The 70,095-nt window shown below is 52.6% G+C and overlaps 2 protein-coding genes and 1 long non-coding RNA gene across 7 annotated transcripts in view; all 3 read right to left on the bottom strand.

The window, feature by feature from the left end:
- Positions 1–6,857, bottom strand: part of LOC307197789 — a 17,928-nt gene extending 11,071 nt beyond the window's left edge. For all 3 annotated transcript variants that reach the window (XR_013831504.1, XR_013831505.1, XR_013831506.1), the window contains exons 1-4: positions 6,524–6,857; positions 5,959–6,157; positions 5,559–5,705; positions 4,888–5,036 (exon numbers count right to left, since the gene is read on the bottom strand). This is a non-coding gene — a long non-coding RNA (uncharacterized lncRNA). The remainder of the gene's footprint in view (positions 1–4,887; positions 5,037–5,558; positions 5,706–5,958; positions 6,158–6,523) is intronic.
- Positions 6,858–31,334: 24,477 nt separating this feature from the next.
- On the bottom strand, positions 31,335–47,132 carry ZNF316 (zinc finger protein 316). 2 transcript variants are annotated; one of them, XM_079945431.1, is made up of 6 exons: positions 47,023–47,132; positions 42,774–43,174; positions 42,067–42,170; positions 41,092–41,218; positions 40,436–40,549; positions 31,335–33,784 (listed from the first exon to the last, which is right to left on the bottom strand). In XM_079945431.1, exons 2-6 carry the CDS (start codon positions 43,144–43,146, stop codon positions 31,470–31,472), a joined length of 3,033 nt encoding a protein of 1,010 aa, XP_079801557.1. In that variant the 5' UTR covers positions 43,147–43,174; positions 47,023–47,132; the 3' UTR covers positions 31,335–31,469. The 2 variants fall into 2 exon arrangements, with proteins under 2 accessions (XP_079801557.1, XP_079801558.1); XM_079945432.1 differs by lacking the exon at positions 47,023–47,132 and having other exon boundaries at positions 43,006–43,080.
- A 14,028-nt stretch (positions 47,133–61,160) lies between these two features.
- ZNF853 (zinc finger protein 853) lies at positions 61,161–68,618 on the bottom strand. 2 transcript variants are annotated; one of them, XM_079945204.1, is made up of 3 exons: positions 67,978–68,618; positions 67,070–67,192; positions 61,161–64,523 (listed from the first exon to the last, which is right to left on the bottom strand). In XM_079945204.1, the coding sequence occupies exons 2-3, from the start codon at positions 67,152–67,154 to the stop codon at positions 62,488–62,490; spliced, it is 2,121 nt and encodes a 706-aa protein (XP_079801330.1). In that variant the 5' UTR covers positions 67,155–67,192; positions 67,978–68,618; the 3' UTR covers positions 61,161–62,487. The 2 variants fall into 2 exon arrangements, with proteins under 2 accessions (XP_079801330.1, XP_079801329.1); XM_079945203.1 differs by having other exon boundaries at positions 67,070–67,187.
- Positions 68,619–70,095: the final 1,477 nt, after the last annotated feature.

Below are 70,095 nucleotides of genomic sequence, written 5' to 3'. Positions count from 1 at the left end.
GGGTTCGTGCCCCGGTCCGGGAGGATCCCACATGCCGTGGAGCGGCTGGGCCTCTGAGCCATGGCCACTAAGCCTGCGTGTCCGGAGCCTTGCTCTGCAGTGGGAGAGGCCACAACAGTGAGAGGCCCGTGTACCACAACAAATAAATAAATAAATAAAATCAGTCATCTAAGATTCCACCTTAGGAAACTATATGAAGAACAAATTAAATCAAAAGTAAGCAGAAGAAAAGAAATAATAGAAACTGGAGTAGAATCAAAATGAAATTTCAAAAGAAACTGAAAATAAGAAATCAATGGAGAAAAATCAATGAAACCAAAAGCCGATTCTTTGAAAAGATCAATAAAATTAATAAACCTCTAGCTAGACTAAGAAAAAGAGAAAACACAAATTACTAATATCAGAAATGAAAGTGGGGATATAACTACAGATCCCATTGACATTAAAATAATAAAGAAATATAATGAGTAACTCTCTGCCCACAAATTTGACAATGATGAAGTGGACCAATCTGTTCAAAGTCACAATCTACCCAACTCACACAAGAACAAATACACAATCTAAATAAGGCTGTATTTTTAAATTGAGTCAATAATTAATAACCTTCCAAAACAAAAAGAACCAAGCCTAGATGGGTTCACTCATAAATTCTACCAAACACTTATGAAAGAAATTATACTAAATATCTACAATCTCTTTCAGAAAATAGAAACAGGGAACAGTTCCTACCTCTTTGTCTCAAGACAAAGACATTACAAGATAATAAAACCACAGACAAATATCTCTCATGAATATAGATGCAAAAATCCTTCACAAAATATAAAAAGAAATACACACCACAATGGGAGAGGCCACAACAGTGAGAGGCTCACATACCGCAAAAAAAAAAAAAAAAAAAAAGAATCCGTTTGCCAACGTAGGGGACATGGGTTCAAACCCTGGTCCAAGAAGATCCCACATGCCGCGGAGCAACTAAGCCTGCGCACCACAACTACTAAGCCTGCGCTCTAGAGCCCACGCTCCACAACTACTGGAGCCCATGCACCATAACTACTGAAGCCCACGCGCCCCAGAGCCCACACACCGCAACTACTGAGCCCATGCGCCTCAACTACAGAAGCCTGTGCGCTCTAGGGCCAGTGTGCCGCAACTACTGAGCCTGCATGCTGCAACTACTGAAGCCTGTGCCCCTAGAGCCCATGCTCCGCAACAAGAGAAGCCACCGCAGTGAGAAGCCCATGCACCACAACGAAGAGTAGCCCCTGCTAGCCGCACCTAGGGAAAGCCCACACACAGCAATGAAGACCCAACACAGCCAAAATAAATAAATAAACTCTCAGTAAACCAGGAACAAAGAGGAACTTCCTCAACTTGATAAAGAAATCTACAAAAGCCTACAGATAACATCATACATAATGGTGAGAAACTAGCAGCTTTCCCACTAATATAAGGAACAAGGCAAGGATGTCCCCTTTCACCACTCCTTTTCAACACTGTACTGGAAGTCCTAGCTAACGCAACAAGACAAGAAAAGGAAACAAAAGGTATACTGATTAGGAAGGAAGAAATAAAACTGTCTTTGTTGTCAGATGACAAAATCGTCTATGTAGAAAATCTGAAAGAATCAACAAAAAAGTCCTGAAACTACTAAGCGATTATAGCAATTTTGCAGGGCACAAGGTTAATATATAAAAAATATATATAAAATATATCATTTTTCTATATAACATCAATGAACAAGTGGAATTTGAAATTAAAAACAGTATCATTTACATTCACTCACCCCCCAAATGAAATACTTATGTATAAATCTAACAAAATACATACAAGATGTATATGAGGAAAACTGTAAAACTCTGATGAAAGAAATAGAGGAACTAAATAAATGGAGAGATATTACATGTTTGTGGACAGGAAGACTCAATGTTACCATGATGTCAGTTCTTCCAAACCTGATCTACAGATTCAATGAAATCTCAAAATCCCAGTCAATTATTTTGTGGATATCAACAAACTGGTTCTAAACTTTTAAAAAGGCAAATGACCCAGAATAGCCAAACAATATTGAAAGAGAGGAACAAGGTTGGAGGACGGACACTACCTGACTTAAAGCCTTACTGTAAAGCTACAGTAATCAAGACAGTGAAAGAATAGACAAATAGATCAATGAAACAAACTGGAGATCCAAGAAATAGACCCACATACATGTAGTCAACTGATCTTTGACAAAGGAACAAAGACAATACAATGGAGCAAAGACAGTCTTTTCAAAAAATGGTGCTGGAATAACTGGACATCCACATGCAAAAAAAATAATCTAAACACAGACTTTACACCCATCACAAAAGTTAACTAAAAATTGATCACAAACTTAACTAAAATACAAAATTACAAAAGTCTTAGAAGATAACACAGGAGAAAATCTGATGACTTTCAGTTTAGCAATCACTTTTTAGACACAGCACCAAGGGCATGATCCATGAAAGAAAGAACTGATAAGCTGTACTCCATTAAAATGAAAAATTTCCACTCTGTCAAAGACACTGTCAAGAGAGTGGAAAGACAAGCCACAAACTGGGAGAAAATATCTGCAACAGACACATCTGATAAAGGACTATTATCCAAAATATACAAAGAACTCTTAAAACTCAACAATAAGAAAACAAACAACCCAAGACTTTAAGGGACTGCTTACCAAAGAAGATATACAGATGACAAACAATAAGCATATGAAAAGATGCTCCACATCACATGTCTTTAGGGAACTGCAAATTACACCAATGAGATTCCACTATACACCTGTTAGAATGCCCAAGATCCAGAACACCGACAACACCAAATGCTGGTGAGGATGTGGAGCAACAGGAATTCTCATTCACTGCTGATGGGAATGCAACATGGCACAGCTACTTTGGGAGATAGTTTGATGTTTGCTTACAAAGATAAACATGCTGTCACCGTACAACCCAGGAATCATGCTCCCTGGTATTCACCCAATGAAGTTAAAAACTTATGTCCACACAAAAACCTGCACACAGATGCTTATGGTAGCCTTACTCTCAACTTCCCAAATTTGGAAGCGACCAAGATGTTCTTCAGTAGGTGAATGGATAAACTGTGGTACATCTAGACAATGGAATACTATTCAGCACTAAAACAAAATGAGCTATCAAGCCATGAAAAGAAGCGAAGAAATCTTAAATGAATATTACTAGGTCAAAAAAAGCCAATCTGAAAAAGCTACATACTGTATGATTCCAACTATACGACATTCTGGAAAAGGCAAAACAATGGAGACAATGAAGTGGTTGGTGGGGGGAGGGGAGGCAGGGAGGGAAGGGAGGGATGAACAGGTGGCGCACAGAGTAGTTTTAAATGCAGTGAAACTACCCTGTATGATACTATAATGGTGAATACATGTGACACATTCATCAAAACCCACAGAATGTACAACACCAAGAGTGAACCCTAATGTAAACTATAGATTTTGGGTGACAATGATGTGTCAGCGTACGTTCATCCACTTTAACAAGCGTACCGTCTGGTGGGGATTGTTGATAATGGGGAAGGCTGTAGGTGTCTGGGGGCAGGTGGTATATGGGAAATCCCTGTACCTTCAGCCCAGCTTTGTTGTAAACCTAATACTGCTCAAACAAACACGAATTCTTACAAAAGCAACAATAACAAACATACTCCACCTTGCATGATCCAAGATACCATTCACAGAAGGGAAAGGAGACCCCAATTCTCCTGGATGGCCCTGCTCTGTATTCAGGTAGGGTGATTATCCAGTCAGAGCAGAGTTTGCTTCCCAAGCCTACCATTTGCTTATTCAGCCACAAACACGTGATGAGCACCTACCAGGAACAAGGCACAGGGTGAGGAACGGAAAATATGAAGATGAACACGGCATGAACATGGACTTTGAAGGGCTAATGGCCTGTCAGCACAGACACAAACAGGTAATTTCCACGCAATGGACAAAGTGCAGTGACAGGGGCAGCAGGGGCATTGTGGAGCACAGAGGGGAAGGGCAATTAATCCAGAGGGGGACAAAGAAAGAGGAGAAGGGCTTCCTGGAAGAGATCTCCCCCAAGTTAGCTCCTGAGAGATGAACTGGAGACTCAGGAAAGGAAGTGGAACAGGGCTCCCAGGTCAGCCTGCAGGACAGAGACGTGAGTGAGATGCACAGGTGGGTGGTAACCGGCTGTGTTCAGGAAGTTATGTCAGGTTTGGGGTCACTGGAGACCACTGTTACATGTTTACTCTTTAAATGTCACCTTCTCTAAACTGTGAACTCCATCAAAAAGGGACCAGGTCTCTACATCGTTTTGAGCAGAGTCTGTGGCACACAGTTCAGTACCTCACACACTAATCAATCACTGTTGAATAAAATGTAGAATATGAGAATTTTTTTAATATTTAATAAAACAAAGAGAAATAAGAAGTGGTTCTGTTCTCAACAGCCTTAATTTCATGATAAGAACTCAGCCTTTCCCCTCTGGAGGGCCAGAAGCTATTCAAGTGGTTTCCATACTGAAGTGGCATCATCTGAATAGCATTTCAGATTCCTCAGGAGGACAAACTTAACCTCGGGGAGAAAGAAGCAAAAACTGTTCCAACAGTGCAGGGGAGAGAAGATGAAGCTCTGATAAGGGGAGAAAGAATTAAGCAGAAAACACAGGTTTAAGAAATGATGACATCTTAAAGGTAGTAGAGCCTAGATGCTACCCAGGATGAGGTGAGGGGTGGGAAGAATAGGATGAATCCCATTTTGGTGGCTTTTTATCTATTTCCACTTTTCCATCTTAACATATGAACACCCTAAAAAAAGCCATGAAATCCACTGGAAAATGAAATAGGGAATAGAGAAAAGAAATACTTCACCTGGGATTTGTTCATTTTCTGTTGTTCTTGGAAGACTGTCAAAACCTGGGAAGGCATTCCTGGAAGAGGAGGAAAGAGGAACAGGATGATGAGAGCTCCTCAACGCTCTTCCTAAAAACTTCCACACGCCAGCTGGGTAACCTTTAATCCTGGAGAAGGAGAGGAAGGTTAACACCTGCCCCTTTGTGACTCCTTAAACCCACAATGTTCCCTACTCCTTTAACTATTTATGTTCCCCTCTCACTAACACAGAAGTATTTAAAGCAGAATTATTAAGCATATGATAGCATCTCAAAATATGAAATATGATGCCTTCATTAAAACATATAGCAGGGGGAAAAACCCTAAAGGCTATTTTGCGTAACTGTTTTTCTACCAAGATGTTAACCCCCTGAGTCCGAGAATCCTCATAAAGTTTTGAAAAAAGGGACAGGTGCCTTAAACTTGTTTTTTTAAAAAGAAAAACTGTTTCTTCTAACTTGCTTTTTCTCAAAAGGATTTTTTTTAATATTTATCTTTTTTTTTTTTAATGGCTGCACCTGGTCTTAATTGCAGCACAGGGGATCTTTAGTTGAAGCATGTGGACTTCTTAGTTGCAGCATGCATGCGGGATCTAGTTCCCTGACCAGGGATCGAACCCGGGCCCCTGCATTGGAAGCATGGACTCTTACCCACTGGACCACCAGGGACATCCTCAAAAGGATTTTTTTAAGAGGAAATGTGTTTCCGTGAGATCGTGTGGACAGCACATGCCAGGACTTCTATGTGCCTCTTACTGATTCTTCACAAGTCATTTCCCCTTTCAGGCTTTTTCCCTTCTGTCAAATGAAAAAAAAAAAAAAAGATAATCCTGGCAAACCGTCTGGGAACTACTACTCTTGACTCTAAGAACAGGAAGGACAGAAACCAGCTTCTGGAAAGAACTGGTGGAGAATGAAGGGAGGGGAGGTTGCCATTGGGGGTGGGGTTAAAGATAAAAGCTTCCCAGCTGCGGAATCCCCCAGCATCCCACCACTCCCGCCACATGTCACACTCAGTCCCAGCTCCCTTCTGTCTTCCAAAGTGACTCACAGCTGATGGTGGTGAAATCACTCAAGCCTCCGCCCTCCGGGCGATACGCTCCTTTTCTGGGTTTCTTCCGCTTCTCTTCTGAAGCTCCGATGCGTCTTGGGTCAGAGGCTAGAGGGAGCGGGGGTTCTTGCCTGTGAGATTCCCGTTCCTGGAGTCCCCCTCCTTCCGGCTCAGTAGAGATGCTCTGTTCCAGTAGAGTCTAGGGGACAAATTCACTTCAGCGGGAACCTGCATCCGGGTGCCATATCTGCCTCTCTGAGAACACGCAGCTCCAGACACCTCAGGCCGCACTTCTACGACCGCAGAGAAGGCTGAGGACAAAGGCGGGCTGGCCGCGGCTTAAGTGCCCTCGGCCCCTGGACGGCACAGCTGCGGGGCGTCTCCGTCGCGGCCGGAGGCTGCTCCGGACAGCGCTGGGCCAGACGGATACCAGTCTAAGGGAACTAAGGAAACCCGGGATGCACACCGCCGCCGCAAGCCTCGGGCACACACGCTTCGGTTACGTATTCGGGCCCGAGGAACGCGCGCCACGCCGCGCCGAGAAGCATCAGGGGGCTAGTCTTACCTCCCCGGGCTGCGAGGCCCGATGGGGTCTGTCGCTCAGTCCTCTGGGCCGCGTTCGGGCCGCCTCGGCGATTACGAGGATGGAGACCCCGCAGCCAGCGCGGCCTCTCCCACAAACGCGGCCCTTCCCGCGCGTTCGCTCGGGACCCCCAGTCTCCCTCCATTCAGTGTGGACGCGGCCCAGGCGGCGCTGCCTCTGCCTCTGCCTCCGCCCCGCGCCCCTCTTCGCAGCCTCTGGAGGCCCGCGCTGAACAGGACGCCGACCTCCAGGGCCTACCGCCCGCCCCACGCGCGGCCGCGCCCAGACAGGCCCGAGACCACCAGGGAGCCCCGCCGAGAACCGACGCGCGCCTGCGCACAGAGCCCGACGCCGCTATAGGTCCTCGGCGAGCTCCGCCCACTGTGGGGCGGGGCCTGCGCGGGGCCCTTCCCTCTCCACCCCCAACCCCCCCCACATCGCCCCAACTCCCACAACCCCGTCGCTCCCCACGTCATCCCCACCTCTCCTAGTCCGACCTCACCTGCCCCTCCCCCTACACGCCCCCGCCCCTACATCACCCGCACAGCACCCTAGCCCCTACCGCTCTGCATCACCATCACCGCCACCTGGAGATGACGGGCCTCCTCGCAGCCGCCAGCTAGAGAGAGATTTAAGAACACAGATGAAAAAGTTAACCAAATTAGCCCAGCCAAGCAATTTTTTTTTTCTTTTTTTTTTTTTTGGCATTGCTGCCGGGCTTGTGGGATGTTAGGTCCCCTACCAGGGATGGAACCCGCCCCGCCGCAGCGAAAGCTTGGAGTCCTTACCACTGGACCGCCAGGGAATTCCCCAAGCAATTTTTTTTTAATGTGAAAGAAAAAGAAGTAACGGGGGTGCAAAATTTAAGATTCAATACACGAAAACTGAAGGTAAGTCAAAATTCACACAAGTGAAGTGGGGTGGGGGGAAGTATCTCACATTCTCCCAGAGATGACTGTGCTGCACCGTTAGGCACGCATCTTTCTGACATTTTTACCATAAGGAAAAAATTCAAAAGGATCATGAGCTAGAGAACAGGCCTAGGAGAAAGGGTATTTAGCACTTTACCAAATGGTAAAGGGGCCTTTGGGATTGGTGGGGAGTATTCAATATACTATGTTAGCTCAACCAGTGACTGCACTCAAATACAATTAGTGTTAAACTCCTAGTTCACACATTAGGATAAATGAGTTTTACCTGGATTCAACATTTTTAAATTCAAAAGAAAATTCTTAAAGCATAGTGAATTTTAGAAATATATAATCAATAGGGAAAACATACGACAACAGAGAAACCATTAAACTAAAAACTGTTTTTATTTTAGAAAGTTACACATTTCAGTTTCAGATTAAAAATTGCAACTAAGTTTAAAGAAAAACTAAGAAAAGGTCTTTATAACATATATAAGAAACAAAGACTTTATAATTTTAATGTATTAGCAGCTTTTATAAATCATTGAGAAGATCAACATTATTGTCACTTCTTTAAGATGTGAAAAGGGAATTAAAAGACAGGATGTATCAATAAGTGAACAATAAATATATTTAAAAGTCTCGTGATAAATAAAAGACATCAAAATTTAAGATATTTTTTGAAAATAAAATTTGAGAAGAATAAAATAATAGGAATATCCAGGACTTCCCTGGTGGCGCAGTGGTTAAGAATCCGCCTGTCAATGCAGGGGACATGGGTTTTATCCCTGATCCGGGAATATCCCACATGCTGCAGAACAACTAAGCCCGTGAGCCACAATTACTGAGCCCGTGAGCCACAACTATGGAAGCCCACGTGCCTAGAGCCCGTGCTCTGCAACAAGAGAATCCAATGCAATGAGAAGCCCACACACTGCAACGAAGAGTAGCCCCCGCTTGATGCAACTAGAGAAAGCCCGCACGCAGCAACGAAGACCTAACGCAACCAAAAATAAGTAAGTAAATAAATAAATAAAAGAACAGAACTTAAGGCCTGTTGGGTTGAGCTACTCAGAATCTGAGGTCAGTGATTTGTCACAGCAAAGCCTAAGACACTGTACCAAGCTCTTCCCACGTGTACCTCACAGCAACCCTATCATGTAGAAGTGCTGCCCTATATATGTGGGGAAACTGAGGCTTTTAGAGGTTCAGTCACCTGCAGAGGTCATAAAACTGTGACCTTTTCCCTCAAATCCAACTCTTAAGCATAACGCCAGATTCGTACCACTAACAAAAGTACCGGTTCCGCCATGCCGCCAGACAAACCTATGGGAGCTCCATCCAAGGGGCCACATCTCTCTTTGACCATGAGGAAGGACAGACATCCAGAATAAAGAGGCCAACTGAGTCAGAAGAAGAAACATGAGCCCGTATTCTCATGATGTCTTCTTCCCTCCTCTTACACCTAAAAAGTGAGAACAGAAGTGAGTAAGGACACAGCTGCATCTCTATCACTTTCCGTCCTTCACCTTTAAGGAGGAGAGGGAAGAAAGCACTCATTCCCTGAGGAAATCCACCTGGACCCTCCCAGAGCTCCCTCTCTGCCCTCCCCCTTGGGGACTAGAGCATCCGATAATGCTCTTTCTCCATATTTACTGAATAAGCTGGATTTCAGCCCAAAGGCTCTGTATCTGTGAGGGACACTGACCCTATTTTTAGGAGAGTCTCGAGGAGCATAGAAAGGGCAGAAATTCAGAGCCACAAGAAAAGCAACCTCGTCCCAGGGCACTCGGTTAAGTTAGGGGGAAAACATTCAACTTTGTTTTGAAAGGAAAAGCATGCACGTGAAGTCCTAGGTAAATTCAGACGCCCAGGCTGGATTCGAACCCCAGAGACCAGGATCTTCCATCACCCCAGGTTGGAGTCCCACTGATGTCCAAGGTCAAGGATCAGAGGCAGAGGTGAGCTCCTCCAGACTTGACTTGGACCCACAGGGGCACTGGGAGGGGTCAAGGCCTCGGCCCGGTTAGGGAGACCCTGCTTGCGGGTCCCCCACCTCTGTGCTCCGTGAGCAGGCCAAGGAGAGGACATCAGCCTGGGCCCGGGAGCAAAAGAGGTCGGGAAAACTGCCGGGACCTGAGGGTAGGCATGCTGGGAGTCACCCCCGGGGTCCTGCCGCTCCCTCCAGAGAGCTGAGCCACCCGCTGGCCTCTGAGCTCCACCGCGGGCTGACTGATGAGGGCCTGGGGGAAGGAAGCAAGATGGCGGCCGGGGAGAAGGCGGGAAGAACTTCAGAGACTCAGCCAATCCAGAGGGAGAATCGTGTGGACAGCCTGCCTCAGCCAATCCTAGGAGAGCAGAATGGCTCTTGGAAACTCTGCCTCAGCCAATCCTGAGGGAGCAGAAGTGAGTGTGGCGAGCCTTCCCTAGCCAATCCCGAGGGAGCAGTGTCGGGCGTGGAGAACCTGACTCCGCCAGTCTTGAGGGAGCAGTCCAGCGACGGGCCTGCCTCAGCCAACCCCGAGGGTGCATAGGGCATACTGGGCAAGCTCTTCAACCAATGAGAGAACGTTGTTCATCCCTCCAAGGTCTCTTTGTAAAAACCACTTTAGGCTGCATACGTTTTTTCTGGGGTTGCAGGAACTGGTTTTTCACTCAGACACGAGCTTGTCTTAGGAAATATAAGTTCTCGGTAATTAATGTTTAACAGTAATGTCGTCTGAGCCAAGAAAGACTACCTACTTGGTTCTTTCTCTCCCACAAACCTGTATTCCTGGGAAAATCTTCCAGGATTCTCCAAAGGATTTAAACCATCGCAAAATGAGAATTATAGGGAATTTGGGGAAATTGTCATGCAAGCATCCTTATTTAACACCTGAAATTGGCTGTGCTGTCAATAGGATTATTTTTCTTTTACTGTATTTTTTAAGATAAAAATTCACTTTTTAAAGAAGGTACAAAAAACGGATTTCAGGACAACTAAGAAACAAATTTTACTTTTATTTGCAAGTCATTTGATTCCTATACTATTTTGCTTTCTATGTAGGTGGTAATATTGCCTGCTTACTAAGAAATAAATTCCTTTATTAAAACTTTCCTCTGAGCCTCCGTGTTTGTAACAACAGTAAGAAACAACACAGTTTTTTTTGTTTGTTTGCGGTACGCGGGCCTCTCACTGTTGTAGCCTCTCCCGTTGCGGAGCACAGGCTCCGGACGCGCAGGCTCAGCGGCCATGGCTCACGGGCCCAGCCGCTCCGCGGCATGTGGGATCTTCCCGCACCGGGTCACGAACCCGTGTCCCCTGCATCAGCAGGCGGACTCGCAACCACTGGGCCACCAGGGAAGCCCAAGAAGCCATACGTTTTCAGCCCTCACTACTAACGAGCCAAGAGCCATTCTAAAAGTTTCTACTCATTTGATTCTAATGACAAAGCTGGGAGGTAGCCATTGTGTTGAGGCAACAGAGGCACAATTTTATTGAGGTAGAAGTGACATACAGTGAATTGAACTCGTAAAGAAGTATACAATATCATAAGTTTGGGTGCATGTATATAGCTGTAAGACCATCACATCAAGATAATGAACAGATCAGACTCCAGAAAGTTTCCTCATGCTCCTTTATAATCCCCCACCTCTTACTTCTCCCTGCCCCCCCAACCCCCGCCAATTCCCAGACAATCACTGCCTGATCTTTCTGTCGCTGTAGATGATTTTGCATTTTCGAGAATTTTTGAATTTTATCTAAACGGAATCATACGCCTTTTTGAATGGCCTCTTGAAGGCAACATCATTATTTTGAGGTTCATCCATGTTATTGAGTGTATCAATATTGTGTTCCTTTTAATTGTCAAGTTGTATTCCACTGCATGAACAAACCATTCCTTGTTTACCCATCCACCTGTTACTGGACATTTCATCCATCTGTTTCCGTTCATTCATCTTATGTAAATACCTAGGAGTTGAAGAGCTGAGTCATATGGTAGATGTATAGTTAACACTTTAAAAACTGCCAAACAGATCGTTTTACATTCCCACCAGTGACGTATGAGAGTTTAAGTAGCTCCACATGCTTGCCAGCATTGGCTCTGCTTAGTTTATTTAGTTATAGCCATTTTCATAGGTGGGTAGTAGTATCCTATCATGATTTAAATTTGTATTTTCCTAATGACTGATAATGCTGAGCTTCCTTTCACACGCCTAACTGCCGTCCATGTAGCTACTTTAGTGAATCGTCCAAATCTTTTGCCCATTAAAAAAAAAAAAAGGGGGTCCTTTGTTTTCTTATTATAGAAATTTTAGAGTTTTTTTTAAGTTGAAATGCATAATTTAATTATTAGAAATATCAGTAAATCTTTATATCCACTAATGGAATAAAATACAAATTACATAGTCAGCACAATTCAGTGCTTACAAGCTGTGAGGAGAATGCAAAACAATAAAGAACAGCTGCTCAGTTAATCAAACATTTCCATCTTTATTAACTGGAGAACTATATGGCAATCATTTAAATTGAAAAGAACTGTGTTTAGTGGGTAATACATTTAACCATTCCAGATACTTTCTTCAGTGAAATATTTATTTTCATCCTGTTATCAGATTATTTTTATTGTTGAGAACTTTTAAAAATTGAAGTATAGTTAATTAACAATTTTATATATTTCTGGATACAACCCCTGTGTCAGATATGTGACTTGTAAATATTTTCTCCCAGTTTTATCATTCTCTTAACAATGTCTTTCAAAGTTCTTGATTTTAATAAAGTCCAATATATCATTTATTTTCTTTTATGAATCTTGTAACTAAAAAAACTTTGTCTAACATTTCTAAATGTTCAGAAAATTTTCTCCTATGTTTTATCAGAAGCTTCACAGTTTTAGGTTTTACATTAGGTCTCTGATCTAATTTGAGCTGATTTTGATACCTTGAGAGAGGGGTGGATAAAAATACAGTTTAATCCAGTGTTCCAATAGGAATTGAGAAGAATAGAATGATGGAAAGGCAATATTATAAGGTACGGTCTAAGAACTTTACAGATTTATGAAATATGTTCATACATCAATTCAGAAAATAAAATAGGTTCTGTGCCAGACAAAATTTAAAAATACACACCTTCCCATTAGACTGCTGTCTTCTTTTATTAATAGGAGTTTTTTGAGTATTTTAGACATTGCAAATATTTTCCCCCTCTGATATCTGTTCATTGAGTTTATCTCTGGAGTCCTTCATAGTACAAATTTACAAACCTTGAAGTAATCAAATTCATCAATTTTTTGCCTCATGGCTATGTATTAGAGTTTTGTTCAGTCCTTTCCTACCCTGAGGTCACAAAGATATCACCTACATTTTGTTCTGATAATATTAAGGTTTTACTTTTACATTCAGTTCTTTAACGTATCCGGCATCCACTTCTTTATACAAGGTTAAATAGTAATCCAATATTATCAGCCAGTTGCCCTAACATCATCTGCCGAACAGTCTGTGCTTTCCGCCTATTGGTAGGGTAAGTTACCCCCTCTTTACGCTTCTTCCACAGAAATTTATCAAGGCCTTCAAAAAGCTCAACTGACCATATGTGCGTGGGTTTATCTCTGGGCTTTCTATCCTGTTCCATTGATCTATCTTTCTGTTTTTGTGCCAGTACCATACTGTCTTGATTACTGTAGCTTTCTAGTATAGTCTGAAGTCAGGGAGCCTGATTCCTCCAGCTCTGTTTTTCGTTCTCAAGATTGCTTTGGCTATTCAGGGTCTTCTGTGTTTCCATACAAATTGTGAAATTTTTTGTTCTAGTTCTGTGAAAAATGCCAGTGGTAGTTTGATAGGGATTACATTGAATCTGTAGATTGCTTTGGGTAGTAGAGTCATTTTCACAATGTTGAATCTTCCAATCCAAGAACATGGTATATCTCTCCATCTATTTGTATCATCTTTAATTTCTTTCATCAGTGTCTTATAATTTTCTGCATACAGGTCTTTTGTCTCCTTAGGTAGGTTTATTCCTAGATATTTTATTCTTTTTGTTGCAATGGTAAATGGGAGTGTTTTCTTGATTTCACTTTCAGATTTTTCATCATTAGTGTATAGGAATGCCAGAGATTTCTGCGCATTAATTTTGTATCCTGATAAACCCACGCACATATGGTCACCTTATCTTTGATAAAGGAGGCAGGAATGTACAGTGGAGAAAGGACAGCCTCTTCAATAAGTGGTGCTGGGAAAACTGGACAGGTACATGTAAAAGTATGAGATTAGATCACTCCCTAACACCATACACAAAAATAAGCTCAAAATGGATTAAAGACTTAAATGTAAGGCCAGAAACTATCAAACTCTTAGAGGAAAACATAGGCAGAGCACTCTATGACATAAATCACAGCAAGATCCTTTTTGACCCACCTCCTAGAGAAATGGAAATAAAAATAAACAAATGGGACCTAATGAAACTTAAAAGCTTTTGCACAGCAAAGGAAACCATAAACAAGACCAAAAGACAACCCTCAGAATGGGAGAAAATATTTGCAAATGAAGCAACTGACAAAGGATTAATTTCCAAAATTTACAAGCAGCTCATGCAGCTCAATAACAAAAAAACAAACAACCCAATCCAAAAATGGGCAGAAGACCTAAATAGACATTTCTCCAAAGGAGATATACAGACTGCCAACAAACACATGAAAGAATGCGCAACATCATTAATCATTAGAGAAATGCAAATCAAAACTACAATGAGGTATCATCTCACACCTGTCAGAATGGCCATCATCAAAAAATCTAGAAACAATAAATGCTGGAAAGGGTGTGGAGAAAAGGGAACCCTCTTGCACTGTTGGTGGGAATGTGAATTGGTACAGCCACTATGGAGAACAGTATGGAGGTTCCTTAAAAAACTACAAATAAAACTACCATATGACCCAGCAATTCCACTACTGGGCATATACCCTGAGAAAACCATAATTCAAAAAGAGTCATGTACCAAAATGTTCATTGCAGCTCTATTTACAATAGCCCGGAGATGGAAACAACCTAAGTGTCCATCATCAGATGAATGGATAAAGAAGATGTGGCACACATATACAATGGAATATTACTCAGCCATAAAAAGAAACGAAATTGAGATATTTGTAATGTGGTGGATGGACCCAGAGTCTGTCATACAGAGTGAAGTAAGTCAGAAATAGAAAGACAAATACCATATGCTAACACATATATATGGAATTTAAGGGGGAAAAAAGTGTCATGAAGAACCTAGGGGTAAGACAGGAATAAAGACACAGACCTACTAGAGAATGGACTTGAGGATATGGGGAGGGGGAAGGGTAAGCTGTGACAAAGAGAGAGAGTGGCATGGACATATATACACTACCAAATGTAAAATAGATAGCTAGTGGGAAGCAGCCGCATAGCACAGAGAGATCAGCTTGGTGCTTTGTGACCACCTAGAGGGGTGGGATAGGGAGGGTGGGAGGGAGGGAGACGCAAGAGGGAAGAGATATGGGAACATATGTATATGTATAACTGATTCACTTTGTTATAAAGCAGAAACTAACACACCATTGTAAGCAATTATATTCCAATAAAGATGTAAAAAAAAAAAAAGCTCAACTGAGGGCTTCCCTGGTGGCGCAGTGGTTGAGAGTCCCCTTTCCGATGCAGGGGACACAGGTTTGTGCCCGGGGCCGGGAAGATCCCACATGCCGCGGAGCAGCTAGGCCCGTGAGCCATGGCCGCTGAGCCTGCACGTCGAGCCTGTGCTCCGCAACGGGAGAGGCCCCAACAGTGAGAGGCCCGCCTACCGCAAAAAAAAAAAAAAAGCTCAACTGAAAATTTTATTAAAATTGCATTGAATTTGGGGAGAATTGACATCATTCCTTCCAAGCGCATGGAATACCATTTACTAGGATTGCATTAGGATTGCTGGGTTGCAATTACAAATGCAATTGCAGAGAAACACTGCTGATATCTTCAGGTTGATCTTGTATGAACACTTCTATAAGTTCTAGTATTTTAGCAATGGATTCTTATGTTTTTCTAGATCATGTTATCCGAGAAGAATGACATTTTTATTTCTTCCACTTAAATTCTTACACCACCTCTGCCCTTGCATGGAAACTCCAGCACTATGTTAAACAGTAGCAGGATGGTGGATACACTTGTTTCCAGTTCTAAATGAAATCCATCTAATGTTTTCCCAACAAGTGTAAAGTTTGTATAGGTTTTTGTTATATACCCCTTACAAGGCTAAGGAAGTTTCCCTCTATTTCTAATTTGTTGAACTTGATCTAATGTCCTTTTTGTATCAGTTGTAATATATGAAGTTGATGACTAATATATACAGTTTAAACAGTTATATATAACTATAAAATATAATCAGTATATATTATTCATAGTAACATGTATAATACATAGGCACACTATGTGTGTATACATATATTATATATGGTGAAATATATAATTTTGTATAGTTATATATACACAGAACCTGATGACTAATATGTACAGTTTAACAACATTCAAAAATATTGTTTTAGAGACATAACTATGTAGTATAACTCTAAAAACAAACACAGGAATGATGAACAGCAAATTAATGATAATGATCACTTCCGTAGAGGAAAGGAAGAGAATGAAACTAGAGAGGGAAATGCAGATGAGTTCTTCTGCACCTGTAATGCTTGTTTCTAACAAAATAAAAATGCTGATGCAATATAGGAAAACATTAAGTCTGGATATAGACGAAAGATTCACGGTTATTCATTAGAGTATATTCTCTACACCAGTTATTTTTACATTTTTAGTTAAAACAATTGCATTCTGTCTTACCCATCAGGTTGCTAAAGATCACGAGGTTTGCTAATACGTACTGTTGGCAACGGTGTGGGAAAACAGGAGCGAGTGTGCTGCTGATGAGAGTGTACACTGTTATAGTTACTCGGGCAAAACTCAGCCCGAATGTACCCTCTGACACAGCAATCCCACCCCTAGGAATTTATCCTACCAATCACATTAACAAGTGTGGGCAGAGGACATACATGCCTTCCAGCATCGGTTGTGGTAGCAAAAGACAGGAAGCATCCCAGGTGTCCATTAAAGGGGATCTGAGTGAAAAACAAACAAACAAACAAACATTCATACAATGCAACTATGTAGCATTAAAATGAAGAGGTAAATCTCATTGTGCTAGTGTGGAACTAGCTTCAGGAAATATGGTTTAGAGGATAAAAGCACTGTGTTTAGTAACGCACCATTCGTTTAAAAAGAAGGGAGGGATATATATGTATTTGAATATGAACATAGTTTCTCTGATTCACACGAGAGGTTAATAACAGCAGGTGCCCTTCAGGAAGGGAATGGTGAGCAGGTGGGGCTCTGAAATAGCTATGAGGAAAAGAATAACATTTTTTGCCACTCCTAACTAAAGCCTTTTAACATGTTTGAATTTTTATGATATGCATGTATTAATTTTTCAAAAATATAAAATCATTTGTATTAATGGTCTTTTAATGTCCATGTCATCCTTTTATCCTGCCTTTATTAGTAGCAGTTTCTAAAAAGGTAGTCTGTCTTTGCTTCCTTTGGGCTGGGGAAGTTATGGGGCTTTGAAGATTAAGATGGGCTGAGAGGCTCACCAACTCAGTAAAGAATTGTCACTAGCTGGAGACCCCCCCAAACCGGGTGTCTCTAGGTCTACATGTCACCCATTCAATGATTCATTCATTCAGGCATGTTTATTGTACAAATTGTTTTTACTAAAAGGCACTGCACTGGTCAGTGGGGAGAGATCCAAACAAACTCTGTCCTTGCCTTTTTGGATCACATGATCCTTCTCTTGAAGGAGACAGTCATTAAGCCAATAACACGGACAATAATGTAATTTGTGATAAGAACTGTGAAAGATAGAGCCCATGCAGTGCTATAAGAGTGTAGAACAGGGACATCTAAATAGATTAGGGGAGCAGAGAAGACATGTCCAAGGAACAGATGTTTAAACAGAAACCTGAAGGATGCTTTGCCATTTAGGACCCTTTCTGCTGCAAGTACAGAAATCCAACTCGAATTAGCTTACATCAAAAAAGGAAAACTGTTGTCTTTAATAAAAGTCCAGGATGGGTCTTGCTAGCTTCAGACACAGTCAGACCTTTGGGCCCAAACAGTCACATCAGGGTTGTGTCTGTTTCTGTCACTTGGCCATGTTTGCCACTTTCCCTTGTGTTATAGGCTGAATTGTGTCTCCCCAAAAGATATGTCAAAGTCTTAACATCTTGTGTCTCAGAATGTGACCTTACTTGGAAATAATGTCATTGCAGGTATAATTAGTTAAGATAAGGTCATAGTGGAGTAGGGTGTGTCTTTAGTCCAGTGTAACTGGTGTCCTTATAAGAAGAGGAGACACACAAGGAGAAAGATGCCAAGTGAAGATAGCCACATGACCACGAAGCAGAGTTTGCAGTGATGCATCTGTAAAGCCAAGGAACATCAAGAATTGACAGCACACACTAGAAGCTAGAAGAGACAAGGAAGAATTCTCCATGACAGGTTTCAGAAGGAGCATGGCCCTGTCCACACCTTGATTTTGGACTTCTAACCTTTGAACTGTGTGACAAAAAATTTCTGTTGTTTTAAGCCACCCAGTGTGTGGTGCTTTGTTACACAGCTCTAGCTAATTAATACACTTTGCCTTTGTTCTCGGGAGGCTCTCTGTAAAGCCAAAGTCAGCCATGGAATCTGCATGCTTTTCTCATTCTTAGTCCCCACAATCTTAGGTAAGGGACAGCCTATCCTCACAGTGTTCTCTTTGCCCCCGTAGATTTTGTTATCAGTTCTCATGGGACTGCTTGAGTCTATGAAGATTTCTTGTTGGTCATAGTTAAATGAGATTTGAACCTAAGAAGCAGCGTTGGGAAGACAAAGTGCCATTTGGAAGTCAAGTTCCAGGTTTGTATAACCAGATCAAATGCCTTCCTATCTTGGAGAAATAATTCAAGTCACACAAATTGACAAGCAACAGGGAAGCCTTCCTGTCCCAGAAAATTCTTAAACCCTCTGGTCCAAATGATGGGCTCCAGCCCTTGCCAAGGGCAAGGTCCTGCCTGGTCAGAACTAGAGTGGGAAAAATCAAATCTTTACTTCTCTTAGTTGTAAACCTGTTAGTTCACTGGGCATTTCATCCAAAATGTGTACCATTTTCTTCCTTGTTACACCGGCATCAAGGCAGATGTAGGTCTTAGGTGATAATTTTCTCCTTCAGATCATTGGGATGCAATTTAGTCCCATGGAGAAAAGTGTCAAAAGAATGTTGACTAATTTGTGACCCTGGGCAAATTTTCCTCATCCATTTTGGTTTGTGGATGGGAAATTCTTATGCCTACACCCTGTTTATCAGTGCCCACACCCACTAGGATGGCTATAATTTTTTTAAAAAGGAAAATAGTAAGTGTTGGTGAGTATGTGGAGAAATTGGAAGCCGCATACATTGCTGGTGGGAATGTAAAATGGTGCAGCTGCGTTGGAATATAGTTTGGTGATTCTTCAACAAATTAAACGGAATTACCGTATGCCCCAGCAATTCCACTCCTAGACTTATACCCAAAAGATCCGAAACAGGGACTCAAACAAATACCTGTACACGAATGTCCACAGCAGCACCATTCACAACAGTCAAAAGGTGGAAACAGTCCATATCAATGGATGAATGGGTAACTGAAATGTGGTCTGTACACACAATGGAATATCACTCAGCCTCAAAAAGGGAGAAGGTACTGATACATGCTACAGCGTGGATGAGCTTTGCAAACACTGTGCAAAGTGACATGACTAAGTGACTGTGGTCACATATTGTGTGATTCCGTTTATATGAATTATCCAGAATAGGCTAATGTACTGAGAGAGCGTAGATTCATGGTTGCCAGGGGTTGGGAGGGGGAATCAGGAGTGACAGCTTAACGGGTGTGGGGTTTCCTTTCCAGGTGACGAAGATGTTTTGGAACTAGATAGAGGTAGTGGTGGCACAACATTGTGAATATAGTGAATGCCGCTGAACTGTATACTTCAAAATGGTTAATGTTATATAAATTTCATCTCAATTAAAAAAAAAGAAGAAAAAAGAAAGAAAGAAACTGCATGTGATTCTACTGCAAGGGTCTAGAACATTAGGAAGTGTGTCTGGATGAAGTAGTTAATATTGTCCTGTGGGAGAATAGATGTGTTCTGACCTCTCTAAGGTTGCTTAGTTCTCCTATGACACCTCCCAGAAGAGACAGTCCAAGTTTCTCAGATACACAAACAGATCCAGAACCTTCTGTGGATGGAAATTGCAGTGTTTGCAGGTTTTAGGCATGGAACTTCATCCATGGTCTGGGCAGGGCTGACACATTTCAACATTGGGGACGACCAGGTAGCCTCACCCCACAAATTCTGGGGTCCACAAGTGGCCTCCTGTGGGGTTCCACATGGATGGCAGGGGGTAAGGATATGGTAAGTGGGCACACATACCCATTCTCACTCTGTTTAGTGTGTCTTCCTGTATTACTGAGGCTGGAAAGCTAAATACTGCATTTCCCAGACTCCCTTGCTGCTAGGGTTCTCGATTCAAATTAGACTTGGCCAGTTAGATGTGCTTGTGTGTGACTTGCCAGGTGGAGGAAAGGAGGGTGTATCTTCCTGTTGCTTCCAGCACTGTGCTGGCAAGCACACTCAAGGTGGGAGCAAGACCCTGGCTCCTCCCTGATCCAATTTGTGCCCAAAGAGAGTTCACTTAATGGCCCTGAGATGCCCCTTGTTGTCTGTTCCCAGACAAAGTTCGTTGGTTTTTTTTTTTTGTTTTTTTTTTTTTGCGGTACGTGGGCCTCTCACTGTTGTGACCTCTCCCGTTGCAGAGCACAGGCTCCGGACGCACAGGCTCAGTGGCCATGGCTCACGGGCGCAGCCGCTCCGAGGCATGGGGGATCTTCCCGGACCGGGGCACGAACCCATGTCCCCTGCATCGGCAAGCGGACTCCCAACCACTGCGCCACCAGGGAAGCCCCGCAAAGTTCGTTTTTACATGCTGACCTGCATTTCACCACAGCTCTGCTCTTCCACGACCAACCATTCAGTCATGTTTTCTACTCTATCAGTTTCCCCCTGTTTCACAGAGACCTACTTCCTGAAGCTGCCCATCCACTTGCTCAAATTGGACTGATGTATAGCTATTGGTCTGGGCAACTATTTCTCCCAGACTAGCTCCACTGTTCCCTACATTCCAAATTGTTCTCTTTCTTGGTTGATTCTTTACATTTCTGACATGCTTCCTAACATGGGTTTAAGGGAAGGTAAAATTTATGAATTCTTGCATATCTAAAAATATCATTATTGGTCCTCATAACTAGAATAGCTTGGCTGGATATAGAATTCCAGACGGAAAATTACTTTTTCCTTAGGAAAAAATTCCACCTAGTAGCATTGAGCACTCCAGCACCCAAATTGTGGTCCCTATATATCATTTCCCTCTAAAGGAATCAGGGCTTTTGGAGAATTGGCTGATTACAGGTTTGGGGTAGGAAATTGTCAAGGTAAGCCTGGGACATCTTGTCATACCAGGAAGTAAGGAAGCTATCAAAGATCATTAGTGTTGAGTAAAAAGCCATAGGAGCCACCTTCAAGAGGCTCCAATTAGCTATAGATGGAACAATTTGGACATTAATAAGAATAGTAACTGCAATGGGTTAAAATGATCCTCAAAAAATCAACTCTTTGAAACCTGTGGAGGATGCTAGAGAGCCAAGTTTTTGAAAACGGATAAAGAAAAAGTATCAACTCAGAAACAGAGTAGAACAGTGGTTGCCAGAGCTGGGGGTGGGGGAAATGGGGAGGTGTTAGTCAAAGGGTAAAAACTTCCAGTTATAAGTTCTGGGAATCTAATGTACAGCATGGCGAGTACAGTTAACAACACTGTATTGTAGACTTGAAAGTTGCTAAGAGAGTAGATATTAAATGTTCTCATCACAAAAAATAATAGTGGTAATTATGTGAGGTGGCTCATCTGTTAACTAAGCTTATTATGGTAATAATTTTGAAATATGTACGTATATTAAATCATCACACTGTACACCTTAAACTTACACAATGTTAGATGTCAATTATATCTCAATAGAGCTGGAAAAAGAATAAAATGCATTAACTTATGTTAAAAAGAAGAAAAAGACTCAAACATTTTTTCTTGTCTTTCCTACACAAACTGTACCTCAAGGTACGAAATAGTTGATGAGGAAAAGCTTCTATTTTGGGAAGTAAGCAGCTAATACATGAGAAAGAAGTGATAGACTACAGTCATTTTGTAACCCCTAGTGAATTATCATATCTATGCAATAATCATCAATAGTGCTAATGCCGTAACAGGAGAGACATCCAGACACATATGTGTCTCCTGATGGAAGTACACACCACCATCAATGAAGCAGTCTTGTTGGGGGGCGACATGAATTTGATTAATTTTCAAAAACGCAGGGTAAAATGTTAATAACACGACACGTCCACACCCAGCAAAGTCCAGACTGTGGGAACCTCTGTAGGACAAAGGACCTAGTCTCCCCAACAAATAAATTCCAGGGGGAAAAAGTAAGATTTGGGGACCCTAAAGATTAAGAGAGACGTAAGAGGTCTTCCCTGGTGGCGCAGTGGTTGAAAATCTGCCTGCTAATGCAGGGGACACGGGTTCGAGCCCTGGTCTGGGAAGATCCCACATGCCGCAGAGCAACTAGGCCCGTGAGCCACAACTACTGAGCCTGCGCATCTGGAGACGGTGCTCCGTAACAATAGAGGCCGCGATAGTGAGAGGCCCGCGCACCGCGATGAAGAGTGGCCCCCCGCTTGCCACAACTAGAGAAAGCCCTCGCACAGAAATGAAGACCCAACACAGCCAAAAATAAATAAGTTAATTAATTTAAAAAAAGAAAACAACAACAACAACAACAAAAAAGAGAGACATAAGAGATAAATCAACAAATTGCAATGTAAGGACCTTATCTGGATCCTGATTCAAACAAACTGTTAAAACACACATACATTTATGAGACAATGAGCAACACCTGAACACTGAATACTCGATGGTATTGAACAATTTTTGTCAGTAATTTTAGGCATTAATATGGTATTGTGGTTTGTGTTTCTTTAAGAATCCTTACCTTTTAGAGATACACACTCAAATAGTTACAGATGAAATGATAAGATGTCTGGAATTTGCCTCCAAAAAATCAAGGCACTGGAAGACAGGGAGGTCAGCAGGAGCGTAGGTGAAGCAAACTTGGCCATAAGTCGACAATTCTTGAAGGCAGGAGATGGACACAATGCATTTGGTAGACTATTCTTTCAAGTTTTGTATATATTTGAAATTTTCCAGAGTAAATCTCAAAGTACAAAGAAGAGTAATTTCCCTAAGAAAGTTGCAGGCTTTGCTCCAGTTATGCTAAGGAGGAATCTGATGTCAGTTGTATCTGTTCTTCTGCAGGTGACTGATTTTTCCTTTCTAGAAGCTTTTAAAATCTTCTCTATATCTGTTGTCCTGGATTTTCATGAGATTACATCTATTAATGGAATTCCACTCATTCTGCGCAGCACTTGGTGGGCCTTTTCATTCTGAAGACCTGGGTCCATGACCTCTAGGAAATTATCATCTGTTATATCTGTTAATTTCTTCAATCACGATTTTCTTTTTTCTTTCCTTCTGGAAAAGTTCGATGTGGAGACTCTTGAATTCATCCTTTGTGTCATGATTTCTGCGTCTTCCTTCTGCTCTATATTCTGAGAGATAAACTTTAACTTCTAATTTTTCTTTTTTCTTTTGGGCCATTATTTTTAATTGCCAGGTTTTTTTCTTGTACCCTGATGTTCCTTTTTCCTAATATCCAGTTCTTATTTCATACAGGCAATGTCTTCATGAATCTCTGATATACTATTGGTGGGGGGGAGGGGCTTAAACAACAGAAATTAATTTTCTCCCAGTTCTGGATCCTAGAATTCCCAGATCAAGGTCCAGCAGGGTTGGTTTCTGATGAGAGCTGTATTAGTCAGTGTTCTCCAGAGAAACAGAATCAACAGGATCTACATATGGGAAGAGATCCTTATAAGGAATTGGCTCACATAATTATGGAGGCTGAGAAGCCCCAACATATGCAGTTGACATGCTGAAGACCCAGGAGAGCTGATGTTATAGTTCCAGTCTGAGTCCAAAGGCAGAACACCAATGTCCCAGTTCAAAGGGGGAATTCTCCCTTACTCAACCTTATTGTTCTATTCAGGCTGCCAACATATTATTATATTCAGGCTGTGTTGAGTGACACAACCAACATTTGAACTATTGATCCAGACATTAATCTCATCCAGAAACACTCTCTCCGACCAGCCCAGAATAATGTTTGACCATATATTTGGGCACCTCATGGCTCAGTCAAGTTGACAAGTATAATTAATTGTAAGAGTGGTGCTTCTGGCTTGTACAGGGCCACCTTCTTGCTGTGCCTTCACATGGCACAGAGGGGAGAGAGATAGAGACAGAGAGAGAGTCAGAGAGAGAAAGACTCTTTGGTGTCTCTTCCTACAAGGACAATAATCTTATTGGACCAGGGCCCCACCCTTATGACCTCATTTAACTTTAATTGCTCCCTTTCTCCAAATACAGCCACACTGGGGAGTTAGGACTTCAACATATGGATTTGGGGAGGACACATACCTTCAATCCATAATGCTGCCTGACAAGTTATCACAATTTTGCAGCTTAAAACTTACCCATTTATTATCTCAAAGTTCTTTAAGTAAGAAGTATAGGTAGGCTCTGCTGGATTCTCTGCTCAGGGCTTCACAATGCCAAAGTCAAGGTGTTGTCCAGGCTGGGCTGTCACCTGGAGGCTCCTGGGAAGAATATGTTTCTGAGCTCATGCAGGCTGCTGACTGAGTTCAGATCCCTGAGGGTGTAGGACTGGAGCATAATTTTCTCTCTGACTGTGGCACAAGAGCTTTCGTCAGCTTCTGGAGAAAAATTCCTGGGCATGTGGCCCCCTCTGTATTCAAGCCAACAAGCACTGTTGAGCTTCAAAGGTCTTTCTTCCTTTTCTGCTACCAGCCAGAGAAAACTCATTGCTTTTAAAGGTCTCGTGTGTTTAGGTCAAGCCCACCCAGTGTTGCAATACAAGGAAATGTCATTACTAGAATGATATCTCTTCCCATTCATATGTCCCCCCCAACCTCAAAAGGGGGGCAACCATACAAGGGTGAAGGTCACTGGGGGTCATTCTTAGAATTCTGCCTTCCACACTCTCACAGAATTAATCCTACCTGTGGATGACAGAATCGGCCCACACCCATGAAATCCCATCCTGCTTGTGATCTTCCTGGAGACACTAATTTATAAATCCTTAAAGTCCTCTTGTTTCCTGAATTTTCTCTGTTTCTTCCTACACCATTTTTTTCCTGTTTATTTTGGTGGTTTGCTTTCCTCTAGCAGGATTCCTTCAAATGTCTAGTGGTCCTTGGCTGGCTCTTCTTGGTTGAGTAATAGATCTGCAGGAATATCTCTCTGCATATCTGAGGATTCCTGGAGATACACATATGTTTCACATGTGGCAAGTTCCCCTTTAGGAAGAGCAGGGGGCAGGGGGCGGCCACTCTGCTGAGGGTCTCCTACAAATCCAAATGAAGATGGCTTTATTCTAGGGGGCTAACACCCATACGAGGAATGATAGATGTGGCCATTAAAAAAATGACCATGAAATTCTCTGACATTCCTACTACTGAGAATTGGGGTTCTACACCCCTCCCCTTGAAATAGCTTTGACCAATGGAATATAGTAGAAGTGACACAACGTGACTTCTCAGGTGAGGTCCCAAAAGGCCATGCAGCTTCTGCCTTGTGTGTGGAACACGTTGGGATCACTGGTATCCAATCATCCCGAGACTAGCACGCCACACAGGGAGGCCCACCTGGAGGCATGCTAGCCCAAGTCCAGGTGTACGATTCCAGCTGCCAAGTCTCCCCCAGCTGAGGTCTCAGACATCACAGAGCAGAGAAAAGCCAGCCCCACTGTGCCCTTCTGAACTCCTGACCCAAGAATCCATGCATATCATCAAATGGTCCTTGTGTTAAACCACTAGGTTTGGGGGTTGTTTTTGACACAGACGCAGTCAACAAAACAACAGACAGGACAGAGCTTCTCCTCTCCTCCGCGACCACCCACGCATCTGCAGCAGGTGCATTCTGGTTGCACAGCGCCCTGTGACCCTCACCCATGTAGAAACCTGGTCTCTGCACAGCCACCTCTGAGGGCACCTTCACGAGGGCACATAAGCCCCTGGGATCACACACCACGCCAGCCAGGCTACATGTCCTGGTCAGGGCCCCGTGCCTCCCTGAGAGCTTGAACCTTCCAAATGCAGAAAGTCAGGAAGGCAGGCATCGAATCTCTGTGTAACCTCCACTGTCATTTTGAAAGCTCCCAGACTCCCCTATACTGGTCAGGCCTCGACCTGCTGCAGGCAATGGAAACCCAACTCCAACCGGCTTTAGAGCAAAACGTTATCCCTGTAGGGCTTGGGCAATGGCTCTATCCAGGGACAGGAGGAACAGCGTCAGCCTTCTCTCTCTGCAAATCCAAGACAGGCTTTCTCCACATCGCAAACGCAGCACCTGCTGGCAACGCAAAGCACATCCCACCAACGTACCCCCAGAAAGAATATTTCTTCCCCCCTCCACATTGAAGGGACCAATCTAACTCCTTGGTTAGGTCCTATGCTCTCCCCTGGGCCATCATCAGGGGGTCAGCACACCCAATGTGGGTGGGATAGGTTGACCCCAAGAAAGACTTGTTCCATTAAAGGAGTCCACTATTCTGCCCATCAACTCCAATTCCCGAAAGAGTCAGGCACACACCAGAGAACCACACTGCCTGGACTTGAATCATGGCAAATCTTGGGCAGGAGACTTCTGTGTCTCAATTTCCTCATCTGCAAAATGGGACTAACAATAATAGATTTGTTGTATTAAATTGAATTAATTCACATAAAGTGCTCAGAACAGAGCCTAAGATACAGATGCTGTAGACGTGTGAGCGGCTATTATTACCAGCCCTGGCATCTCCCCCTCTCTGAGAAGCGACAGGAAGGGGAAGAGGACAGAAGGGAGAAGAGGCAGCCATCCCCCATACCCAGTCCCTGGAGAAAAGGGTTCTGGGCATCCAGAAAGGTACACTGTCCTAGCTCCCCAGCCTCCGCACCCCTGCCCAGGTCACCAAGGTCCACCCTAGTCCCCTCATGGCCTTAGATGCAGCAGCTCAGACAGAGGTGCATCTGAACAGAAGTCTTGCAGGGTCCCAGCCTAGCCTCTTGTCTTTGCTTTCCTGGACACTGGGAAAGCGCCCCCCGCCCCCATAGCCGGGGGAGGTTCTCACTCAGAAGGGGGCTGGAGTGCAGGGGAATCCAAACTGTGGTTTCCACACTGCAGGTCATGACTCATCATGGGTTGAGCTTTTTTTTTTTTTAATGAAATAGATTAAATATGGTGGGATAAAAAAATGCAGTAAGTGTTAAGTACTGGTTCATGAAAGTGTTGTGTTTGTGTGTGTTTGCATGCGCACATGCACTAGGTCACAACTATGTAAAATGTTTTTCTCACTGTGGATTACAAGCCAGTTTCAAAGCACTGAGTTGGGGGATTAGAATGTTTTAATGGGCTTGAGGACGGAGGCCACTGAACATGCCCACAGTAGGGTGCTCTGCTCAGGGATTCTGCTGAACGAATGAACAGAAAGAAAGGGGACCTCCTATTGGCTCTTTGGAACCGTGGGAGAGGCTGCAGCAGAAAGCACAGGTCACACACAAACAGTGAAGCAGCTGTAATCTGAGAGAGGCCAACCTGGTCTGGGTGGGGATACTTTATATCCACAGCCACAGAAACACCTTAGCAAAGGCCACAGGTTTAAAAAAATAATAATAACCTATTTATATGTTAAAAATAAATAGAGGGACTTCCCTGGTGGCCCAATGGTTGGGACTCCAAGCTTCCACTGCAAGGGCACGGGTTAGCTCCCTGGTCAGGGAGTTGGGATCGGCATGCTGCATGTGCTGGGAGAAGGAAGAAAGAAGAGAGGAGAGGGGAGGGGAGGGGAGGGGAGGGAGAAAGGAAGAAAGGAAGAAAGGAAGGAAGAAAGAAAGAAAGAAAGAAAGAGAGAGAGAGGGAGAGAGAAAGAAAGAAAGAAGGAAGGAAGGAAGGAAAGAAAGAAAGAAGGAAAGAAAGAAGGAAAGAAGGAAAGAAAGAAGGAAGGAAAGAAAGAAAGAGAGAGGGAGAGAGAGAGGGAGGAAGGGAGGGAGGGAGGAAGGGAGGAAGAAAGAAAGAGAGAAAGAAAGAAGAAATAGAGGGATGCAAGCCATTCACTTCTCTGTAAAATGAAGAACCGAGACTAAACTGAATGCTGACGTGCCGTGTTGAGGTGGCCACGGACCGCTAGCACTCTCTCACTGCGCTGGGAACGTACAGTGACGGGCTGGAGTTAGCCGTACTCGGTGGCAATTTAGCTATATCTCCCAATTTAAATATGCATGCCCTTTGACCCAGCAACAGCACTTCTAGGACTTTACCTCATATAAACAGGTACATTAAAAATCTACAAAACTGCACGGCTATATGTACAAGAATCTATGTTGAAGCACTGTTTGCAACAGTGAGAAGTTGGAAACAACCAAATAGCCACTTATGGAGAAGTTACCTAGATGACGGTATAGTCACAAAATGAAAATACTATGATGGAGCCGTTAAAATGAGTGAGGTAGCTCTGTCAGGTAAGAAAGAATGTCACATGGTTAAATGATGAAAGTTGTAAGAGAGCATGTAAAGCATGTCCCTAGTTTTACAACATTTCCACGTACATAGAAGAAATGTGCTCCCACACCTCCTGGAGCAACCACGGTACCTGATGGCTGGATGTAGTGTGACTCTTTAGGAAATGAAAAGTGTGTACTTAACACATTTTTGCACTGTTGGAATTTTTACAACTAGCGTGAATTTTATAATCAGCAAAAAATTAAATAATGAACAAGGATCATAAAGCTTTATTTAATAAATATAACCAAAAAATTCAAAATACTTTATTCCATATGTAGCCAATTAGGAAAAGAAAAAAGTTAGAAGGAAGTGTTTGAAGAGATTACGTGAAAGGGTCAGGAGAAAGGGAGGATGGGGAAATTCAAGCAATAAAGGTTAAGTGGAGACCAGAGGGTGTTCAGGGCCTCATGACTCTCAAAGCACCAGCTTTCAGGGGTCACAACTCAAGGGGCCCTGGGGGCTTCCTTTCCTCCTTGGCAATGACGGGAGATGCTAGACTGACATCTGTGGAATTAATCAGGACTCCAGAAATTTGGAAATCCTCTCAAAACCAGGGAGGCTGTCTACTTTTTTTCTATGACCATCAGAATTGCCTTATTTCCCCTCTAAAATAAAGTATCTGGCTGGATAACTGTGAGCTCTATCAGGGAATAACTTAAGTTTTCTGAATAGACTTTAAGATCCGCAAGGCCATCCATTTTATACTAGGTCTTAATGCCCATCTACCACTGAAATACTGGCTTCTGTTCTGATGCCTCCATATCACACGTGAAAAGAGAATTTACTTCATATTTTTCAAACCTGTGGGGAAAGGACGGGAGGGTCAGATCTGGTCGTGGGGACACCATGTGGTGAGAATTCAATAATTCAGTTCAAAGGAAGGTGTCTGGGGCCCCGGGGGGCGGGGGGGGGTGCTCTGCCCTGGCACAGAGCAGGTGAGCCTGGATAAACCCATGTGGCTTTGGGGCCTCAGAACAGGGGTCTGGACCACCAGGAAGGGGACCTGGCTAGAACAATCCTCCACACGTCAATGTCCTGATACAGGTGTGCATATTACAAGACGCAGGTGGCAGTGTGCGGGCCCACGGGGGACTCCTGGGAAGACACAGTGGACACAGGTGGCAGGGGCCAAAGCTCTCTTGGGGTGACTCCTCACGGGCCAATTCTAGTTTCTAAGAAGAGAAATTTCTAAAGATCGTTTGCAGGAACAAGGTGGGCCTGATGCCTTGCAGGGCCTCCCTGAGGTCCCTGAGGAGCGGCAACAACACGGAATCCAATCACAAAGCTCGTTTGTCCACTCTTTATTAAAGCTAGGTCCTCCTGCTGACAGCTGCGGGGCGGGGCAGCTTGGGCTCAGGAGGGGCACCGAAGGTGGGTACTCAGGGCTGTGCCAGGCGGGACGGGCGCAGCTTGCCCCGGGCCCTTCCTGAGGCTCCTTCTCGCAGCTGGGAGAGCGCGCCCAGGGACAGGCGGCACCGCCCAGCGCTGCCGGCGCCTCTGCGGGAACCCCTGTCCTCCTCAGCACCCCGCCCACCCCCGCCCTCACCCAGCCAGGCCCATTCTTACCACCACCGTCCAGGGCCCCTTCCCGCCCGCCCCGGCCTCTAGCGCCCGGGTGCTGGCTCTCAGGCCCCAGGGCCATGTCTGTGCTAAAACAGAAGGAACTAGGTCTAAAAGGGAATGCGGCTGCTTCAAAATCCCAGTTCTCTGGCCCCATTCACACTGGCCCCCAAAGCATTAAGGGAGCGGATGTCTTGCAGGTGACCCGGTGGCTCGAAAGAGCCCAGCCTGGAAGGTGCGGCGCTGGCCGGCTGCGGGCCTTGCATAGCTGGACAGTTGGTCAGTCACTGAGCCACGGGCTCAGGTCCGAACCCCCAGAGGTGAACCACCGTCGTGTAGACAGCCCGGCCCACGGTGCCTCCACTCACTGCCCACTCTGTGAGACGGGAACCTAACCAGAAACACCACTTGCTCCTAGTGTAGAACAATGACAGAAGCAGAGTTAAACGGACCCGAGGCGGTCATAAGGCCCTAATCCTGGGAGGTAAGAAACAACCCTACCACCAACCTCTGTCACTTCACACTTGTCTATTAAATCTAAATGGGCGCGGGCTCACGAGAGCAGGGCCCCGTGCGCCCACCCACTCGGGGACACGTGGCCGCCGGCGAGCCAACGGCTGGGGTCCCTGGCTGCTGGGCTCCCAGAGGGTCTCCGAGGATGCCGCCTCCAGCGTTCCCAGGCAAGAGTACCAAAGGACTCAGAGGGGAGGCTGAAACTAACACCCACACGGCCGGGCCGCTCTCGGTGCTCAAGTGGGGTGAAGACAGCGAGCGACTCTGGGGAATAAGGCTTCAAACTCCCTGGGGACCCTGCGAACACCTGCAACCCATCTGCCTGGGGCCACAATTTGGTTTCCGGGTTTTTCTCCTCCTCCCAGATTCTTCGGGCCACACAAGCCATGGAAATAAATATCCACAGTCGACAGAATAAAAGCTTTCCCAGGTGCATCTCCACTTCACCCCCGACCCCGGATTAGGGAGGAACACCGTCCTTTGAAAACTCACGAGGCTTCCCCTCGCCACGCACACCGTCCTCAAAACTTTCTGAACATACTCGAATGCCCAGCAGGCCCCTGAAGTCTCCCGCTGAGGAACTGGAAGAAGTCATCAGCCAAACCCCCTGGAGTAGCCATACGCTCTGCCCTCGACCACCCCACCCTCCCTTGATGCAAGGGCTTCCCCTCCCTCGCTGTAAAACCCAGTTACTAACTCACAAGCCACCTGTCCCCCGGGCCACCCATATCGGAATCCGAGTAAAATAAATAACACCTCGCCTGCCATTCCTACCGCTTGGCCTCACCGCATCGATCCAGTGATGTCGCAGTCTCTTGTCGGGGTGGCCGCCCCCTGTACCCATCTGCTCCGCGCGCAGCTCTCCTCTCCCCCTGCGCCCCCCGTACGGCCATCTGAGCTCGGCGGCCGGTTCTCTGGGGCCGGACAGGAGGGAAGCCCGAGGCCGGGGGGCGGTGCACCGGGGCTGAGGGGAAGGCACCGCACCAGGACTAGGACCCTCAGCTCCCTGAGGCCAGAAGAGCAAGGGGCCGGCGCGCAGCGGCCGGCGCTCGAGCCGCAAGGTGCCGGTGGCCTAGCGGGCTGCGCCTCCGTCGGCCTGGGGCCCTCACATGATGCTCTCCTCGTAGGCGCCCGAGGGCCCCGCGAACGCGGCCGTCGGCTCGGAGCCGAAGCTCGTTCCGCCTGCGAACTCCAGCAGGGTGCTGCCGCGCTCCCCGGACCCGGTCCCTGCGCCCGCGCTCGGCGGCCCCTTAGCGGGTGCCTCGGCCTTGGGCGCGGGGGCAGCCGGCGTCTGGCCAGGCGCGCCCGCCGTGCCGCGGTGCGTCTTCATGTGGGTGAGCAGGTGCGAGCTCTGCGAGAAGCGGCGGCCGCAGTTGGCGCAGGCGTAGGGCCGCTCGCCCGTGTGCGTGCGCTGGTGTGTCACGAGCACCGAGCGCTGCGAAAACCGCTTGCCGCACTCGGGGCACGGGAAGGGCCGTTCGCCCGTGTGGCCGCGCCGGTGCTTGGCCAGGTTGGAGCGCTGCGCGAAGCCGCGGCCGCAGTCGGTGCAGCGGAAGGGCTTCTCGCCCGTGTGCGTGCGTCGGTGCCGCTTGAAGTCCGAGCTGTGGCCGAAGCCCTTGCCGCAGTCGGGACAGCGGTGTGGCTTCTCCTCGGCGTGCGCCCACTGGTGTCGCGTCAGCGCCGCGCTCTGCCCGAAGCGGCGGCCGCACTCGCCGCACGCGTAGGGCCGCTCGCCCGTGTGCGCGCGCCCGTGCGCCGTCAGGTGCGCGCGCCGGCTGAAGCCCGCGCCGCACACGCCGCACACAAAGGGCTTCTCGCCCGTGTGGCCACGCACGTGCGCCGCCAGGTGCGAGCCGCGGGCGAAGCGCGCACCGCACTCGGGGCACGGGAAGGGCCGCTCGCCAGTATGCGTGCGGCGGTGGCGCGCCAGGTGCGAGCCGTACACGAAGCTCTTGCCGCAGTCGGCGCAGCGGTGGGGCCGCTCGCCCGCGTGGTAGCGCTGGTGCTTCGCCAGCGCCGCGCGGCGCCCGAACGTCTTGCCGCAGTCGGAACATATCCACGGGCTCTCCTCCTCGGCCAGCGCGGCAGGCGCAGGCTCCGCCAGCAGCCCCCCGACTGCAGGCCCGAACGCACGCAGGCCGCCGCCGCCCCCAGGCCCAGCACCGCCGCCGAAAGGGTCGCAGGCCAGCCCCGCGCCTTCTACCAGGGAGAGCCGGCCCCCCAGGGGTCCGGGCAGGGGGCGCCCGTCGGTCGACAGCCGCTCCGCGAAGTCCGGGAGGCCCAAGATCGGAAAGCCATCCGGGTGAAGCCAAGACTTGGGGTGCACGGGGAAGTGGAAGCCGAGCGGGTGCGAGGAAGGGCCTTCGCCCTCCCCCAGGCCGTTGCCCAGCCCCAGAAACCGCCTGTCCGGCTCGGGGTCATCCTTTCTCCCGGGGGTGGGCGCCTCCATCGCCGCCTCTCTCGCCTCGGCCTCTCCCTCGGCCTCTCCGTCTGCTTCGTCGACCTCAGGCCCCTCAGGCCCGGCTTCGGCCTCCTCGGGCCCCGCCGAGGGCCCCGTCTCACAAGGCTCGCGCCGAGGGCCGTCGCCGCTGGGCTCCGCGCAGCCGCCGCCCCGTCGATGGCGCTGGAAGTCGGCGCGGAGGCGGAAGGCCTGGCCGCAGTCGGGGCAGCAGTGAGGCCGGTCGGCCGTGTGCACGGCCTGGTGCCGCGCGAGCGCCGAGCTCTGGCTGAAGCTGCGGCCGCAGTGCGGGCAGGGGTAGGGCCGCTCTCCGGTGTGCGTGCGCTGGTGCGTGACCAGGTAGGAGCGGCGCCCGAAGCCCGCGCCGCAGAAGGCGCAGCGGTAGGGCCGCTCGCCCGTGTGGATGCGCCGGTGCGTGACCAGGTGCGACTTGTACACGAAGCGCTTGCCGCAGTCCGGACACGGGAAGGGCTTCTCGCCGGTGTGGGTGCGCTGATGGATGGCCAGGTGCGAGCGGTACACGAAGCCCTTGCCGCACTCATCGCAGCCGAAGGGCTTGACGGCCGCGTGGTAGCGCTGGTGCTTGGCCAGCCGGGACCGGTGCGGGAACACTTTACCGCACACGTCACACGTCGTCTCCGGCCGCCCGGCTGGAGCGGTCACCGCGGCCGGGAACGCCCAGGGCGCCATCAGGCTCGCGCCCGGCTCCCGGCCCTGCAGAAAGGGCTTCGCCTCGGACCCCTCGGCCAGGACCCCAAGGCCGCCGGGGTCAAGACCCCACCCCTCTGGAGTCTGCGCCGAATCCGAGTCGTCGGGGCCCCAGGTCCCAGGCACGTCCCCCACGCCGTAGGCCGCGGACCACAGCCCTGGGGGCTCGTTCTCCTCCTCGGCCACCTCTGCCAGGAAGTCCTCGTCGTCCTCCTCCTCATGGTCCTCTATGTCGTCGGTCCAGAACCAGGCCCCTGAAGGCGACAAGGGAAGGCCAGGAGAGAGAGGTGAGAAGAGGCCGTGACAGAAGCCGCTTACAGACTCCTGCTCCTGTAAGGAGCGATTTCTGCAGGACCCCAGGTTCTTGGAGCTCGGAGCCCGGAGCCCGGGGTCAGGGCGCCTCTGTTCCACGGGAGTGAGAGATGGTGCACGCCTCTTCCCTGAGTTAGGAGGAACTGTGCAGACAGGAGAAATGCACACGCGGGTGTCCCTCCTAGGAAGGCTGGGGTTCCCTCACCTCGTGGACTCTCCTCAAATGGCCTCAACTAATCCCTTTTCCAGACCTCCAGCTCCCTTCAGGGCTTGCCACCCTGCTGAGAATAGGGACACCTACGAATTGGGTGACCTTGCCTGTGGGTTCCTGTGAGACCAGGTGTCAAGCCCAAAACAGGGGTCCAGGGCCCAGAAAAAGAGACGGAGACGCCAGGTGTGTTCTCCCCAAAGCCCCTTGTCTCCTGGAGAACTCCACCCCCCCACCTGCTTGGCCCAAGGCAGCCAAGACTCCAGCACCAGCACGGCCACTGAGGACCTGCCTTTGTAACACCTAAGCTTTGCTTAGCATCCCTCCTCTGGATCTCTCCACCAGTCTCAGGCTGGCCAGCATCCAGGGCTCTCCCTCCCACCCCCAGAGCACAGCCAGGAAAGGCTGCCCTGGGCCAAGGAGACCTAGAGGGGCCTGTAGGCCCCAGCTCTCTGCACTCACCCAGAAGGCTCCAGCAACTGTGCAGGCACAGCCCAGCCTCCCCGCTGAGCCTCTCTGAAGCTTGGCTTTCTGAGCGGTTGTGCACTTGGGAAACGGTCCCAAATTGACTAAGACTGGGTGAGCTGCAAACATCTTCCCATCACAGAAGGCTAAGGACCCGCCTTGGGGTCCTGTAATTCCATCCCTCCTCCACCAAGCAGCGCCCTGACTGCTCCCTTCAGTGCAGAGTAAGGACAGGGATTCGGTTTATAAGAGTGATGTGCCTGCCATCGTGATGCACCCAGGAGGGAACTAGTATTGGGCCGGCCAAAAAGTTCATTCGTGTTTTCCGTAGGGGGTGATGAAAAACCCGAACGAACTTTTTGGCCAATCTGATATTTACAAAGCAGGCACTAAGTCACACAACAAACAAAGAAAAAGGCCTCGTCCACGGCAGCCCAGGTGTTCCAGAGAACCTGCGTGCCACCTTCCTCTGGTACACCTTGCCCCGTGTGTGTCTACCGTGGCCACGTACAGTGTAGTCCACCTCACGATCCCAGTACCAGGAAGGTTCAAGCTCCCCCACAGAGGTAGGAATCCCCTTCCCCACCACTCCCGGGTCCCCTGCCAAGGCTGTGGCTGGTGTCAGCCATCACCTGACCGGGTGGGCCTTCGTCCCTGAGTCCTGTCCCCGAGGAGGGGTTGGGGCCCAGGAGGGATGCCCGTCCTGACTCGGCCCTGGTCCTGTGTTCTATATAGCGTCCCAAACATACGGTGATGAATCACATGGGCAAACACAGCACAGTGCTGAGTGACATAAAGCCAGACACCGAAGTGCACGGACATGATTTCTTCTCTGAAGGAAACATGTATAAAGGGACACAACGGGTTATTTTAGTTCTTCATACTTTGCAATACTAAGTTTTCTGTAGTTAGTAATAATATACGATTATAGTAAAAATAAGCTTTAAATAAAGGACAGTGGTTTCCTGTTACTAAGCTGCCACCCACGGTGAGTGAGGGATGAGAAGAGGCTGAGCAGCACGGAAGAGGCCCAGCTCCTCACGGTGAAGGCCGGAGCACCCCTGAGGGGAGCTGGTGCAGGGACGGGCAGTTTGGGCCCATGGTCAGATTAGCTGGAAATTCTTCCAGTGAGTCTCAAAAAGGCTTTTCCCTAAGACTCTGGTGAGTGTCTGGAGGAGTTTTAATTGGAGTCCCTAAGGCAGGGGGTTCAAGTCGGGGAACAAGTACAATGTCTTCGTGGTAGGAATGTGCCCCAGGACCCAGCCAAGGGCCAGTAGCACTTGCTGGATAGAAGTGGACACCCAGGCCACCCAGCTGGCAGCCTCAGCTACTCAGAGCCGGGGGACAGGCTAGGTCCCAACGACTCATCCGCAACACCTCTTCCTTGGGGTCTGAGAGTAGCAAAGCCCCCCACTTGGGGAGGTGATTCTTTGCCCTGCCCCCACCCCAAACAACAAACAATGCTGCGCTCTGCAGAGGGGGCTGATCGTAGGAGGGGACCTGACCTCATCACTGGCTCTGGAGCTGGCATGGCCACTTATCCAAAAATGAGAAAATATTAAACATAAGGCAAGTTGGTAGAGGCCACCACTGACACTGAGTAAAGGACAAGAAGGGCATCCAGTTCCCTGGCTGCACCCCGAGACAAGATCTCTGGGAAGCAGCAGGGCCACCAGAGGGGACTCGGGGACAGCAGCCTGCCTCCAAGCCAGGCTCTGTTCTCATCTTCTGCCGCCAAAGTGGCCCAGGATCTGGAGGTCTGGGCCCCCGGGCGGGGGTGTCCATTGTCGGCGTTCCCCCCGGCTGCAGTGGGGCCAGGGTTCCCCGGGGGTTTGCTAGTGCCCCGGATGCAAGCCTATTCTGGATCCAAGTGAGGACCCGTCAGGTCTACTCGTGAGACGGACCGAGGCAGAGGAGACGCTCTGACGGGGGGGGGGGGGGGGGGGGGGGGGGGGGCGGGCGGGCCTTTCCCAAGCATGGCCCAGAAGGTCAAACACAGCTGCCTCTTCCAGAAGCCACAGGGGGCGAGTGGACAAGTGGACCCTGGGGAGGGGAGCTGGCCCTTCATCTCCCTGAGACGTCCACTCCTAAGGACTCTGACGCTGGGTGAGGATTAGCTAGGCCAGGGCCCGCGCTCGGAGCCTGGTGACACTCGCGGGGGCCGACCAGTGGCCTTGTGAGCAGACGCCCAAGGCGCCCCTGGTGAGTGCCTTATTCAGGCACGAATAAACAGCCTCGGGGAGGAAGCCCCGCAGCCACCTGCCTGGCGCACCTGCTCCCTGAGCTGCTGCGAGGTGGCCTGACACTTGCTCTGCCCCGAGAACCAAGCCGAGGGTTTCTATGACTCCCACCCCAAGCACCCTCTGCCCCTGTCCTGTCCCGTCCCCGAGACCTGTCCCCAGGCCTCGCCTCACGGTGAGTCAGCTGCAGGTCTGCTCTGACTAACCTCTCCCCGAGGGACCCAGCCACGGCACAGGGCCCAGGAGGCAGTCGTGTGTGTGAGGTCAGCACCTGCTCCTGACCCTCCGGCCAGACCGAGACTCATGGTGGGCTCGGGGAGAGCCCCGCCCCCAGGCACAAAGGCAGGACGTGGACAAGGGGGTGGCCAAAGCTGCAGGTGGGCTCCTTCCTCCCCGTCCGGCTGCCATCAGTAGCCCCTCCTTCCCTCTGAGCAGGAGTCCGGTCGCCCGGAGGTGGTGGCTCCCGGCAGGGCTGGGCTTCTGCGATGGATCTATCCTCCCCGCTGCAGGGTCCTCAGGCTGACACATCTTCCGGGAGGGGTCCTCCCCTGAGCGCCTCTCCAGAACCGCTGATCGCGCTCACCAGCCATCAGATTCTCTCGTTTCGGTGTGCTTCACCTGACTGCTTTTAAACTTTCTCTCTCTCCTTTCCTGTGTAAGGTTTAAGCCGGTTCCGTCCTGCCTATCGTACTGCTCTGCTACCTTTCACTTTCACACGAGGGGCAGGAACAGCAGTCAGGGAGCGGGGTCATCAGCCGAGCACTGTGGAGACGGCACAGGTGCGAACAAAACACAGCGCGCGCTCACAGAGTCCGCTGGAGCAATCGAGGAGGCAGGCACCTGGGCACGGCCATCCCAGACCTCGCCGAGGGCTGCGGGTGCAGGGAACGTCCTGGAGTGACATGGGAGGTTCCTGACATCAAGGCGGTCAGAGGACACACACAACCCAAGTGGGACCTACACACTGAGCCAGCCACACGGAGGTCACTCCAGGCAGAGAAAACAGCAGGTACAAAGCCCCGAGGCAGGTGAGAGCTTGAAGAGAAAGGCTGTCGGTGGAGTTGAGCCTGAAGAGCTATGGGTGTGTGCAGGGTGCAGACCCCCAGGCCGCAGAGGATCCCACATACTGTGCCGAGTGCCCGGGGAAGTCTAGGGGTGGGGGGCAGCCAGCAGCTCAGGGATGCCCGTGGCCACATGCCTGACAACCTCATGCCTGCGCCAGGGGTGGGGTGAGGAAGGCAGAGGGACGAGGACCACCTGGGCCCCAGCCAGGCCCACCACGTGCCAGGGACGCTGCAGGCGGGGCCCGGGGTAGGAGACGTGGTACCACTTCAGGTTTAGCTCACTCTGAGATGCCCTCAGACACCCAAGTGGAGACATCAAGCAGGCGGTGGGACAGACAAGGTCAGAGCTGGAGAGAGAGGCTGAGAACGGGCAGGTGGGCAGCACTTAAGGCCCTGGCCCCAGCTGGGGTCACCTGCAGAGAGGAGAGAAGAGGACACGCAGTGGCAGGTGGGGAAGCAGCCAGGGGCAGCAGAGGGACCAGGGGCACGTGGGGTCCACCCTGCAGAGCAGAAAAGCTAATGCGACGAGGAAGTAAGGCCAGAGCCACCAGGCCAAGGGGACGAGGACATGCTCGGCCGCAGGAAAGGGGGTTCAGCCACGGGCAGGGATCTGCCAGGCGACCACGCCGGGCATCTGTAAGGAATGGGGGAGCGTACTATCTCAGCCGGGTGAGGAGAGAGGTGGCAGTGATGGGTGAGGACCAGGGAGCGGGAGGTGGTGGTCGAGGGGAGCCAGAGCAAGGAGGCTTTCATTCAGCACTCAGAGGCGCCGGGGCACCTGAGTGGGCGCGTGTGGCCAGAGTCCAAACCTTATGTGTGGCCCAACTTGTTAAGAAGCACAAGAGACGAATATGCTTGTGTTTTGCAAGACTATGATCTAGAAATACAGAAACTCTGCCAGGCTCAGAACCGGCTGTCCTGCCCAGACCCAGCAATTCGCAACTCTCAACGGGCTCAGCTACACAGAAATGAGCGCAGGGGGAAAAGGGGAGGGAAGCGCTTGGCAGACAGGCTACAGTGACAGTTAAGAGGGGGGACCTCAGATGGATTCGCTCTGCCCGAGCTGACCCCAGCCTTCGCTACCACAGCCCCTCCCGGGAGGCAGGTGACGCGTGGAAGACTATGCCTGCATCCTGCACCCACCTCGGCCCACAGGGGAAGGCGGAGGCGCTGGCCCAGCGAGCCTGCCCCTTCTGCGAGCTGCCAAACCCCAGCTAGGTTCACAGAGCACATTGTGGGGACCACCCAGGCTCGAGCCTGCGAAAGGATCCACCCCAGGACCCTCCAAGAAGCATGGAGAACAGGGGCACGTCCAGACCATGTGTGGAGAGACTGGCCAGTGGAGGCCTTACAGCCCCTTCCTCTCCAGGTGGCTTTTCAGATCTGTGCCCAGAAACAGGGCACACCTCCCATTAGACCCTCCGACAAACATCGCCTACATTCCAGTCTCAGCCTGGAGGCAGCAGCAACATTTTTTGCCAGCCAGAGCCGTCCTGATTCTGAAGGCCGGGAGACATTCCAAGAGGGTCCCAGAGAATGTGGAGACCTAGGGCAGGAAGGCCACCCCGAAACACAGTGCACAGTAAGGCCCGAGGCCTGAACCCACTGTGGGCAAGTGACTTAGTCACTACTTCAAAAGTCAATTTCCTTGACTGTAAAATGAGACCAATACTCCCTCCCCTGCTACTTCACAGAGCTGTTACGAGGATATAAAGTATACAGGGAAATACTCTGAAGAGTACACGTGTAGGCACGGCACTGTCGATGTTTTTCTGTATTTTATTTTAAAACCTCTACAAGCTGCTCCCAGTCTACCCAAGCACGGGAGTGGCATGAGACATCAGAGCCCCGCACTAGGCTGGCATCACCCGAGACCAAAGCCAAACACACACACCGTGCAAGGGCCTCCGCTGAACCTGACACACGGGGAACAGCTCACCAACCTCCACGGAGCACCTCCACAGAACCAGTGGTCCGACGGCCTCGGGTGGGAAACTGGGGGTTTTGTTCAACTCTTTATTCTCCAGATGAATAAAAATGAGGCCCAGAAAGTTGGAGGAACAGGGCCAGAGCCAGGTCCAAGGTCTCAGAGAAATCCGACACCCTGAACGCTTCCTGTATGTCTCTCTCCAAAATCTCCTCTCTGGAAGGTCCAGGGCTGCCAGCCCAGGCCCTGACCCTGGGCCTCCCAGGGAGAGGAGACGGCCAAATGGGCAGGGAAGCCGTTCAATCCTGGGAGCCGGAAGGCCAGCTCCAGCACTTCAGGGCAACGGTCTGTTCCTCACCTGGCCCCTCTGAGCTGGTAACGTGACAACTGACCCTCACACACACAAAAACAATCAGAGGCTCAAGGCAGGGACAGGGCATCGTTGTTAAAGATTCGCAACAGGAATCTCTGGGTTCTCTAAAGACTCCCCAGCCTTTGGGCCTCTGCAGACCAGAACCAGGAGGAGCCAGCCCACGAAGGCAGAGGTGAGCCCCCAGTGCCACCGTGTCCCCACAGAGGCCCCCCAGAGTGCAGAGCAGCAGCTCCAGGGCGGCTCCCTGGGGCCACAGTGGAGAGCGAAGGCACAGGCCGAAGTCGGTGAAACCCGCGAGACCCCGTGTCACGCTCACCTGTGTAGACACCGGTGACGATGTCTCCCTCCTCGGGACGGGGGCTATCCGGGACCCAAGGCTCCTCTCCTTGCTCCAGCCGGAAGATCAGATCCGGCTTGGGGATTGGGTATCCTGCCCCGGAAAAAACAGGCAGCAGCTGCAGGGCCCCGCCTGCAGGCCCCGCCCTCACCCACACAGCACTGCCACCACTGGCTCCTCTCTCCGGCCTTTCCAGGACCAGCCTTCCCACCTCCCCGCCTCCGCTGGGAGATCCCACACTCCCTTCTCTCTGGAGCCCTGCCCTGACCCCCAGCTCCCCTGTCCAGCCCCCTCCACACACTGCCATCTGCAGGGTGCCCGCCCTTCTCCTCCGTCACCTGACTCCTCACCCCCTGAGGCCTCTGGGGAGTGTACAGCACAGAGACCAGAGCAGCACTGCAGCTCCCCAGAACATGTCCACCTGGGTCATGGCACTGCTGGGCCATAGTGGGCACCCCCCAAGACATGCCCCGGCCCAGAAGCCAGGCTGGTCCCTAGGGTTTCCCTGGGAGGCGGGCTGGCTCCAGCAGCTCCTTCACCAAGACCCTGGGGCTCCAGAAACCACCCTCTCAGACAGCTAAGCCCTGGCAGCCATCACGCCAGGATGCCTCTTGCGGACGAAAGGCTCTGCTCACCCAAGGACACCAGAATCCCATAGTTTTCCTGCATGACTTCCTTGTAGAGCTCCCGCTGGTCTGCATCCAGCCTTTCCCACTCCTCCAGGGAGAAGTACACAGCCACGTCTTCAAAGGTCACCAGCCCCTGGAAAACAAAGAACCCTGGCCGCTGCCCTACACTGCCCCGGCGAGAGGCAGGGCGTCCCACGAAGAGAGGACAGGAGGTCACTTCAGTGGACACTGAGCTGATCCTGCAATGTGTGGGTCACGGGGACACAGCCCGGCAGCCCGGCAGCTGCAAGTCTACAAACACCTGACCGAACGAGGGGCTTGCAGGCCTGTCACAGCCCCGGGAGGCGAGAACCCCATTCCCATCCAGAGACCAGGGGCTCAGGCTCAGAGAGGGAGAGCGCTCGGCTCAGATGGGGCAGAGCCCGGACTCACACTGAAGTGCAGAGACAATGAAGCCCAAGAGCCCATGTATGTGCTGCACGGGCACCTCGCCCCCTGCTACTTCACTGTCTGCCTCAAGCCAGTGGTCACATCAGTGGTGTGAGGGCCCATGCCTTGGTGGACAAGTGGCACCAACTGAGTGTGGGCACTGGCGCCCAATCTAACTGGGCTCAATAGGAAACCAGAGCCTGGACAGGTGACAGGCACTCCAGGTAAGGGCACAGCTTGGCCCCGGGGGAGAGCCAGGGCTGACGCAACTGTGCAGGCTGCAGGAGAGCTGGTGGTGGGCAACATGGTCAGGACATTCCAATGGCCTGGGGAGGGTCGGGCCCCAGGAGAGCGGAACCATATCCCACAGGTTTGGGGCTGGAGACTCCCAGCTGCTTCCTGCAGCCCCGTCCTGGCGCACAGCCTGCGCTCAGCCTGAGGACCACAGTGCCACTGCCCTGCCTACAGGGCAGGTCTCCAGGACAGTGGGTGCCAACCTCCCTGGGGAAACCCAGCCTGGTCAACTGAGCCCCAAATAAAGGGGCAGCTCACCTGAGACCCAGATGCCAGGGAACTGTCCTCATCCTCGTCCTCATCCTCGTCCTCCTCCAGGTCCTCACCCCTCGACATGGCTGGAGCCCGGGACGCCTGCAGGGCTGCGGGGAGAGACCTCTTGGGGTCCAGCCTTTAGCATCAAGCCTCACTGCCCTGGCCGACGTCTGTCCATCCAGCTACCAGGGTCAGCAGCTCCTGGCCACTCCCCCTTTTCAAAACCTGGGCCCTGGGCTTCCCTGGTGGCGCAGTGGTTAAGAATCCGCCTGCCAATGCAGGGGACACGGGTTCGAGCCCTGGTCCGGGAAGCCCACATGCCGTGGAGCAACTAAGCCCGCGTGCCACAACTACTGAGCCTGCGCTCTAGAGCCCACGAGCCACAACTACTGAGCCTGTGTGCCCCAACTACTAAAGCTCACGTGCCTAGAGCCCGTGCTCTGCAACAAGAGAAGCCACAGCAATGAGAAGCCCGCGCACCGCAACGAAGAACAGCCCCTGCTCGCCACAACTAGAGAAAGCCCGCGCGCAGCAACGAAGACCCAACGCAGCCAAAAATAAATCAATGAAATAAATAAAATTTTTTAAAAAAGAAAAAACCCTGGGCCCTGCCACTCCAGCTGCACCCCGTCAGGTCAAAGAGCTCTTCCCGGCCTGCCCACCCAAGCCCCCCCTAACTTCCTCCCCGAAGACTAGCTCCTTTGTCTTACCTTTTTCCTGAAGACCTGGGGACTCAGCATCCCCACCACAGCTAAGGCGCTCCTGGGTCCCCGATGCCGGACTCCGCTCTTCTGCCACCACCGCCTCCGCGTCGGCATCCTCCACCTCCGCCTCCGCCTCTGCCTCCGCCTGCCGCCCCGGCCCTGCCTGCACCCCATCCGCCTCCAGCTCCTCTGCCACCCCCGCCACGGCCTCGGCGTCCTCGGCCTCCACCACCATCACCTCCTCCTTCGCCAGCTCCCCCTCCTCTTCCCCCTTTTCTTCCTCCTCTTCTTCCTCCTGATCAGGATCACATTCCGACCCGTCCTCCGCCCTCTCCCGCTGGGCGGCTGGGGAGTCTGGAGTCGTGTGAAGGGCCGCCATCGTCTCTGGAAGGAAGCCTCAGCTCGGCCTGCAACACAGACAGGCGACGGTGACCAGCCGCCCGGTACGCAGCCCTCTGACGGAGGTGGGGTTGGCTTGCCCCGCGATACAGTGACAGCACCGGAGCTGAGGCGCGACTGGAGCTCCTTCCACGATCTCATGTGGCACAACCTAGATTCTGTAGCAGAAGAGCTGCCAAAGAGCCCCTCACCGGGAGCCCCGCTACACGGCCTCAGCTCTTTCCTGCAGGCAACGGCGGGCCTCGTGTGAGCTTGCCATGCTTTCTTGGAGTAAGCCAGGGATTGATCCCGGGTTTTCATCCTCAAGAACATGGAAGCGTCAAGTCCAGGCAACACGCCCGAGGGTGGCCCAGCCTGCATTTAGCTGATGTGCACACAGCCATAAGGAACAGTGTACCTGATATATGGGGGCGGAGGAGATGCTCGCCCAGCTCTGAACGTGCACGAACTTGGGCACGAACTCGGCGGCAGGGAGTGTGGGAGCCGAGGTCTGAGCATGGGTGGGCCAGGAACCCCAGCGCAGTGTGATGGGCGGGGGAAGGTAAGACCACCCTGCCGGGAGAGCCCACTCTACCAAGCCAGCAGGTCAGGCTCCTCCCTGTGGGAGGCGGCAGAGAAGAGGCCCTGAGCAGGCAATTACCCCTGTGCCCCCCTCACCCCCTCGCTCCATTCAGGGCATCTGGAAAAAGCTCGGCTGATCAGGAATTTGGTTCATCGCTAGACCAGCAAAGGTGAAAAAAAATGCCCTGTGACACCTCTTCACGTTTGGGGATCAGAGAATCCTAAGTGTTGACTCATCAAAGCCCCAGCGGCTCACAGCATCCACCTCTCGCATCGATGTCGGAGACGGCCCAGCCCAGGCACTTGGGAGGTGCAGCCACACCGCCTCACAGCACGGGAGCCCGGGGCTGTGGACCCAAGAGGGATGGGAGACCGCGGGCCCTGGGGCCACTCCTCCCTCCCGGCTGCGCATTCCTCACCAGCCCCAGTGAAGTTCCAGGACAAGACAAGAGTCATGGGTTTTGACGAGCCAGTTTCTGTGGCTCCTTTTTGAGTGCAAACCTAAGAACAGATCCATCAGCCAGCATGGCCCCATCAGTCTCTCAGACCTGACTAGAGCCACTTCCAAAGTAAGCCAACCCCACTACAAATACAGCGACCCCAGAACCCCGGGAAGAGAGCACGAACCCCAGAGGAGCCTGAGATGTCAGGCCACACAGGACAATGGGGCTGCAAATTCAGGCTGAGCCCAGCTGCCATGCCAAGCCCAGCAGAGCCCCTCCTGCCTGGCCCCCTTGCAGAGCAGAGTCCCGCAGGCCAGGCCCCCATCTGAGGACCAGAGGCTTGGGAATAAAGTGGACTCGTGCTTGTTGCACCTCAGGACCTTTGCACATGCCATTCCCACTCCCTGGCACTCTCCTCCCCTGATCCTTTGGTGGTAGCCCCCTGGGCCCCTAAGACACACACAGTTCCCTGGACTCTGCCCTCTTAGCACCCACATATTTTTTTTTTCTTTTTTTCGGTACGCGGGCCTCTCACTGTTGTGGCCTCTCCTGTTGCGGAGCACAGGCCCCGGACGTGCAAGCTCAGTGGGCATGGCTCACGGGCCCAGCCGCTCCACGGCACATGGGATCTTCCCAGACCGGGGCACGAACCCGTGTCCCCTGCATCGGCAGGCGGACTCTCAACCACTGCGCCACCAGGGAAGCCCAGCACCCACATTTTAATATACTTACAGAACTGTCTGCTTATTGCCTGTCTCCCCAAATACACACTCAACTCCAAGAAGGCAGAAGTTCCCTTTGTTCATCTCTGAATCTCCCTGTGCCAGACACAGAGTGAGCACTCAAATATTTATTGATAAAATGACTCTAGGGACTTCCCTGGCAGTCCAGTGGTTAAGACTCCACGCTCCCAGTGCAGGGGGCCTGGGTTCAATCCCTGGTCGGCGAACTAGATCCCACATGCTGCATCCCGTGTGCCACAACTAAGACCCTGTGCAGCCAAATAAATAAATAAATATTAAAGAAAAAAAAGAAGAAGAAGAAGAAAGAATAAAATGACTCTAAAGCCTGTGGTCAACGTGATGAACATGAGATTTTCAAAACCCAGTATTCTGGCCCCACTGTCATGTTCCAGAACAGGATGACTGCTGTTGAGGGTCCTTCAGACTAGAACCCACTGGAGAATCTCTGCCTCTGAAGAGGTTACGACCTGAAGTCCCTTCTCCCAAGAGGTGCACCTGCTGCTGACCAGAGGAGGGAAAGACCCTCCAGTCGTGGAGGTGGTCAGTCACCCTGCAGACGCGATGGGGCCTAGCACAGCCAGACGCCCCATGAGCCCTGACCCAGCATCCAGAACAGAACGGTTCTGAGAAACGGGCCTCAGTAACACGGGTGGCAGATGCCCCCTCTGCCTCCCCAGGACAGACGTGTGCTGCGCATACCCCCAGACCCTCCTTTCTTCTTTCCAGCCTGCCAGCCTACCAGAAACTCACTTCTGGCATCCAGCTCAGGATGCCACCAAAAGTCAGGTGAGCAACCTGACCATGATAACCCTTCAGGTCATCCCAGACCATTATTTCCATGGGGGCTGGGGCGGGGCTGCACCCTAGGATATAGTGCTGCAGAGTTTGGAATGGGGCACGGGGAGAGGGGGGCGAGGAGGGGCAGTTAACGAGATGCCTGCCTCCGGGAGAAGGACCACACAGACAGAAATAGGCAAACTTAGAAAACTTAGCAACTCTCCACTGAAGTCCCATATCCAGGGAACCTACACAGAGAAATGAAGAAATGTGTGGGTGCAGGTGGATCTAGGCCCCTTCCTTCCGTCTGCTGGGCTCACTGACCACACCTGTGACTCAAGGCCTTCCAAGCTTTCATTTCCGTCCAGAAACCTTCCTTCCCTGACTACCAGGATCCTCACTGTTTGTCCACAGATTTGGGCTCCCCTGCTCTCCTGGGTTTGCTCCTGGTGCAGGTGTATCCACGGGGCCAACCCTGCTGCCCGAGGGCAGCCCCTCACCTTGCTGGCCAGCTCCCCAAACCTGCCAACACTTGAACCAAACCCAGTACCAGAGTCTCCCCACAGAGGCACAGCTAGGGACCTGATCCTGCACACCTCCCCTTCCCCCTGCCCACTGGGTCCTCCACCAAAGGCCGGCCCCTCTCCCACCTCTCCGACCACATGGGGCAGCCCAGACCCCATCCAACCCCAGAAATGAGTTTCCCAACCCGCCTACTGGCGGTAGAAGACTCAGCACAGCAGCCCACCGGGGCCTCCATTTGCAGAGGGAGGACCCAGGCAAGGCCCCCAAGGTCACTAAGCAAGCTCGCGGGGGCGCCAAGCCATCTCCATCCCTCCAGGGGGCTTATCGGGCCTCCGCCTCCCTCAGAAGCCAGGTCAGGGCCGTGACAACCCCTCCTGGATGGGTGTGTCCCCGGGGGCGGCCGCGGCCCAACCCCCGCACCTCCGGCCGAGACGGCGGCGGGCACCTCCCAGGGGTCGCGGGTGTGTGTCCTCCCAGCCCACCTACTCCGCGCTGCCCGCCTGGACCGGCCCTGGGGGTCGGGGCCCGCCTCCCTCGCGCAGGCCCGGGCGGGGGTCCACGGGCCGCACCGAGCGTGGGCGCGGCCGCGAAAGGCCAGGCCAGAGCGCCGCTCGGGCCCCCCCCAGACCCAGGCCCGCCCCGGACCGGCCCGCCCCGCTGCGCGCCGCTGCCTCCCCGCGGCCTCCCGCGCCGGCGTCGAGGGGCGGCGCGACCCCGACCCCACGCCCGCGCCTGGCCCGCCGGCACCTGCCGCCAGCGCCCGCCTCCCGCCGGCCTCGCCACCCACTCGCCGCGCCGCCCACTCACCGCGCGCGCCGGCCGCCGAGCCGCCGCCGGACACCGGGGCCGGGCCGGGGCCTGCGCGCCCCGCGCTACACAAAGTGACGGCCCCGGAGCTGCGCGGCGGCGGCGCGTGGGCACCGGAAGTGCCGCCACCGGGCTCCGCCCCGCCGGTGCCAACGGGGGGGCACTTCCGGTCACGCGGGGTCCAGCGCGGCCCCTGAGGGGGCGTGCGTGGGGGGAAAGAAAGCGTCCCTGGTGCGGGGGTGCCCTCGGACCTGGGTCGCCGCGCTCGTGTGCACTGCGTCCCGGGCCTTGGGGACCCTGGCGCGCCCCGCGCCGCCCCAGGGCCCGACCCCACCTCTGGGGACCCCGGGCCCGCCTTCCCCCTAGAGATGCCCGCGAGGTCCGCCCGCTCCCCAAAACCCTCCCGGCTTCCTCATGCAAACATGATTCAGGAGGCGCTACCGAGCGCCAGACTCGGCCAGGTCCACCCGGGCCTCGGGACCCTCCCCGGGCCCCACGACGGTGGAGGGAGGCGATGACCCCTATGAGGGCCCGCGTGCCCTCAGACCCGGGCAGGGGCGGGGGGCGATCCCTGCTGGTGATGGGCCCGCAGTACTGGAGCAGGTGGGCCGGACGTCTACAGCTCGTGCAGGGCCAACGCTGGGTAAACATGGGCGGGGGGAGAGGAGTTCCCAGAAAGGACCAGGACATGGACTGAGGGGGCCGGTGGGCCAGGGTAGCTGGATGAATGCAATAAGGGCCTCAGATCTGGAGGCTTTACAGGTGATCCATGGGGAGCGCCTGCCTCTGGGAAGGGAAGCGTTCCCCCAGCAGGAGGCAGGAAGGACAGACGGCTGCCTGAGGAGGTGTGAGAAGGTGAGGTTGGTGGACTCAGGGGACGCCTGCAGCCCTCCCCAAACCTAACCGCCTCTGCCCCCCAGGGGCCGCAGCTGGGGTCCGCTGGTGAGCTCTTGCACCCACGGAGGTTGGGCCCTGCTGCTTCCCCAGCTCGTACCCCATGGGTACCATTATTCTTATATTTTCACTAGTGACCCCGCGCCTCAAGACAGGATCATAGTCTGACTGGGCTCGCGGAGGGGTCACACCTACCTGAAGTAACAGCTTCTCCTTCCCAGAACCTCAGCACCTGGCTGGGGAGCTGCTCAGGCCCACTGAGGACTCAAACCTGCCTGCAGCCCCCGTCCCAAGCCTTGCCTTCCCCAGCCCAGAGCACCTGCTGTGCGGCCTCCAGCTGAATCCAGCTCCTCACGCTTATTGTTTGGCTCCTGGTGTTTTTAAAATGTTTTAAAATGAATAACTAACACTTAAAAATTGAGGGTCTCTCATTAAAAGATGGACAAAGTCAGAAGTTCTGCCAATGTAGAGCCTGTGGTTTGCGGGGCCCTGGTCAGGGACCTGAGAAGGGACCAGCCCCTGTGATGAGCCTCGACTTTGAGGTGCTCCATGCCCACCGTCCCCCCCGACCCTTCTGTAGGCCCACTTCTACGTGGCACCCCCCTCTGGTCCTGTGGTCCTCTATGCTTTGGAACTCTGGACCCCCCCCAACCCTTCACCCCAGGTGGTTCCAATGAGAAGATCCGAAGGTGAGGTAACTCACAAGAGCAGCAGAGGCCAGGTAAACGGGAGCAGCAGGAATGGAGGCACCAGAGTCTGCCACCTGGACCTGAAGGGGTGGGGCAGGGAAGGATGCTCTTGGGCCTGCAGAGGGCTGGAGCCGTGGAGATGGCTCACCAGGTGGGAGCTGGGATTGACGTGAGACTCCGCCAGCCCTGGCCTTCCCTCTCCCACCCTGCCTGTGCTGCCCACTGGTCAAATCCACTCCTAATGTGGGGGGCAGGGGAGCCCAGGGGACGCAGTCAGAGTCGGGGCCCAGAGCCAGGTAGAAAACAAATGGGGGAGGGGGCAGGTGAAACAGAGAACCAACAGCTCATCCCTGCCTTAGAACCCTCCAGCTTCTCGGGCACGGAGCCCACAGTGCCCCAGCATCTCCTCAGATGTCCTCTTGGCCTGTTCCCACCTGACCCCTAACCTAAGACCCGATTTCTTCCCCTTGCGTCTCTGCGGATTTTCACAGGCTTGGAGCCCACCAGACCCTGCCGCTCAGCAGGCCCCGCCCTCCCTGTCCCTGCCGGAGTCTCTGCCCTCAGCTGACCGCCATCCTCTAGAGGCTGAGCAGAGGCTGCCACCCTAGGCGCTCCGGTTTCCTTCCCTCTCTGAGGGGCTCCTCCCCAAGACCCCCCAGAGCCTCTCCTTCCTCCTGCCTTGTGACAGGCAGAGTCCCCAAAGCTCGTCCTGTCCAGGACACTGAGTGATGTGACCACACAGCCCACTGTGTTCAGGGTGTCCCAGGTCAGAGGTCAACTTCCACCCCTCCCCTGCCCCGCGCGCGCCTGCGACTACAGGAGCCGGGTGTGCCCAGGTAGCCCGCCCACTGCTCTGTGCGAATAAGACCTAAGCCGCTTGATACAGTCCTTAGTATCTGTGTTTATTTCAGAATCAAATAAATGTAATTCCCCACTCTTGTGACCCCACCTGACCCTGTTCCTTCCAGGCCTGTTCTCCACTGGGCCTGGACTGGATGCATGGGCCTTGCCAACGGCCTCGGGCTGGCTGAGCCTCTGCAGATGACCTGCCCCCCCCCACCCCTCCCCCGGGCCCGACGTCAAGTTTGTGCCTACTCAGGGCAGTGCTAGGCTGTCCCAAATGGGCCACGCCTTGTCCTCTCATGACCCGAAGTCACCTGGCCTTGACCCTTCCAGCCACCTAAGTCCAGAGCTGCCAGGGGTCAGGGCTGGCTGCCCCCAGGTGCCTGTAGGCACAGACCATGGGGCAGGACCCCTGTCAGGAGGGCCTATCTTCACAGCGCTCCTGGACAGCAGAGACCCAGGTTCCAGCCTTGAAGCTCCTTCTCCCCTCCCCCCTTTAGTCCATCTCGCAGTGATGTTCCAGAAAGCACCACGTGACCCCGCTGCTTGGGTTTTATGAATCTCAACAAGTCCTGGCCACTGGCCCTCTCTGGCCACCCCTTCCTGTGGGTTCTCAGGTTCTCAACAGCATCCTTCACTCCCTCCGAGGCCAGCAGCCCTATCCCTGCTTTTCCTTCATTCTCAACGGGAATTCTCGATCTGGGTGTGTGTCCACATGTTTACACTCAGCCCATATGCGTTGCACAGCCGATGAGCTTTGGACCCTGTGCTTACTCCAGTTGGTGGGGAGGGCGGGGGAGATGGGGGGCCCTGTGGCTCACCAGGCCCTAAGGATCGTGTGTAGAAACGTGTGAGAACCTGATGGGGGCAGAAGGCTGCAGGTTGAGGCGTGAAAGGGGATGGGAGAGAGAGGTTAGGAGGGGTGGGACCAGGAAGAGAAGTGTCGAGAAGGCCCGCAGGACTCACTGCGTTCCCAGGAGAACCTGGTGACCCAACTCGTGAGTCCAGACTCAGCGCCACCCACAGGGAGACCCACTTAGGGCCATCTGAATTTACCATGCGGTCTCTCAGAACTCAGATATACAATCCTGCCTGGCAGCGATAGCGAGCCCTTTGAAAACAATTATAAATGAAAACAAGGCATCAGTATTCCATGTTGCGGATGACTGGAAATGGAGTAGGGGTTTGAGGCCAGTTTTGGACATGATGGGCTAACTAGATGTGCCCCAGTCCTTCCAATTGCCTGGCTCTGTGAGGGGCAGCTGATGGACCAGAAACACAAGGACCATCAGAAGAAGGGACCCAGGCCCGCTCGAGACTTCTGCCAATATGAGGCTGCCTGGGGAGAAAGGGAGGGTGAGTGGGCCTGTATCCGGGCTGGTCCACCCTGCACCAGCTGCTTCTGAGCCAGAAGAAGAGACGAGAGGGGTGGTTGGCAGTGTGTCCCAGGGACAGGGCCCACCAGGGCCTGTAGCCCGAGAGAGCAGGAAGCAGCAAGAACAAGAAAAACAGAGACCCAAACTGGACGTTGTCGCTTGGCCTGGCCAGCACTAACCTGTTAGTCGGAGCTCTGGAAAGGGGGCTGGGCAGCGGGGAAGCAGCAGGGAGAAGGGCTGGCCTTAGCGTGAGCTCCTCCTGCGCCTGCCACCTGGGCTGGTCGGGGGTGAAGGGTGGACAGAGCAGTGAGGGGCACAGGGCCTCCATGCCCAGAGGAGGGCAAGTCCTGAGGTCCCAACTGTGAGAGCCATGGGCCCGGAGCTGAGGGGAGCTGCAGCGAGGAGGTCCCCACACCTTCATGAGACAGGTGGCATTTCCGCCATACCTGAAAGATGGCCAGAGACTGGGATGCAGTGGGGCAGGGGGGACCTGGCCTGAGCGAGAGCCTGTAGGTGAGGAGCTTGGGGCAAGTCTGGGGAGGGGGCGGGGCCATCCCGTGGCTGCGGCCTCACATCTCAGTGGGGGCACCACAGCGGCAGGCAGCCAGCAGTGGCATCAGGTAGGGGTGGGTTGTCACTTGCCAAGGTGGATGGGGGGGGTGGGAATAGCAGGGGTCCAGATGGGATGCAGGGTGCTGTCCAAAGGCTGTTGAGGTAACCCATGTGGACAATGACAAGGCTTCAGGGTAACGAAGTGTCTTAGTGCCTTTGGGCTGCTATAACGAAGTTACCATAGACTGCGTGGCTTAAACATTTATTTCTCACAGTTCTGGAGGTTGGGAAGTCCAAGGTCAAGGCACTGACGCATTGTCTGGTGAGAGCCCTCTTCCTGGTTCATAACTGGAGCATTCTCACTGAGTCCTCCCACGGTGGAAAGGGTGAGGGATCTCTCTGGAGGTCCCTTTTCTAAGGGCACTAATATCCTTCATGAGGGCTGCACCCTCATGATCTAATCACATCCCACAGTCCCCCCATCCTAATACCATCACGTTGGGGATTAGGCTTCAACGTGTGAATTTGAGGAGTGAGGGGAGCAGGAAGCAGACACAAACGTTCAGTCTGTAGCACAAGGTGACAGAGTTAAGCTGTGGAAATGGGAATTGCTGATGGGGGAAAACCTGATCACTTTGGGAACACACCTCCTGGTTCTGTGATCCTTGACACTATTGTGAAGAATTCTGCCCATTGTCCTTCTGGAGGGAGCCCCTCCCTGGCCCAGCCCCTCCCTCAGTTTAAATTGCCCCCTGCCTGGCCCGAGTCCATCCTAGCCTCCCTCCCAGCAGTGCAGGGCAGGCTGGCAGAGAGCGGTTGTGCCGGGTCTGGGGACAGGACAGGCAGGGGACTGCCAGAGGGCAGAAAGGAAGAGCAGACGGCTCCCTCCCATCCTGGGTGCAGAGAGAAATGACAAAAATGTCCACCAAACAGGGGCAGAGCTTCAAGTCCAGGCAGAAGGGAACAGGCAGGGGTGGGGTCTGGACTGCAGAGAGGTGAGGCCTGAGCCGGGTGTGACAAAGACTCTCTCCCACACCAAACTTTTAGTCTGAGCCTCATCTCAGTTAGGCCTCCACTTTGGGGCTCCCATGCCTATCTTTGCATTGCCCAGTTTTAGCAGAAATCCTGTCAAGTCAGTTTAGCCAGAATCCCCACCCTGGATATCTGATCAGAATCCTCACCCCCAGCATTCCCTAGGTGATGTTCTCTGGTTCCCTCTGACGGTGGCACTACTGCCCTCTCCCTACGCGGGGCATGTAGGGGCTGGCTGGGGACGTTGGTCAGCACTCCTCTGTGCCAGACTCTGCCAGCCCACAGCAGGAGAACCCAGGAGGAGCCCAGGAGGACTACCTGCAGGTGGTGACAGCTGAGCATGTCCTGAGAGTCTAGTGGGAGGGAGCTTTGCCCAACTGTGGGGGGCCAGCCCTTGAAGGCAGTGCACGCCTGTGGATGAGTCTGTGCAAAGGTGGGGACAGATCAAAGCCCATATGCCCCAAAAGAGACATCCTGGATCTCACAAATTCCAAGTGCACCTAGATGCCTCGTACCTCTCACATCCCGTGTCCCTGCTGCAGAGCCACAGGAAGGCTGACACACAGAATGAACTTCATGGCAGTCACTGGATGGCTGACAGCCTCCTCACCACAGCATCCCCCGTGGAGGGCACAGCAGTAACTAGGCAGATGACACACCCCACTCCCGCCACGAACTTGATTTCGTGGATACATTTTTATATGCATCCACTAAAAGGTTTATAGATCTATAAGAAAGGAAATTTTATTAATGCAGAAGCATCTGATTTATTTTTTGGAGACCGTTCGATTTCTTACACCTTATTTCGATGTGTTTAAATTTACTTCTTGGGAATTCCCTGGTGGTCCAGGGGTTAGGACTCCGCACTTCCACTGCAGGGGGCATGGGTTGGATTCCTGGTCAGGGAACTAAGATCCCCACAAACCGCACAGCACGGCCAAAAATAAATAAATAAATAGGTAAAGTTACTTCTTTTCCAGGTGAATTTGGGAAACCAGTCAGGATTGAGTTCAGCACCGAGTAACAGGAAAGATCATCTAAGCAACAATCTATGCACACCAAGGATGTGATTGTCCTCAGGTCGGAGGAGGAGTGTGGTCCAGGGCTGGTCCAGCAGCTCCCCAAGGCTATGGACCACCTAACCCCACTCCATGTCTCCCCTCCCCTCCCCCGAGTCAGCCACTCAGCAGCCTTGTAAGCCATGCTGCTGGGAGCGAGAGGCACGTTATTGGTGGGCAGTTTAAATTGCATTATTTAAATTTGGTTCCCGTTTATATACTTACTACATCCTTGTTTACTTATTCCTAAAACAGATAAATAACTTGGAAGTAGACTGGCAGAATAAATCAATTTACGGCCAGAGTTTTTAGTGTCTGGAAGAATGTGGTAGGAAAGAGCCTAGTAGATAAAAAGGGTCCAGAGTCTGAAATGCCTTTTACTGAGGTAAGGAATTTAGATTTTTCTCCTGTAGGTCATGTGAGACAGAGATCATTTTAGGAGGTGCTGGGAAGGGACTTTCAGTAACGCTGAATTCCATTCAGAAGCAGTTGTTACCTTTACTCTTCTTCTTCTGATAACATCAGAGAGAAAGTCTCTGTTTGGGGCTCCCTGGTCTCTAACACCTTTCAGACATTTGCTCAGCTCCCATTTAAACAAAGATAATTTAACAACATCGTTTTGTTTCCATCGTATTTTTTTCTTTTTTACAACTACCTTCTACTTATGTCAAGTGACACTGGTTTTCCATTTACGGTAAGTAAAGTTAGCTTTTAGAATAAATTTAGCAGGACTTCCAGTTTCTGGTCCAACATTTAAGGAGCTTGGAAGTCACTAGTCCATCATCACAACAAGAAAACAAACGAAAATCAACAACTCATCCTAGATCCATCAGAGAATTGAAATCATGGGGCAAACCACTGCCCCCAGAATTGGAGAGACAGACAGCAGATACAGAGAATCACAGCTTCCTAGAGCAATAGCGCCTGCAGGAGCAGAAACTGCACTGGAGCCGGTGCTGGTGCAGCAAGACTTAAACTGTAACAGACAAACTGTTAGGGCCTCAGTGCGGTAAGTCTGAGACTTAAAAATTCCAGAGGTTCCAGTCTTAGGAAGGCCTTGCACTTGTGTGAGTTTTACCTCCAGGAGGACCAAATGGAGAAGTGACATGAATGACTGGGATGTTATAAGGGAGAAGAAGTAGGAATTGGGAATACCCTGTTATAAGATATATATATATATATATATATATATCTCCCATGATATAGTATAGTGCACAGCCCCACTGAGCTCACAGCTGAACGCCAGTATCAACTACAAGTCTCGCGATGAGCACTTTTGGATGTCTCAGCCCCACGGAGCCCTCAGGTGATACAGCCCTGGCTAACCTCACATGGGGCAGAAGGACCACCCAGCTGAGCCCAGGAAGCCTGCAGAACCATGAGAAATAATAAAAATCTGTTGTTTTAAGCCACTGTTTGGGGCGGATTATTGCACAGCGATTGTTAACTGAAACAGAGGGCGTTAGGAGAAGCAGGGGCCATCTAGAAGGACTCCTGGGTTTGTGTCTCAATGTCTCCATGTGGACGGTGCTGCCAGCCACTGAAGGGAGAAATCAGGAAGTACAGGCTTGGCCAGGGATTGAGAGCTCCGCGTGGCCTGACTGAGCTTTAGATCTTTGGAATATCTCAGTCTGGGAGACCAACGAGTCCTCAGGTTCAGGACTTTGGGGAGATGCCTGGGCGGTGGCTGATGTCACAGGATGGATAAAGTTACCTGGGAACCCTACCAGACCCTACCTGCAAGGGAGAATCCTAAGGGCATCGCTATGCCTTTCTACCATCTGGGGGCCTCACAAAGTCTTCATTTCTACAGGGTCTAAACTTTGAAATCTTGGAATAGTAGAAAGCCTTATCTCATAGAAAATCCAACCAGAGGAAAGAGTATGTGTTGGTCTCTTGCTTTCAGTGTAACAAACATATTCCAACTGTCTACTGTATGCCAGGTTCATTCGCACATATTATTTTACCTGTTTGACACACAATAACCCAGAACAATAGACCCTCTCGCTCACATTTTAAAGGCAAGGAGAGTTGTCACGTAGTAACGGGTGGCTACAATTCCAATCCCCAAGTCCTCACTGGAGGACCGTCGCTAGTTTCTGAAAGAGGAAAGGCTGACTCAAAGTCTGACTGTATCTTATTCCCTGGAGATTCTCTGTTTCACCAGAGACTTCTGGGCTTAGCCAGCCAGCCCCTTATATGGTACAAATACAGCCCAAGGGTCAGCCCAGAGAGATATTTACCTGATTGCTAAGAAGCAGAATGACACCCTGCCCTACTGCCATTATTGTGACTAACACAACCCAAAGAGACAGGAAGGACTTCTTACCTGGTCCCTCTGTCTCACACTAGTGCCTAAAATAGGTAAAACCTTGAGTCCTAGCCTGACCCCCTCATAGAAACAACCTTCTCCCTACCTTTTGCAAACCCTTGCAGATATGATCGTTATATGAACAATTGAGGCTAATTATAGTCAGTAATTTGGGGGGTTAAAAAATGTTTCCCACTGTATTTTTTTCACTTGATGAGCCAGCCTTGTAAGGTCTGGACCTTTACAGAATTCCCCAAGGAAGACTCCTTTTCTTAATGTTCTCGTCTCTATGTTTTCCTTTGATGTCTCCCAACACATATGAATTAGTCAGGTCTGGCTGGCTGCCGGCACAGAACGGCCAAGATGTGATATAAACCCAGAAAAGCAGAGTTCCTCTGCGACTTAGGGTCAGGGTCAGGGTCAGGGTCAGGGTCAGGGTCAGGGTTAGGGTTAGGGTTAGGGTCAGGGTCAGGGTCAGGGTCAGGGTCAGGGTCAGGGTCAGGGTTAGGGTCAGGGTTAGGGTTAGGGTTAGGGTCAGGGTCAGGGTCAGGGTCAGGGTTAGGGTTAGGGTTAGGGTTCAGGAGGGAAACTGGCAAGGTAGGAGAGGGTTAGGAGAGGGGAAGGCGGGGATCAGTGTTGGGCAGGAACCCCAGAGGCAGGGCCTGGCTCGTGGGCCTTCCAGGGTCCACACTTGGCTGGCTTCAGGACTCAGGAGTCATCCTGGGGACAGCAGGCACAGAGGGCAGGCCTAGGTAGTCTAAGATGCTATTGGAATGGAGAAGTCAAGTAGGGGTGGGAGAGATGCTGAGAAGTTCTGGGGAGAAGTCAGAGCCTTATTGGGAGTCTAGGGCAAAGGGATGGTAATTAAGGCAGGGGGCTAGGCGAGGCCACCTGGTGTAAGGCTGTGGACAGGGAAGGAGCAGACTCCGACAGACCCTGGAACCTGCCCACATTTAGCCGTGGAGCGTGGAACCCAGCATGGGGGTCGGAAGGAGAGTGTCCCCCGAGATCGTTCATGGCTGGGCTTCCTGGTGGAGTTTTGTCCATACAAGTAAGGAGGCCTTCAATCTCAACCCCGCAGTCACCTTCAAGGATGCTGCTGGAAACCCATGGGTTCTGGGAGAGAAGATGGGGGGAGGACACCTGTGCAAACTCCCAGGACTAGAGGAAGAGGCTCTGCCAGTGGAGACTCAGGGGCCTCTGCAGGTGGCCTTCCAAGGGAGCCGGGATGCACTGCAGAACTTTTGTGAATTTCCCATCTCAGCATCACACATCTCCTCCCAGTGATAAATGGAAATGCCACGTCCTGAAGATGATTGCTTACATGTGAGATATAGATATATACATATATACACACATATATATATATATATGTATTTTACTGTTGGGAATTATATTGTTATATTGTTGGGAATTAATATCAGATGTGTGCTCTCTATGTTTAAGTGTGACTGGTTGTTTTTTTCCTGTGAAGCCCATCAGAGATCCATGGTTCAACAGGGAATTCTTACAGCGTAAGGGAGAGGATGTGATGAAAATGGATCACAGCGCAGTCACTAACACGGCCTCCGATGTGTGTGAAACCAAAACCACAAACCATACTTAACCGGCAAACACACCAGTCCACCTACAGTGGTGCAACTACCCCCGTGCAACCAAAGCACACCAACTCTTTCCCCCAGAGGACACAAAGTCCCGTTATCCATCTTTGGGTGCCGTCATTTCCCTTCGACCTTTAATTCTCTGTAACTTAAATACTGAGCTATAAAATTAACTACTATGACTGTGTTTTATATGAGACGGTAGAGAAATGGGAGAAGGAAAGGGAGACAACGGTTAATATGTAAATGAACAGATTCACATCAAAATAAGGGCAGAACGCTGAGAACTATTACAGCCCTGGTTTCTGCAGAGGGTCACGTGGTTGTAACTGTATTTAGAACTGCTTTCTTGCACACCCAGTGTGTGTTCTCTTTGCCCCCAGCAGGCCCCCGAGTGTGGCCTCCTTAACCAGAGACAGAAAAGGGGATTCTGGGAAACGTGGTTGGCTCAGCCCAGCTGACACACAGAGCTGCCCCACTGGCCTTCCATCTGTACTGGTGAAACCCAGTTCCCGTTTTACATACGTCTGTTTAAGAACAAAATCAGCCATTTAAGACAAATATTAAGACAACGGTAGTAAAGGTGAACATAATAGATACAATATGCCAGTGTCCAAGGTATGGGAAACACTGATCCGTACGATTAAATATAAGCTTCTCGGCTTGAAAATCATGTGATTCCACAAACTGTAGCCCCTGCCCAGCCCACCCCTCAGCCCAACACCTGTCTCCCATAGCACCTCTGTCTGGCCCTCGGGAAACCCTCGGAGTTGCTAACTCCTAACCACATCCAGAGCTTCTCCGGCTCTGATCCTCCACACACAGCGTGACTTCCGCCTGGATGCTTCCCACCCCACAGCCAGCCCCGCAGTCCCTCCAGTCCGCACCTTGCAAACACCTCCTGGGACTTCCCTGGCGGCAGCAGTTAAGACTCCAAGCTTCCACTGCAGGGGGCGTGGAATTGGTTGGGGAACTAAGATCCCACATGCTGCACGGCCAAAAAACAACAACAACAAAAAAAAACCAAAAAGACACCTTCTGACCCAGGAAGACTTCTCCCGTGAGGCCACTTGGGTCCCCGTGGCAGAGCTCGTGGCTCTGTCCCCACGGCCCATCCCATTGTGTCTCCCTCTCCCCCTGGGTTCTGAGCTCTTCAGCGATGCCTGTCAACCCCTGCCGCCAGAACAACCTTCGCCCGCCCACAAGCTTCGCCTCCCCTCCTCTCCTGGCCCCTGTCTGAGGTTTCCCAGGACCAGACCATGGAAGACCATTTGCGCACCAGTAACCACTCAAGGAAATGCAGCCAGGGGAAGCTGGTGAGAGAGGGGGACGCAGCATAGGAAAGGGGACTGAGGGGGAGGGAGGGCTCAGGCACAGCCACACAGAGGGAAGGAAGCTTCCATGGCATCCCAGGGCTCCTAAGGAGGAGAAGTGGTGCCGAAGCCTTGTCCTCGCCTGAGGAGGGAGCTGGGCTTTCACACTCCCACACCCCTCAGGGTTAGGAGCCCCGTCCCCTTCCCCTGCGGGTGCTGCTGTGGGAAGCTAGGCGGGGCGGGGTGGGGGGACCGTACGTCTGTAAGGACTCGTCCAAGGAGAGGTGGGCAGAGAATCAACATCTGTCCCGAGCCCTCCTTAACCCACACAGATCCACTCGCGTCCCATATGAATTCCACTCTGGGTGGAGAACGCAGACTGGAGAAGGGCTGGTGGGGTCACGTACAGCCCCTGAGGCCCCGGCTGACGCTTCTCATCTTCCCCATCCTTGGCTTTAGCACCTCTGCTGGTCTAGGTGGCTTGTCTGATGGGGTTACTCAGACCTTTACTCCCAAGGAGCCAGAGCCCCTGCTTGAAAGATCTGGATACCCTTGTCCCCTCAGTGAATGGTTGCTCAGGGAAACGGACCCAGGTCTATTTGGGGGAAGGACCAAGGAAACACTACTCTATACGAACACTGGGAACTGTCGCATCGTAAAGTCCTTGCCCAGGGGACCGGCTTCTCCTGTGATCAGCGGGCTCTGGCTCAGAACTGGCTCAGATCTAGGAACTGGGAAAGAGACTGTGACTTTCCACTGGGGAAGATGACATTGGTCTTCAAGGTTACCACTTTTTTTTTTTTTTTAATATAAGTCAAGCAATAGCCTAGTTGGCTGTTCACCCATCTTGTCCCTGGGAACACCACTGTCTGCTACCCATCACCATGGATCCCTTCAGGCCTGGACGCCACCCCCAGCTTACTGCCCATTTCAGTAACTATGTCTGTCTCGTCCTGGGAGTTCAGCATTGCATCTGGCCGCTGCTACTCCAAGGATGCTGCCGCCCTGTTGACACGAGAGTCCAGTTCCGTGAAGGCACTTCTAATGTCAGCCCAGGTCTACAGACAGCAGCTCCTGCTTAGCTCCTGAATGAAGCCAGTGCCTTCTCACCTGCACACTGCTTATCTCCTCGGGGAGGGAAGGTCCTCTGGGCTCTCCCACAGCATAGCCAACAATGGGTTCTCTGGAATAAAACATCTATTTTCTCCAGACTTCTGATACTGTGACTCAACACTCTGCCCAGGCAGTCCTGGCAACCCCAGCTCACTTGATGTGGACCATCGTCACGCCCAAGCTTCCAGCAGTCGTCTCAGCAGAGCAGTAGGACCAGCTCCAGGTGCCCTTGCCAGGGCGCTACCCAGGGGGACACAGAGGTGTGTCTCAACCTCCAGGCTAATATGCCACCCACTCCCAGCCCCTCAACCCCCAGATCCACTCCTAGGTGTGCTTCCTTTGTTCCCGCTGGTAGGTATTAGCCAGGACTTGCAGGTCCTTTGGTGAATAATCCCTTCCCTCCCTTGGCGGAGCCAGCGCTGCCCCAGCCAGGCCGTGCTGGGCCTAGAACCTCATCATAGGAGGGCAAGTATTGTCTTGAAAGACATCTGCCTCAACCAGACCTCTGCATGGTCTCTGGACAAGGTAAGACGCACAGCTGGTGTTTCTGGCAAGGGAAATCGGGTCACACCTGCCGCCCAGAGTTGAGGGGAATGTGGGGGCTTGGTGTTCTCAAGGACGTTGCCCAGATACCCCGGTCCAAGCCATAAGTTTCGCTACTCTTGCATTACACCTTGTGCCTAGTCCTTGGTAGTCAACGCTTGGCAGAAAGAACCGAGTCCCTTTAAATACTGCATGGAGGCCTCTGACGGTCTCTCTGTGCCCTCTTTTACCCTCATCGTGGCTTTAATGGTGCTCAGCAAAACCAACCCATTCCACAGTACCTATAATAACCGTTTCTCACATCTCTGAAGTGCTCAAGATACCGCATGAGCTGGGGCATCCCCTCTCACCTGGTATCCTGTCCTGTCCATCAGTATAGTGGCCAGGGGTCACCACCCACAAGGGGGCCCCTGTTGCTACAATGGGCGAGTGGTCCAAGCCCAGGGTCCCCACTTCAGACTCCACTTGCTAAGACCGCTGTCAACACCGTCAGTCTTAAGGTGGGCTCCCCAGGAGCAGACCTTGAAACAAGGGTCTACGTGTGCGTGATTTATTAAGGCCATGGAGACGCCAAAACTGGCTTCCTCCAGCGTCCACTCTCTGGTCCTCATCCCTCCCAGGAGGGTTTTACTGAATGAGCCCATCCCCCACCAAGGGTCTCAGGCTACAAGGATGACTCTAGGGTGAGGGGCACTGGGCACGGGCCTGAATACTAAGTCCCTTGTTTCTAGAGCGACCAGGAAAATGTGCCGGAGAAATGAAGCCCCATGAAACCCAGAGGTGAAAACACAGGCAGGACAATGTATTTCCTCATTTTAATTTATTTTTCGTTGTTTGTTTCTCACTTACCAACACATCTGTAAAACGTAGCAGGCTCTGTTAGTAAAGGAGAAGCAGGGAGGACAGCAGGGCAGAATCTAAGTAGCCAGATGGGGGAGTCGAGAGCAGGAAGGGCTTGGGGGCCTGAGGTGGCGGGGGCCCCCCCGCCCCGGCATCATCCTGCCTTCCCACAAGGCATCACGTTGCTGCTGCTTTGACTGAGCCCCACATGCTTACAAAACTGTCACAAAGAGCATTTGTGTTGCCTCCAATCCCTGTCCCTGACATTCTCCCTCTGACTCCCGGCGATGAGGCAGGGTCTACTCGGGCCAGCCCTCTGCACAGCCCGGCCCGGGAGAACCTGCCGCTGCGTCTCAAGGCCCCGACCCCACAGCCTCAGTCCCTGGACGGGCATCTGAGAAGGGAGGCTAGGGTGGGGCTACCCGGAGCTCTTTGGGAAGGATGGAGGGACCACCCCTTAGGACCTTGGACAGCACTCCCAGAATGCCCTCTGCTTCAGCCCCAGGCTTTTCTACTCAAGAGGCATTAGGGAGCGGCTGTGGGCATGGGAACACGGAAGCAAAGAGGCCTAGAGCCGGCCTGAGGCTTGCCTGGGTGGCCCTGGAGGGAAGGCTTCACCTTCACCCAGAGTGGACTTCCTGGCGTTTGCACATTGACCCAGCGGACACTCGGACCCTGTGTTTATGAACACAAACATTTTAATCAGGATTTTATCCACCCTGATGAATTTTCATTCTAGGAAGTATTTTCAAGGCAAATGCCATTGAGGACAACTTAATGCCTTGATCAGTTTTCTACGTAGTGCAGATACATTTCCTTTTTTTCCCATGAAATAATTTTCACCAGGACCAAATCCTTTTCACGTGCGTTGTACCACGTATATCGGACTCCCTGGTTAGTGTTCGAGCTCTGTCGAATGTCACCCACTGTCTCGTCTTGTCATTGGAATTTCTCCCCTGCGGCTCTCACCTCCAGTAAGTCCAATTTTCCCAGGGAGGCTTCCCTGACCGACTTCTCACCCATCGGTACCCGATGCCGAATCTGAACCGTGTGCTGTTTGTACTGATGTGCAACATCGTGCTGTTTTAGCCTCGTCGACTTCCTCCTGTGGAGTGTTTCTGAGGGTGAACCCGTCCGACCACTCGGTTGACGCGGTAGAAGGATGGTAGCCTTTTCCCGGCGATATTCCAGGACGTCCCGAGACCCCGGAACTGGGTCAAGACGTCCTAGCGGGCGCTGAGCTTCCTGGGTGGGGGACAGGGAGAGCGGCGCCCTCCCCGACCTCGGCCCCCGCCCGGGGTCACGGCGCCTTGTCCGCAGCCTGCTCGGCGCGCGGGGCCCCGCCGGCGGCCGCGCGCGCGCCGCGGAGCAGACCCAGGCCCCGGGAGCGGCCGGCGCCGTGCAGCTGGCGCTCGTGGCGGCGGATCTGCACCTTGTGGCGGAAGCGCTCGCCGCAGTCCTCGCACACGTAAGGCCGCTCGCCCGAGTGCGTGCGGCGGTGGCGCAGCAGGTTGGACGAGACGCTGAAGCGCTTGCCGCAGTCGCCGCAGGCGTAGGGCCGCTCGCCCGTGTGCGTGCGCTGGTGCTGCACGAGCGCCGAGCTCTCGCTGAAGCGCTTGGCGCAGTACGGGCACGCGTAGGGCTTCTCGCCCGTGTGGATGCGCTGGTGCGTCACCAAATTCGAGTGCTGCGAGAAGCTCTTGCCGCACTCGCCGCAGCGGTGGGGCCGCTCGCCCGTGTGCGTGGCCTGGTGCCGCACGAGGTCCGTGCTGCGGCTGAAGCCCTTGCCGCACTCCCCGCAGATGGTCGGCCGGTCCCGGGCGCGCCGCCGCCGCCGCTGCCGGGCCGGCGTCAGGGCCGCGCTGCCCGCCGGGCCCGGGATGGCCACCACCGAGGGCGCCGACACGGCCGGCAGCACCATGAGCTCCTGCAGCACCACGTAGCCCGGGGGCGCCACCACGACCGCGGCGGGCGTCCCCGGGACGGCGGCACCGCCGCCCCCCGCGGCGGGCACCAGCTCCAGCTGCAGCTCCGACGGCACGGGGGTCAGCTCCAGCTGCAGCTCCGGCGGCTGGGCCCCCAGCTCCACCGGGGTCAGCTCCAGCTGCACCTCCTGCTGCTCCTCCAGCTGCTGCTGCTGCTCCAGCTGCTTCTCCAGCTGCTGCAGTTGCTCCTGCAGTTTGAGCTGCAGCTGCCGCTGCTCCTGCTGCCGCTCCAGCTCCTGCCGCTGCCGCTCCAGCTCCTGCTCCGACCCCAAGTCCACCGGCATGAGCTCCAGCTCCACCTCTTCCTCCTCCTCCTCTGGCTCCAGCGGCCGGGGCTGCAGCTGCTGCTGTTGCAACTGTTCTTGCTGCTGCTGCAGCAGCTGCTGCTGCTGTAACTGTTGCTGCTGCAGCAGCTGCTGCTGTAACTGTTCTTGCTGCTGCTGCAATAGCTGCAACTGCTCTTGCTGCTGCTGCAACAGCTGCTGCTGTAACTGTTCTTGCTGCTGCTGCAACAGCCGCTGCTGCTGTAACTGTTGCTGCTGCAGCTGCTGCAACTGTTCCTGCTGCTGCAGCTGTAACTGCTGCTGCTGCAGCTGCTGCTGCTGCTGTAACTGTTGCTGCTGCAGCTGTAACTGTTGCTGCTGCTGCAGCTGTAACTGTTCCTGCTGCGGCTGTAACTGTTCCTGCTGCTGCAGCTGTGACTGTTCCTGCTGTAACTGCTGCTGCGGTGGCAGCTGCTGTGATTGTAACTGTTCCCGCTGTTGCTGTGACAGCTGCTGTTCCTGCACTTGCCGCTCCTGTGGTTGTTCCTGCTGTTGCAGCCGCTGCGGCTGTGGTTTCCGCTGCTCATAGTGCACAGATTGGGGATTTTCCTGTAGTTCCTGCTGCTGCCCAGGCAGCTGCTGCTGCCCATCTTGCTGCTGCTGGAGCTGTTCCTGCTGTTGCTGTGACAGCTGGTGCTCTTGCATGTGCTGCTCCTGTGGCTGCTTCTGCTGTTGCATCAGCTGCGGCTGTGGTTTCAGGGGCTCCTGTCGCACAGGTTGGGGGTTTTCCGGCTGTGGTCGAGGCAGCCGCTCTTGCCCGCCCTGCTGCTGCTGTTGCTGCTGCGAGTTTGGCTGAGGTCCTGACCCTTCGTCTCGTGGCTGCAGCTGTTGCCGCTGCTCCTGCTGTGGCTGCTGCTGCAGCTCTGGCTGCTGTTCTAACTGTCGGGGTTGCAACTCCTGCTGTTCTGGCGGGGCTCCCTCAGCGGTTGCACCGGCCCCCCTCGGGGCTGAGACTGCTGGCCGCGGTGGGCTACTGCTCCTCTCCTGAGCCTCTTCCTCCTCCTGACTCTCACTCCCACCGCTGCCACCTGTAGCGGAAATGGCAGGAAGCCAGGAGAGAAAGATCTACAGGCAGCTCTCCGATCCAGACTCCCAGGATCTCCCCCCTTATTCTGCCCCATGTACAGTCACTGTACCATACACTCCTGAGCCCTCAGAAGGGACCCCAAAACACTGGACCAAGTGACAGTGGCGGTATGGTAGAAACGGAAACGCCCAGAGGTGTGGAGTTGGCTTGGAGAGGTGCCCCAGGGACAGCTGGTCTCGTCACTCTGGACCCCAGCCCCTGACCTCTCCTCTGGGCCTTCTGCCACACAGGCTCCGTGCCTCAGACCTTGGCAGTGACACCGTGGGGGCCTGTGGCTCCCCAGCACCTCTCCCTGAGAAGTCCTTTGGGCTGAACTGCCATCCCGTAGGAAACAGTGAACCAGCCATTCCCACGGCTAAGCCACAGGCCCATGCTGAACTCAGACCTCAGTTAAGGCCACACCGTAAATTAAAGGAACTCACCTCCTCTGTACATAATAACGAATTTCTGTAAGGCTGCCTGGAAGTGTTTCTGCGGCAGTTTCTAAAAGTCACCAAAGTGTCAGAGAGAACATGAGGTTTCCAGGTCGGAAGTCCTCAGTTCAGAAAAACTCTACCAGTGAGCAGCTGTCTAACCTCCTGCAGGTTCAGGGCCCTCCTTGTCTGTAACATAGCTTAGTGACACCCACACCAACAGCTTAATGAGTGAAGCAGGAAGACCCCTGACATTACCCCTAGCAGGTGCTTGAAAAATCCCTCTCCCTGTGGGTTTGGAATGGGTTTGAAAACTAACAAACAGTTCGGAAATACTGAGGATATAACTAGCTCCAACTGAAACAGTCCTTAAGCTGGAAGTGTTTTAGATTGTTATTCTGGGATGGAAAGGACCAACTCACGGCCCCAAGTCAACATGGCAACTGGCCAATTATTTAACCTCTGGGAACCTAAATTTCCCCATCTGCTAAAGAAGACAAATCCCTTTCAGGGAAATCGTGAGAATTAGAGGGGATAAATGAGCAGCCCCAGCACGGTACAGGACGCAGTGTAAGCTCAGCTAAACAGGACTCATTCCGTTGCTGTTTCACAAATCCCACACGCAGTCTCTCACTTTGAGCATTCCTGCTGTGTTATCAGAAAATCTGAAGAGGCTTTCTCCATTCCCAAGTCTGATTTCAACATCTGTTCTTCGTACAATATCATCTTTTCAATTTTGTAATGGAAAGTAGAGATTTGATTTTGTAAATTTTGCTTTCTGGCTACTTTTCCAGGAATATATTGAATAATAAATAATATTGAATTAATAAAGCCAAGGGATATCTACATGTAAATAATTCCCTTTTAGGAAACTATTCCCAATAACCTTTGCTTAGACCAACGGATCAGTGAACGCATTTTTCCTATACACTCACATCAGGTGGGAGTATGCGGGAAAGGAGGGAAGACAGCCATGAAAACCTGTTTTCTCGGCAAATCGACACTCACATGGACACTCCCTTCTCCCACCACCTCTGGGTGCAGCAGGGACACAGCACGCCTCTGTGTGGGTCCTCTCATTTCTAGGACAGTGCTTGGCCATATGGCCACTCCGGACTTCTGGCATTTTAAACATTGTTAACAACAATGCTGTAGTAAATGTATACTTAAGTGTCACCTGATGTGTCTGCTCTCGTGAGATTTTTGTCAGTTAAATATTTAAGCCAAAAGAGTCCTGGGAATTCCCTGGCGGTCCAGAGGTTAGGACTCGGAGCTTTCACTGCTGAGGGTGCGGGTTCAATCCCTGGCCAGGGAACTAAGATCTTGCAAGTTGCGCGGCACGGGCAAAAAAAAAAAAAAAAAAAGCCAAGAGTCCTAGTTAAGTCCACACATCCCCATCCAACCCCTCCAGTTCCCTTGGTCCTTTTCATGCTCTGTTCAACCCTGCCCCAGCCCCTCACTCAGCACCCTCGAAGCCCAGAGTGGGGAGTTGAGTCCCACGAGTGTGGCCACCATGGAAAGATTCGCCCAGAGCAGGTCCCAGAGAGAGACGGGGTCTTGGAAGGTTCTGCAGGGCCACAGTTGCTTCTGGGCAAGAGGGGAGAGAAAGCTGGATGGAAGCAGAGGCCAAAGAAAAGCCACGCGGCCAATGACAAGAGGGCGCCTCTGCCGCTGAATTCAATCTGGGACCTTGAGTCTGGAGCCAGGGACAAGTGGGAGGAAAATGGAGGCTGTGTGAGCCCTGGGGAAACAGCAGAGGGTCCCAGCCAGCACTTATACAGGTCCGGGGCAGGGGCTGAGAACGTCTGCACTGCCAGGCAGCCCTCACCAGCAAGACTGCAGCCCGAGCCACCTGCTCTCTCGATGTGAACCTGCCGACGTGAGTGGGTGCAGTCTGCCCTCCACACCCCGGAACTGCCAGGTGGGTGCCCCTCCAGACAGCAGGCCGCCCGCCACCACTCAGGGCTCCCTCCCAGCTGTGGCAGGCCTGCGTTCTGTCAAAGGATCCTCGCTGGGGACCTGAGGACCATCTCCTGGTTTAGGACGTCAGAGGCCCCCCCCCCCAGCCCCTCACCTGAGAGGGTGTCAGGCCTTGAGCCCCCATCTTCAAGACACCGCAGCTCGAGCACGAAGGTCTTGGTTGCCGGCCCTACCTCCATCCTGGCAGTCAGACGGAGATCCCAGGGAGCCCGCTGTGCTGAGGAAGGAAGGAAGCTGTTCAGATGCGTAGGAGCGCTGTGAGCCCCGGGCCCAGGGGCACCAACTCCCTTGACGACCCCCAGAGCTGGCAGCTCACCCCTGCTAGAAAGAAGGACCGTGTGGTCCACAACCAGGAAAGGGATGAGCAGGGGTGGCCTAGAGGCTTGGATCCCCAGCCCGTTCGCCTGCACAAGGAGTCCTGCCTCTCCAGACTTTGTGCAGGGCCCGCATTCAGCCCCACAGCCGGGGCAGCCCATGCAGCTGTGCGTCACTGAGGGACGATACTAAGGTGGCTAGCTGCACTCCCAGAAGGGACATTTGGGGAAGTCTGCAGAAAAAAAGAGAGACTTGTCCATCTCACACTCCCCTAGCCCCCTTCCAAGCAGTGACAAGTCTGTTCAATTCCCTGGCCTCCTGCCTCCCAGGCTGCTGGGGGGTTCACCCCACCTTCCCAGGCCGCCAGCAGACCAGCGGTTCCAGGCCATGTGGGTCGGTCCAGGTGCCACCTCAGCTCCCAGGAAGGCAGGTTTCCAGGGTACCACGACCCACGGAACTGGCGGGCTGCCTGTCTGGCCCTGTGCCCAGGCAGTCCTGAGGTCTGGAGGGCTCCCCGCCTCTCTCCCGCGTCCACCTTGGCCCCTGCAGAGGTGTGCCCATGTCCAGTCCTCCCTCCCCTCCTAACAGGGTGACTCCAGGTCTCCCTAGCCCTGCAGAATCCAGTCCAAAGCCTCTTCAGAGAAGCGTCCCTAGGTTCACCCTGCTGTCCTACCCACTGGGCCTCACCTGGTACAGCATTTCCTGCTCCTCACGCAGCCTCTGCACTAGGGGAGGTGTGGTCAGCAGGGGCTGGAAGGTGAAGGCCCAAGCGTTCAGCCAGCACCTTCCTGAGAAGCCTCCATCCAGAAGGAGCCGGGGAGGCGCCAGGCCGCCCGGGGGCCTTTCTGGGCACTCAGGAGGGTCGGCCGCGGTCTGGGTTGCCGAGGTCGCGCTGGGCCAAAAGAAGCGGGCAGAGCGGAGTTCAAGAGCAGAAGTTGGTGTCGGCTCCCTGGGGTGGGGGCTGGAGGAGGCCGAGCCCCCAACCAGCGCGGGGCTCAGGGCCGGCCGTGCGGGACCATCGCGGGCGCCGAGGGCTACGGGGCGGCCCCGAGGGCGGCCCCGGTGGACGACCCAGCCCGAGGTCGGCGGGGCCGGGTGCCACCGGTGTCTTTTCAGCCCGGGGCAGCGCGGGCCCGGCCGGGGTCCGCCTGCCGCCACAGGTGCCGGGAGCCCGCGGGCGGGCAGCCTGGGCCGGGCCCCGCGGGCGGCGGGCGCCACGGCCGGGCCGGGGTCCCCGTTCGCTCGCCCGCCCGCCCGAGCGTGCGACCCGCCGGCCGTGCGTCCGTGCGGGCAGCGGCCGGGCCGGGGGCGGGGGCGGCGGGGGCCGGCACAGGAAGTCCCCCCGGCATCCGCATCCTGTCCCCCGCCCGCCGCCCGCGCGGCCCCGCGCCCCGGCCCCCGCTGCCGCCGCCGCCACCGCCGCCGCCGCCGCCGCTCTAGGCAGCCGCGAGCTCGGTGGGCTTAACCCTTCCCCGCCCGGCCACTCGCCCGGCCGCATCCCTGGGTGCGCGCGTCCGCGCCGGGGTTGGCGACTGTCGCCGCAGGAGTGTAGCGGGAGGCTCCCAGCTGGGGCCCTGCCGCCCCGTGAACGACAGGGACGGCCTCAGGGCGCCCCTGGCCAGGGTACAAATTGGGCTTAATTAGCACTCAATTAGATGACACTCAGTTAGTGAAGCCCCACCCCGGGCCACCTGAAGAGGCCTCCCCCTCCTCCCCTTGGACCTCCGGTCCTGGACCCTGGAGTGGCGAGGACAGGCCTGAGGGGGCGGGGAGTGTTGCAGCCAGGACGGTGGGCGTGGGTCCCAAAGGACCAGATGGCGTCGTAGGGGCCACCCTCGGGCCACCCTGGTCAGCTCGTCCCTCTCTGCGCCCCCTGCTCGCTTCCTCTGTGCACAAGGCCCCCTGCCCCACCCCCGCCCTCTGCCTTCCCCAGTCCCCACCCCAGCAGCACCTGGCAGCGGCCTCCCTGGACGTGCCTAGCCACTTCCCGGCTGGTCAGGGGTCCCTCCATCTCAATATCCCATCCCTTTACTGCACTGTCTCTCTGATCTGGAGATGAGTTCACCCTGAAATCGGGATACTCCAGTTCTCTGAAAACCCAAAGAGCTGGCCATAGGGAGCTGCTCCTGGGTGGATTATGGGAATGCCCCGCCGGAGGGGGACACGAGCCCTCATGTGGTCACAGCCCCCTCCCCTCCTTACTGTCTCCATGCTCACATAGCTGCCACACGTGTGGCCCCCTTGTTCCATTTCTGGATTCTTCCTGGCCCTTCAGGCAATGGCGTTTGGGGCTTCCCCTCTGGCCCTTGTCTGAACTGCCTGTACTCTGGCAGCTTCACCTCAGACTAGGAGCTCCAGTGGGCAGGGCCACATCTTCCTCCTCCGCAGAACAAGCGCAGTAAGAGCCTAGCTTTGGAGACAGAAAAATCCGGGTTCCCAGGGACTTCTTCCAGCCATAGAATGAGGCCAATCATTGCCTTCCATCTGTGGGGTGGGGACTGCACCCCACTAGCCGGGTGTCTGAGGATAAGTGAGCATCCCCCTCCTGCACAGGGCAGGTGTGCACCTTCCACTCCCCTGGGAGGGGCTGAGGGCACAGCTGTCTCTGCCTTCTCCTGCCTCTTGGGAGACCTCACACCCAGAGGCTCCACTCACCCCTTGAATCTTTAACCTCCCCCGCGGCTGGCTGCTTTCCAACAGCATTTACTCACTCTCGTGGCTCTCTCATCTTAAAAACATACAATCACCTCTCTCCTGCCCTGGGTGCCCAAACTTCCCGGAAAGATGACCCATAATAGTTCCATC

Source organism: Stenella coeruleoalba, assembly GCF_951394435.1.
Source record: "Stenella coeruleoalba genome assembly, chromosome: 15".
In the NCBI taxonomy this organism is placed as follows: domain Eukaryota; kingdom Metazoa; phylum Chordata; class Mammalia; order Artiodactyla; family Delphinidae; genus Stenella; species Stenella coeruleoalba.
Note: the sequence above shows the minus strand (reverse complement) of the source record. Positions and strands in the feature narration are given on the sequence as shown.

Excerpts from the sequence above, each read along its gene's own strand:
- ZNF316 (XM_079945431.1), bottom strand. The coding sequence starts at position 43,146 with ATGGCGGCCCTTCACACGACTCCAGACTCCCCAGCCGCCCAGCGGGAG. Across the intron at positions 41,219-42,066 it reads CCCTGGCATCTGGGTCTCAG|GGGCTGGTGACCTTTGAAGA; the intron begins GTGAGCTGCCCC and ends TTTGTTTTCCAG. Across the intron at positions 40,550-41,091 it reads TGGGATTCTGGTGTCCTTGG|GATACCCAATCCCCAAGCCG; the intron begins GTGAGCAGAGCC and ends TTTCCGGGGCAG.
- ZNF853 (XM_079945203.1), bottom strand. Across the intron at positions 64,524-67,069 it reads AAGGCCTGACACCCTCTCAG|GTGGCAGCGGTGGGAGTGAG; the intron begins GTGAGGGGCTGG and ends TTTCCGCTACAG.